The sequence below is a fragment of the Leptopilina heterotoma genome, unplaced genomic scaffold, assembly GCF_015476425.1.
Source record: "Leptopilina heterotoma isolate Lh14 unplaced genomic scaffold, ASM1547642v1 Lhet_199, whole genome shotgun sequence".
Lineage (NCBI taxonomy): Eukaryota > Metazoa > Arthropoda > Insecta > Hymenoptera > Figitidae > Leptopilina > Leptopilina heterotoma.
The window spans coordinates 1850414-1922502 of record NW_025110915.1 but is presented as its reverse complement, the minus strand read 5'-3'; the positions used below and the strand labels follow the sequence as shown (position 1 = coordinate 1922502).

The following is a 72089-nucleotide window of genomic DNA, read 5'->3' as shown; positions in this document are numbered from 1 at the left end:
ATAATTGGAATTATTTAATTTAATTAAATTTGTTAATTTATTTATAAATTCTGCGACGAGTTTTATTATTTATGAAAATAATTGAATTATTGAGAAAAACTTTAAAAAAAATTGTAAATTATTGAATTCCTGTGAAGTTTTTATTATTTATGAAAATAATTTAATGTTTGCGTACAATGTTATTAATTTATTTTTTAATAATTGATTTCTTTGAGGTAGTTATATTTAAATATTAGAAATAATGTAAATTATTGAAATGAGGAAAATTTTTGAAAGTGATTGAAATTTTGATAAGAATTTTATTGAAATTTTTGAAAATAATTCAATTTTGAAGAAAAAATTTATTATTTATAAAAATAATTGGAATTTTGACGAGACTTTTTTTCAATTTTGAACATAATTGAATTTTGTGATAAGAATTTTGTTATATTTTTGAAAGTAATTGGATTTCTCCAATCATTTGTAACTTCTTCGAAAATTAATTTTTTTTGTGTTTTGAACTAAAATTTTTCTATAAATCCATTATTCTTAATAATTAATTAAAAATATATTGACAAATTTAGCTAATTTTAGAAGATTTTGAATTATTAAAATTTTTCAAAAATTTAAGTTCTTTAATTTCTAATTAAATTCATTTAAAATTGAAATTTTATAAAATTTCAAATTGAAACCGTTTGAAGTTCACTTATTTATGAAAATTATAAACGTAAAACTTTTAAAAGTGAACTAATTTTGAAATATTTCAGTAAAATTATACATTCAATAATTAATTAGTCATTATTTTATGAAATTTGTTCAAGATTTAAGTTATTTAAAAAGAAATTATTTTCAGAAATAGAAAAAATTGAAGGTTTTGTTTTATAATTTGTGGTAATTTCATATAGTTTATGAACAGAGAAAAAAGAAGAGAACAAAAAAAAGAGAAAGAGATAGAAAAAAAAATTGTACATTACAGGAGAATGTGTTGCTAGTAATATAATATAATAATACAACTCTAAAATAATAACTCTGAATAGAGATTCAGCAACTCTAAAATTCTAAAATACACACTCATTTCTATAAATTCCGCATTTTTAAACCAACACTGTGACTAAGATTAATGGATTTCTAACTACCAGCAAAATTGTCTAGTATTACAGTGGTAAAAATCAATATTTGGTCAGACAAACAAGAATTGAGTATTAGAGTATTTTTTATCAGTTTGTATTATGTATGTAATTTTTTCTTCTTCTTTTTTTTGCTGTTAAAAAATTATTATTCGTTGTTGATCCATGTCGTTTTCTCTTTCTCTCTCTGTCTCTCTTTCTCTGTTGTATGAAGACTGAATCTGTTCGAATCAAGTTACTTGCGTGCCACTGGGCAATAAGCACGCGGAATTGCAACAACTTCTGTTTTATTAGAGAGGCCAGGACCGACGGTATGCTACTTTTGACGTCGACGTTATTGCTGCCATTGTGCTTCGTGACATCATTACTGTCATTATTATTTCTATCGTAATTGCAGGTCACGACTGACTCTGTTCGTTAATCATTGCTTCATAGATATTTGAAAAAAACTATTTTTTATTCACCACATTACCAATTCATTTTCTTCTTTTGCTTCTTTAAGAAAATAGCTATTTTTTCTGCATTTCGATTTTTTTTTATTTTTTTTATTTTCTATTGTTTCGAAGCTGAGAAAAGAGGGAAAAAACTAGATTAAGTAAATTTTAGGCAAAAAAAGTAAAAATGAAATTTAGAAAGGGTGGAAAAAATGTTTCTATAATAGATATCTCGTCTGACTATTATTTGGTTACACTACTGAAATTAATTACGAATTTACAACTCAGAGTAAAAGAAATCATAATTATTTTTAAAGAATTTTTCGAAATAGAAAATAGGATGTAAAAAAAGTATTGTAGTAAAAATACTTTTATTATTGACCTCTTGTCTGACTATTAACAGGTTATTCTACTGAAATATAATTGAATTTTGTAACTGTAAGTAAAAAAATTTATTTAATAGTAGAAAGAATTACAAAAATATCAAATAATAGTACAAAAAAAATCTTATTGAGTAAAAATTTTTTCATAATACATATCACGTCTGATCATTGTCTGTTTATACTACTGAAATTTAATTGAAAGTTCTCGGATAAAATTGATTTTTACTTAAACAATTTTAAACAGATAATTGTGAATAGCATTTAATTTTTTTTTAAATCCAACCTGTCTGACTAAATACTGATTACACTACTAAGTTTGGATTCTTTCTGTCTGGCTGAATACTGAATAATTCACTAAAATTGATTACCAAAAATTCTCTTTCAGTAATAATGTAAATTCTCAAATTCTCTTTTTTGTCTGGTCAAAAAATAAACTACACCGAAATTGAATACCAACTTTTTTAGTCATTACATTTATAAAACTCTTATAATTAAAATCCGAATATAGCCATCGATCATTTAAAAAGTTATCTTCCGCAACTGGAAATATATTGTTCAGTTTCAGTAATGATTGAATTTTCTACTTCTAACAAATGAAAACGGAAAAAATTAAAAACCACCATCACTCAAATTTAGCACTAAAAAAAATTCAATTTTGGAAAAATTACAAATAATTGAAGACATTCAATTATTTAAAAAAAAAATAAAATAAAATTCTTATAAAATTTATATAATGATCAAAATTTAAAAGAAAATTCTCGTAAAAACCCCAATTACCTTAATAAATAACAAAATTCATCTCCAATGTTCAATTATTTTCATAAATGTCAAAAAAATTCTTGTCCTAATTTCAATTGTTTTCAAAAAATTTTCTAATTTCAATGATTTTCAATATACCCTATTTTAATAAAATTTCCCAAAAAGAATTCAATTATTTAAACAAAATTTTAGTAATATTATATGCAAACATTTAATTATTTTCATGAATAATAAAAATTTCACAGAGTAAAAAGGTAAGAACAAAGTTTTTTTTTTACAAAAAATGCCTCAAAAATATTAAAAAACAATTTCTGATTTCGATAATTTTTTTGTGTTACAAAAAACATATTTTTATATAAAAACGTGAATAAAAAAAACGTAATTTTTCAAAAATTACTGATGAATTTAAAAATCTAACAATTTTTTGTGAAAAAATAAAAATTCAAAAAGATTAAAATATTATTTGTCGACCAATTTTATTTTCTGTTTATTGAATTACTCTTAAAAAATTATTATTATAAAAATAATTTTTCCTCACTTTAAACTTAAAATTTAGTTGCACTTAAAATACTTAAATTTATTTTATTTCAAACGTTCAAAACATAAATAATTACTAACAAACTAATTGTGTTTTTTTCTAAAACAAATTTTACAATTATAAAATCCTTTGGAAACAAATTATTTTTGAATCAAATACTTAATTTGCATAAATTCTATTTTTGTATAAATCTTATTTTTAAGTTATTCTAAGTAAAGTTTGCTTAATTTAAACAAATATTTATTTGATTTAAAGAAACATTTCGTTCCGTTTAATAAATATTTTGCGTTCGAATTTCGTTATTTAAAGTAAATTTCTAGTGTGCTAAAATTATTAACATATTTTAACGTTCTTGTAATTATTTTAAACGAAATTTTTATTAGTATATTGATTATTTTAAAATATTATCCACGTGGAATTTATTTTTATGAATAAATAAAAGCAATAAAAGTAGCTTATTGTCAAAAATCTTACTTCTTTTGTTTTTTGAAGGAGAAAAATTTTAAAACATTTTTTTAAAATTAAAATTAGCAATTTTAAAAATAATACAATTTAGAAATTTTCTAATTTAATTTTTTGTGGAAAACACTAAAAAAATTCAATTTTAGAGAAATTACAAATAATTGCAGAAATTCAATTATTTAAAAAGAAAATAAAATTCTTCTTATAAAATTCAACTATGTTCAAAACTTAAAAAAAAAATTCTCCCAAAAATATCAATTATCTTTATAAATAACAAAATTCTCCTCTAAAGATCAATTATTTTCAAAAATTTTTCTAATTGCAATTATTTTCAATATCTAAGATTTTAATAAAATTTCCCAAAACAAATTGAATTAATTAAAAAAAAAAATTTAATAAAATTATATGTAAACATTTAATTATTTTCATAAATAAAAAAAAATTCACAGGAATTCAATTATTTTCATAAATAATAAATTTTTTTTTAAGAATTTAATCATTATTTGCATAAAAAATAATTTAAAATTCTAAAAAATAATAATTGAATTAAAATGATGAAAATAATTTTGATGAAGTTACAGTAACAATATTTTTATAACATAAAATAATGATTTTATCTCTCGGTCATCTTTAATTATTAGAAAACATGAAGAAATCGATCACTCCGAGTCTTCGACTCGGAGCAATCGCTATCTTCATGTTTTATAAAAATATTCTTATAAGTTATTGAATTTAAAAAGATATACATTTGAAATTTTTGAATGTCTTAATTCCAGTAGAAAATCCTCTGCCAAAAATATCATTAAAAATAGAAACAGTGCAAATATTTTTCTTCTTTTTCTAAAATAAATAATAATTTTGTTAAAAAAATTGTGATTTATAAACAAAAGTAATGCAAAAGAAATAAATTTTCTATTTCATAATCACAGTTGTTTAACAATTTTCTAATTTTGTTTAGAAGTAAAGAACAAAAATCTGCATAATTTCAATTTGAAAAAACATAATATTTAACAAAATTTTATTTTTTTTATGAAAAGAAGTGAAAAAATTCTGATGATTTCTATTTGTCATTAAAATTTTGAATTAATTATAAAATAAAAATAGTAATATAATATACAATCTATCTATAGTTGACAAAAAACAAAAGTATAAACAAAAGACAACTTTAGAGTGTGAGGGACAGAAAAAGTGATTGAATGAAAGAACATTTAAATTATTATAGTTAATTTTCAACTTTAAAAATTTACGATTAAAATAAAGCACAGAGTATGTGAAGTGGTAGGCGAAAAAAAACTTTAAAAACAATTATAGATGAAAGGATTGCAATTATCGCGAACTTTGTGTGTTAATAAAAGACAGAGGATGCTGTAGTAAAGGAAAAAAAATGGCCGTCTTGACAATAAGTAAAGGAGCCCCACGTTTTGTTTCGAGTGTTTGGAAACGTCATCATTGTTCCTTGGGAAGACTTTTCCCTCGTCCAAAATCGGAAAATCGACTTGGCAGAGAAAATGAAGGAAAAGAAGAATAACTAGAAGAAGACGAGAGTATAGAAAAGAGAGCAAAGAAAGAGAGCTAGCAGAGAGAAAAAAAAAGAAAGAGTGACGGCTTTCTGTGAGAAAAATGAAATAAATGATCGTGAATGGCCCCTCATCGTCGGCACTGCTCGAGCCGTCAGCCGTTTTTATTAATTCCTCTCAGATACAATTAGTTGGTCTATTCGTCAGACGCGTTTCATTAAGTTCCCCTCCCCTCACCCCCCCTCTTCCACTCACTCCATACCCGTGCCACTGAACCCTTTTGCCAATCTTTAACCCCTTTTTCTCTCGTGCCTCTCACGTTTGCTGATACCTTCGCAAAATTTAGAGGAAAACTCTGGTTTTCTTTTTCATTTATATATCGTATTTTTCAAAAATAAATAAATAAATAAAAAGTATAAAATGTTGAAATGAGAAAATATAGAATTGTAGATTCACTGTTCATTTATATCGTACAATGTTAATATAGCAGAATATCGTTCACGATATATTTATTAAGCTTTTTTTCTATCCCGAGGCGTTTGTCAATATTCGACAAATAGAACACGGAGCATATCAATTTTAATTGAACGAAATTTGATGTAATACATTGGGGGAAAAAAGAGTCAACGTTAAAATGGGGTTTCGAAATATGTTCGTTTAGTTAAAAATCGATTGCGGAAAGAAAAATAATACTTCGCAATTATATGTATAAATAAATAGGAGATGGAATAAATGTTATTTTTACAGTGTGAATTTCTGCAGTTTACAATTAAGGAAATTTTTTAGTTTGTTAACTAAATTGCTCACTGTTGTTTACTACTTCTGAACTAATAATTCTTTTTATATTATTTATTTTATTTTATATAGTCAACCCTAACTAATAATACTCTCAATCATTTGAATTGTTTATAATGACTTATTATTGCCGTACAAAATAAAAAAGTCTACAATTATACTACTGAGATTTAATTAGAAACAGTGATTAAGATTAAAAAAATCAGATTTAGTATTAAAGATTTTTAGAAATAACATAAACGAGTAAAAACGAAATAAAATTCAGTGGTAAAAATATTTTTCATAAATATAGAACATCTCGTCTGACCACTGTCTCGTTATACTACTGAAAAAAATTAATGAGAATTGGCAATTAGGATTTAAAAAGATCAGATTTAGTAGTAAAGTTGTTTATAAATAACAAATAAAAGTTTAAAAACGAAATCAAGGGTGGTAGGAAAATATTCAATTTAATAGATAACCTGTCTGACTATTATCTAGTTACACTACTGATATTTAATATGAATTAGCATTTTAAAGTAAAGCAATCAGAATTAGTAGTAAGAAGTTTCAGAAAAACAATTATGAGTGAAAAAAAAATTAGATTTGGTAGTAGAATTGTTTTTTTTTATTAGATATGATGCCTGACAATAAACTGCTTATACTATATATACTGAAATTTAATGAGAATTAGCAATTAAGATTAAAAAAATCAGATCCAGTAGTAAAGATTTTTAGAAATAGCAAAAATGTTTATTTTAATGGATAACCAGTCTGACCATTATCTGGTTACACTACTGAAATATAATGAGAATTAGTAATTATTAGAATTACAAAAATTAGATGTAGTTTTAAAGATTTCTAGAAATAGCAAAAACGAGGAAAAGCGAAATAAAATTCAGAAGTAAAAATATTTCTTATAAAAAACATCTTGTCTAATTATGAGATTAATAAAAAAAATTTTCAACACAATAAATATCTTGTCTGACTACCACGAATTCTAATACAAAACCTTCAAAATTTTTTTTTATTACTGACCAGAATAGACTTTTTTTATTATTATTTAATTATTTCAAAAGTTTTAATACAATTATCTTAATAAATAAAAATAACAAGATTCTTGACAAAGATTCAATAACTTTTTAGGAATTTTAAAAAAATTCTTTACAAAATTCAATTATCTTTATAAATAGCAAAATTTTTCGCCAAAAATTCAATTATTTTAAAGAATTTTAATGAAATTCTTTTCCAAAATTCAATTATTTTCATAAATATCAAAATTTATCACAGGAATTCAGTTTTTTTGAAAAGTAATCGAATAGGTACTTTGAAGAAATCAAATTATTTTCAAAATTTTTTAAAAATTCTCTTTAATAATTAAATTATTATTATAAAATAGGTAGCGAAATTCTTCTCAAGAATTAAATTATTGTCAAAAATTTTAATAAACTTTTTGACAAAATTTCAATTATTTACACAAAATTTAATAAAATTCGTCGCATGAATTCAATTATTTTCAAAAATTATTGTAAAATTCAATTATTGAATAAATTATTTATTTTTGTATTTAAATAATTGAATTCTCGTAGAATTTTTTAATAAAAATTGATTTAAAAATGAATTTCAGTTAAAATTTTAGATAATAATTTAATATTAAAAGCATTTTTTCATGGATTTTTAGAAATAATTGAATTTCGAAATGGTTTCAAATTCAAATCTTAGGAACTCTAAATCTTTCGTTCTTTTAAATAATAATAATAATTGATTAAATAATAATAATAATAATAATAATTGATCTGGTTATACTACTTGAAATTTAATGAGAATTAAAAAATTTGATTAAAAAATCAGATTTAGTATTAAATAATTCAAAAAGAGCAAATAGGAGTAAAATAAAATATTTTATTTGAAAATAAAAATGTTATTCTTCAATAAATATCTTATCTGACGATTGTTTGTTTATACTACTGGGATTTTATTAAAATTTCCTTGAAAAAAATTAATTTTTACCGATTTGTAAACATTATTCAAGCCCTAAACATTAAATTGTAATTTTTTAATTTCTCTAAATAATTGTAAAAATAAATAATAAAAAAAAAAAAAAAATAAATAATAATAATAATAAAAAAAAAAAAAAAAAATAATAATAAAAAATAATAATATAATAAATATATAATAATAATATATAATATATAATATTATAATAATTGTAAAAGTAGTGTAAATTAAAAAAATTAAATTATTAAAATATTACAAAGTATTATAAATATTTAATTCTAATATATTATATATTATTGTAATTTATATATTAAATTATTATTATCTAGACTAAATTTATAATCAAATTATAAAAAAAAATAACTTGGAAGTTACTAAGTTTTATTTCTTGAAAGTTTTTAATTCTTTTTATAGTAACAATATTTTTAAATTAGAAAAATAAAATACAACAAAAAATCTCAACAAAAAAGGTTTTCGAACAACTATTAATAGAAAATCGTTAGTAAAATTAGTTTTTAAAATAAATTCAACTCGTGTTAATTTAGTGATACTGCAGTAAAGCATTCATTTGCAAGAGGCCGATTTTACGAATTAAACTGTTTTTTTTTCTGTATCCTTCGTCGCGTCCCAATGGATTGGAGGGGGAAAATCGAAACCCATTACGAAAATAATAGACGTTTTCAAGGGTTGAATTGGTGGGGGGGGGGTAAAAGAGGGCGATAGATACGCTTTCGCGAGGTTTGCAGATTACCGGGCACGCCAGGTGACCGTTTAGCTCGCGGCACTAGAAATTACTTTCGGCTCGATTCATTCGATTTAAATTATCAGGGGTTTCGCGGTCCAATGCGAAATTCCGTCGTCCAGTGTGGTTTTGCACTCCCTCTCTTCTACCCCCCCCCCTCCCTTTGACAAAATATCTTTTGTTGTTTTTTTTTCCACATTTATACCTTTATCGAAACATTGAATTTCGAATTGCATATTTTTACGTTTAAGAAAATAATACAATTTTCCCAGGTCGGACCAAATTTTGTTTGTACTACTGGAAATTGTTTTCGATTCACAATTTAAAAAAAAAAGATCTGTGGTAATTTTTTTTTTTTTTTTTTTGACGTAAAGTTAATTTTTGACAAAAATTGTAGTAAAAATAAAATTCATTAATGACGCTTAGAGTGTGAGTGGAAAATTTATTGGGACTATTGTGATTAGAAAGAAAATGTTAATTTTGAAATTGAATTTTTTGAAGTTTAAGACTTTACGATTGTGTAAATCGATAGAAGTTATGAATATCTTATTTAAAGTTTTCCCTGTCTGATCAGATACAGGTTACTCTACTAAAATTGAGTTTATATTGTTTCGATAAAGAAACTTTTATACAAAATAAATTAAACTTACTTATTTATCTCCAACTTTCATCAAATACTGGTTATTAAAACTGAAGTCAAAATTATTTCTTCTGATAAAGTTTCTTTTGTAACAATGTATGTTGTTTATCATTTCATTTACATTTCAGAACAAAATAGTAAAATACTAAAATAGAATTTGTTTTTTTCGTGAATTCATTTCAAAATTAACCTACAAAATATTGTTTATATCAGACTTTTAAAAAAACTTGATCTTACGGACTTTTATAAGAGAAAATTGAAAAAAATAAAAGAAAAGACAGAAAAGATATAAAAAAAGTATAAAAATATGTAGAAAAAAATACAGAAGATAATATTGGAATAAAATATTCAAATATAAAATAATTAATTAAAAAAGTACATGTTTTATAAAAAAAGAAACTGAAAGTAGAAATTTTTCCAATTTTCCAGAAATCCTTTTGAAAAAACAGAATTTAGAAATTTTAAAAAAAATAGAAAGATTGTAGAGATAAATATGAAATGAAGTATCAGAAAAAAAAAATTAATTAAATTAGTTTTTCTATACAAAATAGAAAGCACTAGCAACAATTCACGCGCGGCTAACTTCTTACTCACTTTTTTAAATAAAATTATCAATTTTAAAATTAATGGAACTTAAAAATTTTTAATTCAAATTTATTTTCATAAAAATAAAATATGAATTGGAATATAGATTTTAATATTATTATAATTATAATGAACATTCTGACACAGGGAATTCATGAAAAAATCAGGGATTTTTATTTTTTATTAATTAAAAATTTTAAAGAACTTAAATTTTTCAAAAATGTTAATAATTTAAAATCTTCTAAAATAAGTGAAATTTGTCAATATATATATTTAATTAATTATTAAAAATAATGGATTTATAGAAGAATTTTAGTTAAAAACACTAAAAAAATGGAATTTTGAAGAAGTTACAAATGTTTGCAGAAATTAAATTATTTTCAAAAGTAATAAAATTCTTATCACAAAATTCATTTATGTTTAAAATTTTCAAAAAAATCTCAGCAAAATCCCGATTATTATCTTTATAAATAAAAAAATTCTTCAAAATTCAATAATTTTCGAAAATTTAAATAAGATTCTTGTCAAAATTTCAATTATTTTCAAAAATTTTTTATCATTTCAATGATTTTCAATATCTACTATTTTAATAAAATTACCCAAAAGAATTCAATTATTTGAAAAGAATTCTAATAAAATTGTAAACAAACATTTAATTATTTTCATAAATAATAAAAATTTCACAGAAATTCAAAAATTTACAAATTTTGTATAAGTTTCTTCTCAATAATTCAATAATAAAACTCATCGCAGAATTTCAATTATTTTTAATACAATTAATTGAATTCCTTAAAAAATGTAATTATTCTAAAAATTTTTATTAAAATTCGTCAAAAGAATCCAATTATTTAAAAAATTGTTAATAATTAATTAACGGATTAATTTTAATTCTTTATAAGAATTAAATTTTAAAAAACATTCAATTATTCAATAAATAATTTACTTTTGTATTTAAATAATTGAATTTTCCTAGAATTTTTTAACAAAAATTAATTTGAAAATGAATTTTAGTTTAAATTTTAGATAATAATAGAATATGAAAATAATTTTTAAGAAGTTATACAGTAACATTATTCTTATAATATAAAAAAATTATTTTAACACTCGATCCTCTTTAATTATTATAAAACATAGAGAAACCGATCACTTCGAGTCGAAGACTCGGAGTAATCGTTATCTTTATGTTTTATAACAATTTTTTTTAAGTTGATTAATTTCAAAAAAGTTTGAATTTGAATGTTATGAAGAATCCTAATTCCTATGGAAAAATAATAATAATTAAATATTTACAATATTTAAGAAAGAAATTATTGTTTTCGAATAATTTTACAATTAAAGATATTCATAAATAAATTTAAGAGCACATTTATTTAAATAACATTTTTTTCTTTATTTTCTAAAAATTCAAAAATTTTCATTTTCAATTAAATTTACTAATTGGCAAATAGAATTTATAAACATTTTTTTTCTTTATTTTTAAAAAACTTTGAATTTTATTAAAACCATTGAAATTAAGAAATAGAATTGATACAAATTATTTCCTTATGAAAATTGAGAATTTTCTACAAAATTATTAAGAAACGGGAATATCTAATGTTTTCCTTTCCAAAAGAAAAAAAATTAGTTTGTAAACAATATTGTTATTGAGAAAAAAATTATGCATAAAATGGGTATATTTTCTTCTTTTTAATCAAAATTTTTTAACAATTAACAATTTTCTAGTATTTTTTTATAAATAAAAAAGAGAATAATTTGTATAATCATTAAGATCAGCTGAACGAAATTTGTTATGGAACAAAGCATAAAACAAAAAAAATGTGTACCTATATTTTTTATTTGTTAATCATAATTTTTTAAAATTTTTAAATTTGTAATATTATTTTATTATAAATCATGAAAAAATACCTGGATATTTTCGATTTGTCAAACAATATTTTTTAAAGAAAAAAAAAAAAAAAAAGTATACACAGAAACTAACTTCAAACTGCGGACAGAATGAATGAAAGATTGCGGAGAATAATATAATTAATTTTTTACTTTTTTCGTTAAGAAAGTAAAAAATATATTTTTTTGATGTTTTAGAATTTCTTGATTTAAAAAAAAAATAATAATGAACAGTTTTCAATTTCAAAGTATTGAAACATATTTTTGATCAACGAATGAGAGAAATATATGTATATGTGACGCCCCGAGGATTTTGAGGCACGATGAAGGAGAATGAGAAATGTGGAGGGAAAAGGAACATTCTTTTTTTTGAGATAGAGGAGCAGAGCGCGCTTCCAACCTCTAATGGAAATTAAATAAAAGAGAATTGAATGAACTGTGACCAAAATTCAGTGTTCGGTTTGATGGAAAACAAAAGGGTTTCGTAACGCGTGGGTTTGGTAAAGGGCAATAGAGAGAGAGACTCTCGACAAGGGAGAAAAAAGAAGGGAGGGTGAAGAGTGAAAGGGAGAAAGAGGGACTCGATTTGTCGAATCGGAAGTGAGTGGAAAAATAGTGGAGCAAATTACAGTTTGAGCGTGTGTAACTAAACGAAGAGAGAAAATTCAACAGTTGAATTTCCGGGAGGAAGACAAAAATACTTATATACCGTTAGTTTTACACAGTGACTCCCAATTGATTTCCAATCAATTGTCAATCGAGCGAATTTCAATTGATAGATTGAGGTGGAAAAGTATAGGGACGGGTGACTTCCTTGTGTCTTTGCTTTTCCTTTGCCCCCTCAGGGTTGAATGCTCGACAATTGTAGTTTCTTTTTTTTTATTTTATTCTGTCTCGACGCGCTTTTTTGCTGGTGTTCTTTTTGTCATTTTCAGTCAATTTTGTAATTTTGATGAATTAGCGGATTGATTTTAATTTTAATTATAATTCATTGAGAATTGTACATAAAATCAGAAAAAATAAAATATTCTTCAAATAAGAGCTTTTGATGAATTAGTGGATTGATTTTAATTTAAATTAATTAAGTGAAAATTGAAATTAAAATTAGAAAAATTAAAATATTCTTCAAATAAGAGCTTTTGCTGAATTACGGATTGATTTTAATTTAAATTAATTAATTAATTGAAAATTGAAATTAAAATTAGAAAAATTAAAATATTCTCCGAATAAGAGCTTTTGCTAATTAGCGGATTGATTCTTATTTAATTAAATTAATTGAAAATTATAATTAAAAATAGAAAAATTAAAAAATTTTACCGATATTTTTAACTATATCAAAAGAGTTAATTTTGAATATTCCATAAAATTGTTTTCATAGTCACGTATTGGTCAAAAAATATTTTGACCCTTTTTGGATTTTTATTCTTTTTCAAAATTGGTGGTTTTTGAAATGTATGCGTAATTTTGTAGAAAATATGTTTTTGTATCCACAAGAAAATTAAGAAATTAAAAAATTTATTTTTACTATTTTTGAAGCATTTTTTGGAAAAAACATTGATTTTAAAGTGAAAGTGCAAAAAAATACCATTTTCAGGTATTCAAGTTCTTATTTAAAAATTCACTTGTTTATATTATTCCAACTGATTTTAGATAAGAATTTTTTTATATAAAAAATAAAAATAAATAAAAGAATTACAACAAAATATTATTATTTAAAATTAGTTAGAAATATAAACAAATGAATTTTCAAAGAAAAACAAAGTTTTTTTTTACAAAAAATGATTCAAAAATATTAAAAACCAATTTTTTTATTTCGGTGATTTTTTTGAGTTACAAAAAACATATTTTTATATTAAAACGTTGATACAAAAAATGTAGTCTCTCCAAAATTATGGATGAATTTCCAAATCTAACAATTTTTTGTGAAAAAATAAAAATTCAGAAAGATTAAAATATTATTTTCCGAACAATTTTATTTGATGTTTATTGAATTCCTCTTAAAAAATTACTATAATAAAAATAATTTTAAGGAATATTTCAATTATTTTCTTGATATAGACAAAAATGTCGATGAACCTTTACTTTAAATTTAATATTTACTTGCATTTAAAATACTTAAATTTATTTTATTTCAATTGTGCAAAAAATAAATAATTACTAAAAAAATAATTGTGTTCTTTTCTAAAATAAACTAGCAACAATTCCCGCGACTTTTTTTTAAATAAAATTAGCAATATTAAATATAATAGAATTGAAAAATTTTCTAATTTAAATTTTTGTTGAAACCAGTAAAAAAAATTTAATTTTTGGGAAATTACAAATAATTGCAGAAATTCAATTATTTAAAAAAAAAATTGAAATTCTTCTTATAAAATTCAACTTTGTTTAAAATTTGAAAAAAATTCTCGCAAAAATACCAATTATCTTTATAAATAACAAAATTATTCTCTAAAGTTCAATTATTTTCATAAATGTCAAAAAAATTCTTGTCCTATTTTCAATTATTTTTAATATCTAAGATTTTAATAAAATTTCCCAAACTGAATTCAATTATTTAAAAAAAATTTTAATAAAATTGTATGCAAACATTTAATTATTTTCATAAATAATAAAAATTTCAGAGGAATTCAATTATTTTCATAAATAATAAATTTTTTTAAGGAATTCAATTATTATTACTATAAAAAGTAATTTAAAATTCTAAAAAATAATAATTGAATTAAATGATGAAAATAATTTTGATGAAGTTACAGTAACAATATTCTTAGAATATAAAATAGTGATTTTATTTCTCGGTCATCTTTAATTATTAGAAAACATGAAGAAATCGATCACTCCGAGTCTTCGACTCGGAGCAATCGATATCTTCATGTTTTATAACAATACTTTTATAAATTGTTTAATTTAAAAAAGGTTTGAATTTGAAATTTTTGAATGTCTTAATTCCTGTGGAAAATCCTGTTCCAAAAATAAGATTAAAAATAGGAATTGTGCAAATATTTTTTTTCTTTTTCTAAAACAAAATAATAATTTTGTTAAAAAAATTGTGATTCATAAACAAAAATAATGCAAAAGAAATAAATTTTCTATTTCTTAATCACAGTTGTTTAACAATTTTCTAATTTTGTTTAGAAGTAAAGAACAAAAATCTGCATAATTTCAATTTGACAAAACATAATATTTAACAAAATTTTAGTCTTTCAATGAAAGGAAGTGAAAAAAATTCTGATGATTTTTATTTGTCATTAAAATTTTTAATTAATTATAAAATAAAAATAATTATAACATCATAATATAATATACAATCTATTTGTAGTTAACAAAAAACAAAAATATAATCAAAAGACAACTTCAGAGTTTGAGGGACAGAAGAAGTGAATAAAGGAAAGAACATTTAAATTATTACAGTTAATTATTATTATTAGAAATAATATATAATTATATTAATATAATTATTAATTATTATTAATTATTATATTATTAATATAATTATTTTTTAACAGATTAATTCAATTTTGTCACGATGATAATGTGATGATTCTGAGTGTGTCAACATTAATAGGGAATATTATCATTTGCTAATGATAATATTCGAATATTACCTGTCTGTTTAATATACAAACAATGTAGACGGTAATTTCTTTTTTGTCTCTTTTCAAATTAAAACAACACTGACCATTGTTTACTTTTCATTTTTCCCTCGAAATAAAGCATTTAAATTTTCAAGTACATTTATGTGAACTACACAGTTGGCGTGTGTGTTTAGAGATGTAGAAGTTAGTGTCTGATGAAGTGAGTGTTTGATAATGTTTGTCCAAGAACTTAGCCCCAAAATAACCTGTGGCGATACAACATATATCCTCTTGTTTTATTCAATATTCTCCAAACTTTTCATCCGGAAAATATTTTCCTTTTCTTTTTCTCTAAGTTTCTTATACATGAATTTTGTTCTTTACTTTCTTTTTTCTTTACTTATTTTTTCCATTTATTTTTTCTTTTTCTATAAAATATTTTATCCGCATTCTGTTTTTTAACCATTTTATAATCTGTTCTCCTTTTTTACGTAAATTTCTTAATTTTTATTGTTTACATCTATTGTCTTTAGCTTTACATCTGTTTTTTAATCTGTTTTCTCTGTTCCTTTTTAGTCTATTTTACTCATTCCTTATACTTGTTTCTCTAAATTCTTTACTATTGTTTTTTCTATCAAATCTTTAACCTCGTTTTTCTCCTCGTTATTGTAAATGCAAATTATCGAATTTTGATCAAATAATAATCGTCAAAGGGAAACAAAAACAAATTGAATTAAAAAAAGAGGGGAGGGGAGGAATTGAAAGAGGAAAGATGACAATAGCTTTCAGGAAAGCTCAATACTGTGTAAAGGACTAATATATATATTTCCATCCATAACAGCGCATTTCCAAGTGAAAAAGTCGAGTATATGAATCTTGAATGTTGTATGACATATCAGCCCCTCGGCATACCGAGACCTTTTGTGTGAACTAGTTTGCTCTTTTAACCAACAACCTTATGATATATAGTCTTGATAATTCAAAATTGGACAAGCGCTTGATTCGTAATCAGGCGAGTCAAAAGAGCGAGGAAGAAAAAAAAAGCAGGGCAAATATCATCGCATGCGCTTTCGCTGTAAAAAAGGAAAAAAAATGGATAGAGAGAAAAAGAGAGAGAGAGAGAAAGAGAGAAAGAGAGAGACCCCTTTGTATTCTTTGGTGAAGCAGCGAGGCTTGTCTAAATGAAGTTTTGAAGAGCTCTGCCAACACGAATTGCGAACGGAGAAGTAAAATGTGCCTTTGAATCGCAATACTACAAAGGGCTCGCCGCCAGGCTAATTTGTCTGAATGAGCGAAACGATGGACCATGAGGGTAGTGGTTGAATCATGAGTCGGACCTAATTCTGGATAAACGCCCTTTCATTATTTCCGGTATAGCTATCTTTGTTCTTTACTTTCGCTCTTCGATTATCAGCCGCCAAAAAAAAAAAAAAAATTAAATTAGAAAAAGAGCTATAATGAAAAATTTTAAATTCGTTATCTATCTATCATAGAGGGAAATGTTTTTTATTTCAAAGAAATATAATATATTTGAGTCGAATTAGTGTGTTTATCTCACAGTCTTTTTATTTGGTTCGAATAGAAATTTTATTCGGCACAGATAATTTTTTTTTGGGTGAAAGTAAGATTTTTATTCGAACTAATTATGAAACATTTCTGTTATATAATTATATATTTTTCTTATAACCTACTCACCTTTGTATTTTGTTCGAATTTTCATTTTATTTGGCACAAAAAAATTTTTTCAGTGAGAGTGAGATTTTTATTTGAATCTAATAGAATTTATCTTAAGCAAATAAAATTTATTTAATCTAAACAAAAATTATTTGAACCAGCAAAAATTTATTTAATTTAAATCAAATAAACTTTATTTCAAATAAATAATAATTATTTGAACCAATAAATATTTATTTCAAGAAACAAACAAACGATAAATATTTGAACTGAATAAAATTTTGTTGAACTAATAAAAATTTATTTGAACTAAATAAACTTAATTTGAATCAATAAAAATTTATTTGAACCAAATAAATTTTATTTAAAATAAGTAAAAATTATCTGAACCAATAAATATTTATTTCAACAAACAATAAATATTTGAACTGAATAAAATTTTTTTGAACCAATAAAAATTTATTTGAATAAACTTAATTTGAACCAATAAAAATTTATTTGAAGTAAGTAGAAATTACTTGAACCCATTAATATTTATTTGAACCAACAAACATTTATTTAAAGCGAATAAAATTTTTGTCAACCAAACTATCAAAGTGAAAATGAAGGTGAAAATAAAAATCAATTAAAGTAAAAAAAATAAAGTCAAAATATAAGTGAAAGTAAAAATGCAACTCAAAGTAAATATGAAATTACCTAATCAATTGAATTTTTTGATCAACAGTCTTTAATAGTTTAAAATTTAAATAGAGGGAAAGTTTCTCCAAAATTACGGATAAATTTCAAAATATAACAATTTTTTGTAGAAAAATAAAAATTCAAAAAGATCAAAATATTATTTTCCAACCAATTTTATTTTATGTTTATTGAATTTCTCTTAAAAAATTACTATAATAAAAATAATTTTATGGAATATTTCAATTATTTTCTTGATATAAACAAAAATGTCGATGAACCTTCACTTTAAATTTAAAATGTAGTTGCACTTAAAATACTTAAATTTATTTTATTTCAAATGTGGAAAAAATAAATAATTACTAACAGAATAATTGTGTTCTTTTCTAAAATAAATTTTATAATTTTAAAATTCCTCGGTTTTATTTATTATTATTGCACTTGGAAACAAATTATTTTTGAATCAAATACTCAATTTGCATAAATTCTATTTTTGTATAAATCTTATTTTCAAGTTATTCTAAATAAAGTTTGTTTAATCAAAATAAACATTTATTTGATTTAAAGAAACATTTGGTTTTGTTTAATAAATATTTCACGTTCGAATTTCGTCATTTGAAGCAAATTTTTAGTTGAAACAAACAAATTTTTTTTTCAGTGTGCTAAAATTATTAACACATTTTAATGTTTTTAATTATTTTAAAGGAAATTATTATTATTAGTATTTTAATTATTTTAAAATATTATCCACATGCAATTTATTTTATAAATAAATAAAAGCAATAAAAGTATCTTAACGTCAAAAATTAACTTGTAAATTTATTAATGTATTGTAATTTTAATGAATTAAATTTTTCAGTTTTGAATGGTTTAAAATTTGAATAGAGGGAAATTTAAATCGAGTAAAATTTCGGTTAGATTTAACTAATGTTGCGAAAAAAATAGAAAAATAAAAAAAGGGTGGGATCTTGGATTGCGAATAGAGAAGGGTCGACAATAAACGGATTCGTCGATTAATTAAAAAATGTATATTTCCTTTTAACCTTTTGGTTTTCACAAACGTAGAATTTAACAGCGTAAGAACTTACAAAAAAAGAGTTGAAAATTGAATAGTATGTTGCACGTGGCGAATGGCGTCGTTGAGACTAGAGGTTCCCACGTGGCAAAAATGGCGGCAGGTGACGCTCACGTCAGCACAGGTGACTCTCAGCTCCACTCAGCAAGACGAGAGAAAAGTAACTGAGCAGTTTGGCACCGACATCGGAAAAAGAGGGGGACAGGATCTGGGCGGAACCTTTGACACGTCACGAGAGCGATCGACCAATCCCAGACATAATGAACAAGAGGCCAAAAAGGCGAAGAATAACGAGAAACAACGAGAGCATCCAGAATTGGACTCTCCCTAACAGAAAAAACCATAACATCCCGCCCGCCTCGTTAATTAAACGAAAAAAAGGGTTCTAAAAGAGTCGGACGAGAAAAGAAGAATGAAGAAAATTGTTAGAAAATTTGGTTGAGCAGCTCAACTCTCCGCCCGCCGTAATCCATCGTTTTGATCAGAGATTTACTGTTGTTCCTGAACTAATATCGGCAAGGGGGAGATTTTGTGAATCGGTCTTTCATAAGTCCCAAAAGCTGTACGTAATCGTACAGTGCGTACAAGTCCATCTGGTCCTGGAAAAACTTCTTGGACTCGTCCTAGAGGCCATTTATTTGCTCGCATTAAGGAAGGATCAATCACCAACACGATGTCGTTTGGTCGGATGTTGGCTTGGGTTCTGGTCCATTTATTGCGCTGCTGGAGTGTATGAAGATAATCTCGAGACCAGCGCGTCCAAAAGAGATCCCTCATTTTTTTCACCAAATGCCAATGCTTGTCGTTTTGCGAACAAGGGTTTAAGTCTAATGATTCAGGAAGTTGTGATAATGGTCCGCCTGTCAATATGTGCCCGGGTGTCAAAACATCCAGGTCCTCAAGATCTCCAACAACTGGTACCAATGGACGCGAGTTCATGCAACCCTCAATTTGCACAACCAATGTGGACATCTCTTCGTATGTCAGCGTTCGCGTTCCAATGATTCGACGCATGTGAGACTTGGCAGTTTTTATTCCAGCCTCCCACAATCCTCCAAAGTGTGGAGCACCTGGGGGAATGAATTTCCAGGTCACACCCTGGTTGGCTAGTGAGTCATGGATCATACCCCAATCAAATTCAGCCTTTCGAAGCATCAATCGGAGCTCCGCCTCAGCGCCATGAAAAGTTGTTGCGTTGTCGCTCCAAATTTCGGACGGTGCGCCGCGCCGACCGATGAGACGACGCAGAGCAGCTAGAAAGGAATCTGACGTAAGATCACCAACGACTTCAAGGTGTACTGCCTTCACGCTCAGACAGACGAACAGAGCGATATAACCTTTAGTCGCACGGTATCCGCGACCCTTCGTAGTCTTCAATAAGAATGGCCCTGCATAGTCGACTCCACATCGTTCAAAGGGCCGTGAGGGAGTCACTCGCTCAGCTGGAAGTTGTCCCATCAACTGGCTAGCCCTCTGGATCTTTGTACGAGCACATGTGATGCACCTCCGAACATGCGCTTTGACTCGAACACGCCCTTTAATGATCCAGGCTCGTCGAATGGCGTAAGAATATGTCAGTTGAGATCCGCCGTGGAGCGATTTTTTGTGTGCCCAGTCAATAATGAGTTCAGCAAGATGACTTTGTCCTGGCAAAATGACAGGGTTCTTTTGATCATATGGCAGTGGAGAATTTTCCAATCGCCCGTCGACTCTCAAAATTCCTTTCGCATCAATGAATGGATGAAGACTGGCAAGTGAATGTCTTCGTGGTAATTCCTTACCGTGTTCCAATATTCGAAGAGTGTCGCCAAGGTAAAGGTGCTGAGTCCAATAAACGCAACCAAGAAAGGCTTGTTGCAATTCAGTTGCTTGCAATCCGTTTTTCATTAAGAGAGATCGATCCTCTTTGGGTAGCAAGATCTGTTTTATTCGCATGCACCATGCGGTGCAACGAAGAAGTTTCATCAGAGTGGAAAACTGTGAGAACGGTTCATTAACAGTTTTGAGATGACCAATGAGCACTGTTGATGGTAGTTCGCTTGTCTGTGACTGAGAAAAGGATGGTTCTTCGAATGGTGGATTGAGCGGCCATCCACTATCTTCCTGCTCTAGACACGAAGGACCGTGCCACCACAACCTCATTGCAGAAAGCGTTCCCGGGTCGGTACCACGAGTCGCAATGTCGGCAGGGTTTTCCTTCGTTGGGATGTAGTGCCACAAAACCGATGGTAGAGATCGTTGGATTTTTGAAACTCGATTGGCAATGTAAACTGGCCACCGGGATGGATCAGAAGACCTAAGCCAATGAAGCACGATTTGTGAGTCGGACCAGGCGTAAATAGAAGAGTCGGACAACCTCAGTTCAGTAATAACGCGCGTAAGAAGCTCGATTACCAGCACGGCAGCACACAACTCCAAACGTGGGATAGAGATAGTTTTTACTGGTGCTACTCGTGTTTTTGAGGCAACGATTCTGGATAGAAATGTTCCATTTGATTTTCGAATCCGCAAGAACACCACTGCAGCATACGCAATGGCGCTTGCATCGCCAAAGCCATGGAGTTCAATTAAATCATCAGGTTGAGTCCCGATCCAGCGTGGACATCGTATCATTGAGAGAAGTGGCAAGTGATCGATAAAGGCAAGCCATCTTTGGGTTAGTGTTGCCGGCAGGTGATCGTCCCAGTCAAGTTGGTTTCGCCACAAGTCTTGCATTAGGACCTTCGCGACAATAATTATAGGAGCCAGCCATCCGACAGGATCAAATAAACGAGCCACTGTTGCAAGGATGCTTCTCTTAGTCGGTGTATCAGTACGCGTAATGTCGAGGGGTTTGAAACGAAATTCATCGCTGATCGGATCCCATGAAATTCCCAACGCTCCAACGGGTCCGTCCATCTCGATTTGGCGCCAGCTGGGACGTAATCGGTGACTACTGGGAATCGTATCTAGGAGGGACGGAGAGTTCGATATCCATTTCTTTAAGTGAAATCCTCCAGAGTTCATTATCGCAATCAGTTGATCACGACACTCCAGCGCTTCTTCTTCGCTGTCAGCTCCTGCTAGAAAATCGTCAACGTAAGTGTTGTCTCGTATGATTTTGGCTGCCACCGGAAAACGATCTCCTGCGTCATCTGCTAATTGGTGCAACACTCGGATTGCCAAATAGGGAGAGCAAGTAACACCATAGGTAAGGGTGAGCAATTGAAAGTGTGTGAGCTTCTGTTCGCCTGGACGTTTCCATACTATCCGCTGAAGGTCAACGTCCGCCTCATGTACCCGTACCTGGCGATACATCATTTCGATGTCGGCGCAAAAGACAATGCGGAAGGATCGCCATCGCATTAAGACGGTTGTTAGTTCGTTTTGCAATTTCGGTCCTGAGTGTAGCAAGGTATTAGTGCAGGTTCCGTGAGATGTGGGTTTTGAAGCATTAAAGACCACCCTTATCTTAGGACGTCCATCAGCACTTTGCCAAATTGCGTGATGCGGGATATAATAGACAGGTGCTTCGCTCCTCATCGCAACATCATCGCTAATGGGTCTCATATGACCAAGTCGTTCATACTCCGTCATAAACTGTGTGTACTCCGTCGACAGACGAGGTTCTTTTTTCATGCGAAGTAACATGGAAGAAAGTACACGCTTGGCAGTAGTTAGCGATTCTCCCATTGAAAAATTGAGTGTCGAACGACGAGGAAGCCTTACAGTATATCTTCCACCGACGTCACGGCAATGCTCAGTTTGAAACAATCGTTCACACTCATGATCGTTCTCCGGGATTACTGGGTCTGCGATCTCTTCCTGAACCCAAAATCGTTACAGCAACTCGACAAGGTCGTCGTGAGATTTGACGCGCATTGCAGTGACATTAGGTGAAGCGACATGGTTCGGAACTTCTGCTGACCAGTGTGGTCCAAGGATTGTCCAACCAAAGACGGTTCGTTGAGCAATTGGTTCATTTTGACGTCCACGACGAACTCCGTCTCGAATTAACGAGCCGTAGATATCGGCACCCAAAATTATATCGATCTCTCGAGGTACTCTAAAGTCTGGATCTGCTAGACTGAGACCGTTTAAGTGAGGCCACGTTTGTTTTGAAACCGGGGATGAAGGAATCTTTAAAGATAGATTTCGGATAACTAAGGCAAATACAAGAGTCGCTGGTGGTGATTCTTGGTGTCGTATGCGAAGAGTCACGCTACGGCGAGCTGTTTCGACTTGGGTATTACCTATAGCGTGGATAGGAATTCTCACCCTCTCTGGAATTACCTTTAGAGAGCTTACCAATTTTGATGAGACTAATGTTGCTTCGGAGCCTGGATCAAAAAGAGCTCTCGCTGTGACCACTGCCCCTTCGGTTGTCTCCAGTTTTACAACAGCGGTAGCCAGCAATGGTAGTCATGAGTCAGAGGGTTTATTTTGATCACTCTGCATTTTGGTTCGAGATTGTTTTTCGGATGGTCCACCAGCACTCTCAGAGTTAGGACGTTTACGGTCAGATGCGCCGTGGATCAGAGTGTGATGCAATCCTTTGCAATGACGACATCGATTTACAGAGCGACAATTTTGAGCTTGGTGTCCTGTTCGAAGGCAGTTGAAGCAGAGTCGTAATTCTGTAACCGTTTTTCGACGTTTTGAAACATCGAGACTTTTAAATTCTGAACAGCTGCCAACGAGGTGATTATTACCACAGACGGTACAGTTCTCTTGACCAGAAGACAAGGTCATTACTCGCGGTCGTCCCTGAGAAGCCGTCGTTGAGTTTGACTTACTCTTAATCAGCGTGGAATCTGAAGCTCGAGGAAGTTCAGTCGCGTGAAGTACTCGGATTCGTCCTTGGAGAAAAGTTTCAACACGGATGAAATCTGGAATTCGATCAGCTTCCCGTATTTCATTCTCCCAGTGCTTACGAGTCGTCATGTCCATGCCGTAGGCTGCGATGAACGTAAACCAATCGTCCCATTGGTCGACAGGACGGCCGAGAGTTCTGAGTGAGTCTCGCTTTCGTACTAGAGTGTCCAGCAGCTCTTGGAGGTTTGAGCCACTTTCTGCTTTTGCTGGTTTGATTGCCAGTAAGGCTGACAAATGATCCTGCACCAAGAGGCGTTTGTTATCGAAACGAGCCAATAATAGACTCCAGGCTGTAGAATAATTCGCGTCGGTAACGGAAAGTCCGTCTAAAGCGCGTCGCGCGTCGCCCTGTACTGCTCCCTTTAGGTAGAACAACTTTTGAACAGCTGTAAGGTGCTCATCAGCATGGACAAGAGCAAGAAAAAGATCCCGGAATGGTTCCCAATCCTCACGTTTTCCGGAAAAAGTTGGCAAGTTAATTCGCGGCAGCTGACGGTGGGAAAGACCGGTAGCAGGTGAAGACTGGTGCTCCCCAACTGATGCTATTGTGTTTAAATGAAGTTGGCGATCATATAGACGGCCTAATGTTTCGGTGACGGTCAATGCGACAGTGTCAAACATGCCTTCAGTAAGATACGCTTCCTCGGCGATGCCTTCCTTAGTGACCAGTTTCATATGGTTGCGCTGCGCACGTTCCCAATAGCCCTGGAGTAGCTCAATGCGGCTCTGGACAGCGCCCGCGGTGATCTGCTCGACACCCTCGTCTAGGCATCGGGCTACGCAACTGTTAATCAACGTGATGAGCGAACCCTGGGTAGCTAATAGAGTACGCATCGCGGCGTCGAAAAGGGTTGCTGAGAAAAAAATTACTAAATAAAGTTAACCGTTAGACAGGAAAGACGTTTTTTGCATGTCACAGAACTATGCAGCGTTTTCAGGGCTTCTGTATGGCTTGTTTATTCATTTTTTTATAAGGTGTTTGGGTCTCTGAAAGCGAGCGAGTAAGGTACCCTTTTTTACTTTTGCCCTCGGCACTCGCTATCATGAGCTACAGTGTTTGGGTCTCCGTAAGCGAGCGAGTAAGGTACCCTTTTTTTACTTTTGCCCTCATCGCTCGCAATCAGAAATATCTACGGCTCGTTAATTCGAGACGGAGTTCGTCGTGGACGTCAAAATGAACCAATTGCTCAACGAACCGTCTTTGGTTGGACAATCCTTGGACCACACTGGTCAGCAGAAGTTCCGAACCATGTCGCTTCACCTAATGTCACTGCAATGCGCGTCAAATCTCACGACGACCTTGTCGAGTTGCTGGAACGATTTTGGGTTCAGGAAGAGATCGCAGACCCAGTAATCCCGGAGAACGATCATGAGTGTGAACGATTGTTTCAAACTGAGCATTGCCGTGACGTCGGTGGAAGATATACTGTAAGGCTTCCTCGTCGTTCGACACTCAATTTTTCAATGGGAGAATCGCTAACTACTGCCAAGCGTGTACTTTCTTCCATGTTACTTCGCATGAAAAAAGAACCTCGTCTGTCGACGGAGTACACACAGTTTATGACGGAGTATGAACGACTTGGTCATATGAGACCCATTAGCGATGATGTTGCGATGAGGAGCGAAGCACCTGTCTATTATATCCCGCATCACGCAATTTGGCAAAGTGCTGATGGACGTCCTAAGATAAGGGTGGTCTTTAATGCTTCAAAACCCACATCTCACGGAACCTGCACTAATACCTTGCTACACTCAGGACCGAAATTGCAAAACGAACTAACAACCGTCTTAATGCGATGGCGATTCTTCCGCATTGTCTTTTGCGCCGACATCGAAATGATGTATCGCCAGGTACGGGTACATGAGGCGGACGTTGACCTTCAGCGGATAGTATGGAAACGTCCAGGCAACCAATTAGCAGATGACGCAGGAGATCGTTTTCCGGTGGCAGCCAAAATCATACGAGACAACACTTACGTTGACGATTTTCTAGCAGGAGCTGACAGCGAAGAAGAAGCGCTGGAGTGTCGTGATCAACTGATTGCGATAATGAACTCTGGAGGATTTCACTTAAAGAAATGGATATCGAACTCTCCGTCCCTCCTAGATACGATTCCCAGTAGTCACCGATTACGTCCCAGCTGGCGCCAAATCGAGATGGACGGACCCGTTGGAGCGTTGGGAATTTCATGGGATCCGATCAGCGATGAATTTCGTTTCAAACCCCTCGACATTACGCGTACTGATACACCGACTAAGAGAAGCATCCTTGCAACAGTGGCTCGTTTATTTGATCCTGTCGGATGGCTGGCTCCTATAATTATTGTCGCGAAGGTCCTAATGCAAGACTTGTGGCGAAACCAACTTGACTGGGACGATCACCTGCCGGCAACACTAACCCAAAGATGGCTTGCCTTTATCGATCACTTGCCACTTCTCTCAATGATACGATGTCCACGCTGGATCGGGACTCAACCTGATGATTTAATTGAACTCCATGGCTTTGGCGATGCAAGCGCCATTGCGTATGCTGCAGTGGTGTTCTTGCGGATTCGAAAATCAAATGGAACATTTCTATCCAGAATCGTTGCCTCAAAAACACGAGTAGCACCAGTAAAAACTATCTCTATCCCACGTTTGGAGTTGTGTGCTGCCGTGCTGGTAATCGAGCTTCTTACGCGCGTTATTACTGAACTGAGGTTGTCCGACTCTTCTATTTACGCCTGGTCCGACTCACAAATCGTGCTTCATTGGCTTAGGTCTTCTGATCCATCCCGGTGGCCAGTTTACATTGCCAATCGAGTTTCAAAAATCCAACGATCTCTACCATCGGTTTTGTGGCACTACATCCCAACGAAGGAAAACCCTGCCGACATTGCGACTCGTGGTACCGACCCGGGAACGCTTTCTGCAATGAGGTTGTGGTGGCACGGTCCTTCGTGTCTAGAGCAGGAAGATAGTGGATGGCCGCTCAATCCACCATTCGAAGAACCATCCTTTTCTCAGTCACAGACAAGCGAACTACCATCAACAGTGCTCATTGGTCATCTCAAAACTGTTAATGAACCGTTCTCACAGTTTTCCACTCTGATGAAACTTCTTCGTTGCACCGCATGGTGCATGCGAATAAAACAGATCTTGCTACCCAAAGAGGATCGATCTCTCTTAATGAAAAACGGATTGCAAGCAACTGAATTGCAACAAGCCTTTCTTGGTTGCGTTTATTGGACTCAGCACCTTTACCTTGGCGACACTCTTCGAATATTGGAACACGGTAAGGAATTACCACGAAGACATTCACTTGCCAGTCTTCATCCATTCATTGATGCGAAAGGAATTTTGAGAGTCGACGGGCGATTGGAAAATTCTCCACTGCCATATGATCAAAAGAACCCTGTCATTTTGCCAGGACAAAGTCATCTTGCTGAACTCATTATTGACTGGGCACACAAAAAATCGCTCCACGGCGGATCTCAACTGACATATTCTTACGCCATTCGACGAGCCTGGATCATTAAAGGGCGTGTTCGAGTCAAAGCGCATGTTCGGAGGTGCATCACATGTGCTCGTACAAAGATCCAGAGGGCTAGCCAGTTGATGGGACAACTTCCAGCTGAGCGAGTGACTCCCTCACGGCCCTTTGAACGATGTGGAGTCGACTATGCAGGGCCATTCTTATTGAAGACTACGAAGGGTCGCGGATACCGTGCGACTAAAGGTTATATCGCTCTGTTCGTCTGTCTGAGCGTGAAGGCAGTACACCTTGAAGTCGTTGGTGATCTTACGTCAGATTCCTTTCTAGCTGCTCTGCGTCGTCTCATCGGTCGGCGCGGCGCACCGTCCGAAATTTGGAGCGACAACGCAACAACTTTTCATGGCGCTGAGGCGGAGCTCCGATTGATGCTTCGAAAGGCTGAATTTGATTGGGGTATGATCCATGACTCACTAGCCAACCAGGGTGTGACCTGGAAATTCATTCCCCCAGGTGCTCCACACTTTGGAGGATTGTGGGAGGCTGGAATAAAAACTGCCAAGTCTCACATGCGTCGAATCATTGGAACGCGAACGCTGACATACGAAGAGATGTCCACATTGGTTGTGCAAATTGAGGGTTGCATGAACTCGCGTCCATTGGTACCAGTTGTTGGAGATCTTGAGGACCTGGATGTTTTGACACCCGGGCACATATTGACAGGCGGACCATTATCACAACTTCCTGAATCATTAGACTTAAACCCTTGTTCGCAAAACGACAAGCATTGGCATTTGGTGAAAAAAATGAGGGATCTCTTTTGGACGCGCTGGTCTCGAGATTATCTTCATACACTCCAGCAGCGCAATAAATGGACCAGAACCCAAGCCAACATCCGACCAAACGACATCGTGTTGGTGATTGATCCTTCCTTAATGCGAGCAAATAAATGGCCTCTAGGACGAGTCCAAGAAGTTTTTCCAGGACCAGATGGACTTGTACGCACTGTACGATTACGTACAGCTTTTGGGACTTATGAAAGACCGATTCACAAAATCTCCCCCTTGCCGATATTAGTTCAGGAACAACAGTAAATCTCTGATCAAAACGATGGATTACGGCGGGCGGAGAGTTGAGCTGCTCAACCAAATTTTCTAACAATTTTCTTCATTCTTCTTTTCTCGTCCGACTCTTTTAGAACCCTTTTTTTCGTTTAATTAACGAGGCGGGCGGGATGTTATGGTTTTTTCTGTTAGGGAGAGTCCAATTCTGGATGCTCTCGTTGTTTCTCGTTATTTCGGACGGTGCGCCGCGCCGACCGATGAGACGACGCAGAGCAGCTAGAAAGGAATCTGACGTAAGATCACCAACGACTTCAAGGTGTACTGCCTTCACGCTCAGACAGACGAACAGAGCGATATAACCTTTAGTCGCACGGTATCCGCGACCCTTCGTAGTCTTCAATAAGAATGGCCCTGCATAGTCGACTCCACATCGTTCAAAGGGCCGTGAGGGAGTCACTCGCTCAGCTGGAAGTTGTCCCATCAACTGGCTAGCCCTCTGGATCTTTGTACGAGCACATGTGATGCACCGCCGAACATGCGCTTTGACTCGAACACGCCCTTTAATGATCCGGCTCGAAGGACCAAAAAATATGTTGCGAAAAAAATAGAAAAATAAAAAAAGGGTGGGATTTTGGATTGCGAATAGAGAAGGGTCGACAATAAACGGATTCGTCGATTAATTAAAAAATGTATATTTCCTTTTAACCTTTTGGTTTTCACAAACGTAGAATTTAACAGCGTAAGAACTTACAAAAAAAGAGTTGAAAATTGAATAGTATGTTGCACGTGGCGAATGGCGTCGTTGAGACTAGAGGTTCCCACGTGGCAAAAATGGCGGCAGGTGACGCTCACGTCAGCACAGGTGACTCTCAGCTCCACTCAGCAAGACGAGAGAAAAGTAACTGAGCAGTTTGGCACCGACATCGGAAAAAGAGGGGGACAGGATCTGGGCGGAACCTTTGACACGTCACGAGAGCGATCGACCAATCCCAGACATAATGAACAAGAGGCCAAAAAGGCGAAGAATAACGAGAAACAACGAGAGCATCCAGAATTGGACTCAGATTTTTTTTTTGAACAAAGTGTTGATAGTTTCTGATTGCGAGCGATGAGGGCAAAAGTAAAAAAAAGGGTACCTTACTCGCTCGCTTACGGAGACCCAAACACTGTAGCTCATGATAGCGAGTGCCGAGGGCAAAAGTAAAAAAGGGTACCTTACTCGCTCGCTTTCAGAGACCCAAACACCTTATAAAAAAATGAATAAACAAGCCATACAGAAGCCCTGAAAACGCTGCATAGTTCTGTGACATGCAAAAAACGTCTTTCCTGTCTAACGGTTAACTTTATTTAGTAATTTTTTTCTCAGCAACCCTTTTCGACGCCGCGATGCGTACTCTATTAGCTACCCAGGGTTCGCTCATCACGTTGATTAACAGTTGCGTAGCCCGATGCCTAGACGAGGGTGTCGAGCAGATCACCGCGGGCGCTGTCCAGAGCCGCATTGAGCTACTCCAGGGCTATTGGGAACGTGCGCAGCGCAACCATATGAAACTGGTCACTAAGGAAGGCATCGCCGAGGAAGCGTATCTTACTGAAGGCATGTTTGACACTGTCGCATTGACCGTCACCGAAACATTAGGCCGTCTATATGATCGCCAACTTCATTTAAACACAATAGCATCAGTTGGGGAGCACCAGTCTTCACCTGCTACCGGTCTTTCCCACCGTCAGCTGCCGCGAATTAACTTGCCAACTTTTTCCGGAAAACGTGAGGATTGGGAACCATTCCGGGATCTTTTTCTTGCTCTTGTCCATGCTGATGAGCACCTTACAGCTGTTCAAAAGTTGTTCTACCTAAAGGGAGCAGTACAGGGCGACGCGCGACGCGCTTTAGACGGACTTTCCGTTACCGACGCGAATTATTCTACAGCCTGGAGTCTATTATTGGCTCGTTTCGATAACAAACGCCTCTTGGTGCAGGATCATTTGTCAGCCTTACTGGCAATCAAACCAGCAAAAGCAGAAAGTGGCTCAAACCTCCAAGAGCTGCTGGACACTCTAGTACGAAAGCGAGACTCACTCAGAACTCTCGGCCGTCCTGTCGACCAATGGGACGATTGGTTTACGTTCATCGCAGCCTACGGCATGGACATGACGACTCGTAAGCACTGGGAGAATGAAATACGGGAAGCTGATCGAATTCCAGATTTCATCCGTGTTGAAACTTTTCTCCAAGGACGAATCCGAGTACTTCACGCGACTGAACTTCCTCGAGCTTCAGATTCCACGCTGATTAAGAGTAAGTCAAACTCAACGACGGCTTCTCAGGGACGACCGCGAGTAATGACCTTGTCTTCTGGTCAAGAGAACTGTACCGTCTGTGGTAATAATCACCTCGTTGGCAGCTGTTCAGAATTTAAAAGTCTCGATGTTTCAAAACGTCGAAAAACGGTTACAGAATTACGACTCTGCTTCAACTGCCTTCGAACAGGACACCAAGCTCAAAATTGTCGCTCTGTAAATCGATGTCGTCATTGCAAAGGATTGCATCACACTCTGATCCACGGCGCATCTGACCGTAAACGTCCTAACTCTGAGAGTGCTGGTGGACCATCCGAAAAACAATCTCGAACCAAAATGCAGAGTGATCAAAATAAACCCTCTGACTCATGACTACCATTGCTGGCTACCGCTGTTGTAAAACTGGAGACAACCGAAGGGGCAGTGGTCACAGCGAGAGCTCTTTTTGATCCAGGCTCCGAAGCAACATTAGTCTCATCAAAATTGGTAAGCTCTCTAAAGGTAATTCCAGAGAGGGTGAGAATTCCTATCCACGCTATAGGTAATACCCAAGTCGAAACAGCTCGCCGTAGCGTGACTCTTCGCATACGACACCAAGAATCACCACCAGCGACTCTTGTATTTGCCTTAGTTATCCGAAATCTATCTTTAAAGATTCCTTCATCCCCGGTTTCAAAACAAACGTGGCCTCACTTAAACGGTCTCAGTCTAGCAGATCCAGACTTTAGAGTACCTCGAGAGATCGATATAATTTTGGGTGCCGATATCTACGGCTCGTTAATTCGAGACGGAGTTCGTCGTGGACGTCAAAATGAACCAATTGCTCAACGAACCGTCTTTGGTTGGACAATCCTTGGACCACACTGGTCAGCAGAAGTTCCGAACCATGTCGCTTCACCTAATGTCACTGCAATGCGCGTCAAATCTCACGACGACCTTGTCGAGTTGCTGGAACGATTTTGGGTTCAGGAAGAGATCGCAGACCCAGTAATCCCGGAGAACGATCATGAGTGTGAACGATTGTTTCAAACTGAGCATTGCCGTGACGTCGGTGGAAGATATACTGTAAGGCTTCCTCGTCGTTCGACACTCAATTTTTCAATGGGAGAATCGCTAACTACTGCCAAGCGTGTACTTTCTTCCATGTTACTTCGCATGAAAAAAGAACCTCGTCTGTCGACGGAGTACACACAGTTTATGACGGAGTATGAACGACTTGGTCATATGAGACCCATTAGCGATGATGTTGCGATGAGGAGCGAAGCACCTGTCTATTATATCCCGCATCACGCAATTTGGCAAAGTGCTGATGGACGTCCTAAGATAAGGGTGGTCTTTAATGCTTCAAAACCCACATCTCACGGAACCTGCACTAATACCTTGCTACACTCAGGACCGAAATTGCAAAACGAACTAACAACCGTCTTAATGCGATGGCGATTCTTCCGCATTGTCTTTTGCGCCGACATCGAAATGATGTATCGCCAGGTACGGGTACATGAGGCGGACGTTGACCTTCAGCGGATAGTATGGAAACGTCCAGGCGAACAGAAGCTCACACACTTTCAATTGCTCACCCTTACCTATGGTGTTACTTGCTCTCCCTATTTGGCAATCCGAGTGTTGCACCAATTAGCAGATGACGCAGGAGATCGTTTTCCGGTGGCAGCCAAAATCATACGAGACAACACTTACGTTGACGATTTTCTAGCAGGAGCTGACAGCGAAGAAGAAGCGCTGGAGTGTCGTGATCAACTGATTGCGATAATGAACTCTGGAGGATTTCACTTAAAGAAATGGATATCGAACTCTCCGTCCCTCCTAGATACGATTCCCAGTAGTCACCGATTACGTCCCAGCTGGCGCCAAATCGAGATGGACGGACCCGTTGGAGCGTTGGGAATTTCATGGGATCCGATCAGCGATGAATTTCGTTTCAAACCCCTCGACATTACGCGTACTGATACACCGACTAAGAGAAGCATCCTTGCAACAGTGGCTCGTTTATTTGATCCTGTCGGATGGCTGGCTCCTATAATTATTGTCGCGAAGGTCCTAATGCAAGACTTGTGGCGAAACCAACTTGACTGGGACGATCACCTGCCGGCAACACTAACCCAAAGATGGCTTGCCTTTATCGATCACTTGCCACTTCTCTCAATGATACGATGTCCACGCTGGATCGGGACTCAACCTGATGATTTAATTGAACTCCATGGCTTTGGCGATGCAAGCGCCATTGCGTATGCTGCAGTGGTGTTCTTGCGGATTCGAAAATCAAATGGAACATTTCTATCCAGAATCGTTGCCTCAAAAACACGAGTAGCACCAGTAAAAACTATCTCTATCCCACGTTTGGAGTTGTGTGCTGCCGTGCTGGTAATCGAGCTTCTTACGCGCGTTATTACTGAACTGAGGTTGTCCGACTCTTCTATTTACGCCTGGTCCGACTCACAAATCGTGCTTCATTGGCTTAGGTCTTCTGATCCATCCCGGTGGCCAGTTTACATTGCCAATCGAGTTTCAAAAATCCAACGATCTCTACCATCGGTTTTGTGGCACTACATCCCAACGAAGGAAAACCCTGCCGACATTGCGACTCGTGGTACCGACCCGGGAACGCTTTCTGCAATGAGGTTGTGGTGGCACGGTCCTTCGTGTCTAGAGCAGGAAGATAGTGGATGGCCGCTCAATCCACCATTCGAAGAACCATCCTTTTCTCAGTCACAGACAAGCGAACTACCATCAACAGTGCTCATTGGTCATCTCAAAACTGTTAATGAACCGTTCTCACAGTTTTCCACTCTGATGAAACTTCTTCGTTGCACCGCATGGTGCATGCGAATAAAACAGTTACTTTTCTCTCGTCTTGCTGAGTGGAGCTGAGAGTCACCTGTGCTGACGTGAGCTTCACCTGCCGCCATTTTTGCCACGTGGGAACCTCTAGTCTCAACGACGCCATTCGCCACGTGCAACACACTATTCAATTTTCAACTCTTTTTTTGTAAGTTCTTACGCTGTTAAATTCTACGTTTGTGAAAACCAAAAGGTTAAAAGGAAATATACATTTTTTAATTAATCGACGAATCCGTTTATTGTCGACCCTTCTCTATTCGCAATCCAAGATCCCACCCTTCTTCTCAGGGACGACAGCGAGTAATGACCTTGTCTTCTGGTCAAGAGAACTGTACCGTCTGTGGTAATAATCACCTCGTTGGCAGCTGTTCAGAATTTAAAAGTCTCGATGTTTCAAAACGTCGAAAAACGGTTACAGAATTACGACTCTGCTTCAACTGCCTTCGAACAGGACACCAAGCTCAAAATTGTCGCTCTGTAAATCGATGTCGTCATTGCAAAGGATTGCATCACACTCTGATCCACGGCGCATCTGACCGTAAACGTCCTAACTCTGAGAGTGCTGGTGGACCATCCGAAAAACAATCTCGAACCAAAATGCAGAGTGATCAAAATAAACCCTCTGACTCATGACTACCATTGCTGGCTACCGCTGTTGTAAAACTGGAGACAACCGAAGGGGCAGTGGTCACAGCGAGAGCTCTTTTTGATCCAGGCTCCGAAGCAACATTAGTCTCATCAAAATTGGTAAGCTCTCTAAAGGTAATTCCAGAGAGGGTGAGAATTCCTATCCACGCTATAGGTAATACCCAAGTCGAAACAGCTCGCCGTAGCGTGACTCTTCGCATACGACACCAAGAATCACCACCAGCGACTCTTGTATTTGCCTTAGTTATCCGAAATCTATCTTTAAAGATTCCTTCATCCCCGGTTTCAAAACAAACGTGGCCTCACTTAAACGGTCTCAGTCTAGCAGATCCAGACTTTAGAGTACCTCGAGAGATCGATATAAAATTGAGTGTCGAACGACGAGGAAGCCTTACAGTATATCTTCCACCGACGTCACGGCAATGCTCAGTTTGAAACAATCGTTCACACTCATGATCGTTCTCCGGGATTACTGGGTCTGCGATCTCTTCCTGAACCCAAAATCGTTCCAGCAACTCGACAAGGTCGTCGTGAGATTTGACGCGCATTGCAGTGACATTAGGTGAAGCGACATGGTTCGGAACTTCTGCTGACCAGTGTGGTCCAAGGATTGTCCAACCAAAGACGGTTCGTTGAGCAATTGGTTCATTTTGACGTCCACGACGAACTCCGTCTCGAATTAACGAGCCGTAGATATCGGCACCCAAAATTATATCGATCTCTCGAGGTACTCTAAAGTCTGGATCTGCTAGACTGAGACCGTTTAAGTGAGGCCACGTTTGTTTTGAAACCGGGGATGAAGGAATCTTTAAAGATAGATTTCGGATAACTAAGGCAAATACAAGAGTCGCTGGTGGTGATTCTTGGTGTCGTATGCGAAGAGTCACGCTACGGCGAGCTGTTTCGACTTGGGTATTACCTATAGCGTGGATAGGAATTCTCACCCTCTCTGGAATTACCTTTAGAGAGCTTACCAATTTTGATGAGACTAATGTTGCTTCGGAGCCTGGATCAAAAAGAGCTCTCGCTGTGACCACTGCCCCTTCGGTTGTCTCCAGTTTTACAACAGCGGTAGCCAGCAATGGTAGTCATGAGTCAGAGGGTTTATTTTGATCACTCTGCATTTTGGTTCGAGATTGTTTTTCGGATGGTCCACCAGCACTCTCAGAGTTAGGACGTTTACGGTCAGATGCGCCGTGGATCAGAGTGTGATGCAATCCTTTGCAATGACGACATCGATTTACAGAGCGACAATTTTGAGCTTGGTGTCCTGTTCGAAGGCAGTTGAAGCAGAGTCGTAATTCTGTAACCGTTTTTCGACGTTTTGAAACATCGAGACTTTTAAATTCTGAACAGCTGCCAACGAGGTGATTATTACCACAGACGGTACAGTTCTCTTGACCAGAAGACAAGGTCATTACTCGCGGTCGTCCCTGAGAAGCCGTCGTTGAGTTTGACTTACTCTTAATCAGCGTGGAATCTGAAGCTCGAGGAAGTTCAGTCGCGTGAAGTACTCGGATTCGTCCTTGGAGAAAAGTTTCAACACGGATGAAATCTGGAATTCGATCAGCTTCCCGTATTTCATTCTCCCAGTGCTTACGAGTCGTCATGTCCATGCCGTAGGCTGCGATGAACGTAAACCAATCGTCCCATTGGTCGACAGGACGGCCGAGAGTTCTGAGTGAGTCTCGCTTTCGTACTAGAGTGTCCAGCAGCTCTTGGAGGTTTGAGCCACTTTCTGCTTTTGCTGGTTTGATTGCCAGTAAGGCTGACAAATGATCCTGCACCAAGAGGCGTTTGTTATCGAAACGAGCCAATAATAGACTCCAGGCTGTAGAATAATTCGCGTCGGTAACGGAAAGTCCGTCTAAAGCGCGTCGCGCGTCGCCCTGTACTGCTCCCTTTAGGTAGAACAACTTTTGAACAGCTGTAAGGTGCTCATCAGCATGGACAAGAGCAAGAAAAAGATCCCGGAATGGTTCCCAATCCTCACGTTTTCCGGAAAAAGTTGGCAAGTTAATTCGCGGCAGCTGACGGTGGGAAAGACCGGTAGCAGGTGAAGACTGGTGCTCCCCAACTGATGCTATTGTGTTTAAATGAAGTTGGCGATCATATAGACGGCCTAATGTTTCGGTGACGGTCAATGCGACAGTGTCAAACATGCCTTCAGTAAGATACGCTTCCTCGGCGATGCCTTCCTTAGTGACCAGTTTCAAATGATTGCGCTGCGCACGTTCCCAATAGCCCTGGAGTAGCTCAATGCGGCTCTGGACAGCGCCCGCGGTGATCTGCTCGACACCCTCGTCTAGGCATCGGGCTACGCAACTGTTAATCAACGTGATGAGCGAACCCTGGGTAGCTAATAGAGTACGCATCGCGGCGTCGAAAAGGGTTGCTGAGAAAAAAATTACTAAATAAAGTTAACCGTTAGACAGGAAAGACGTTTTTTGCATGTCACAGAACTATGCAGCGTTTTCAGGGCTTCTGTATGGCTTGTTTATTCATTTTTTTATAAGGTGTTTGGGTCTCTGAAAGCGAGCGAGTAAGGTACCCTTTTTTACTTTTGCCCTCGGCACTCGCTATCATGAGCTACAGTGTTTGGGTCTCCGTAAGCGAGCGAGTAAGGTACCCTTTTTTTACTTTTGCCCTCATCGCTCGCAATCAGAAACTATCAACACTTTGTTGAAAAAAAAAAAAAAAAAAAAAAAAAAAAAGAAAAAAAAACATGTGCCTGCCCTAAGACGGCTGCGTCTGTGACAGCGATGTCAAAGAAATGAGAAAAGAAAACCAAATGCCTTCTCTGAGGCGGCTGCGTCAGTGGCAGCGATTTCAACCAAACTGCCTGCCCGGAGGCGGCTGCGTCAGTGGCAGCGATTTTAACCGAAATGCCTGCCCTGAGGCGGCTGCGTCAGTGGCAGCGATTCTAACCGAAATGCCTGCCCTGAGGCGGCTGCGTCAGTGGCAGCGATTTCAACCAAAATGCCTGCCCTGAGGCGGCTGCGCCAGTGGCAGCGAATTCATCCAAAATGCCTTCTCTGAGGCGGCTGCGTCTGTGGCAGCGATAAAAAAAGAGAGAAAAAAAAAGAACCCGAAAACGGTCTACCCCTTCTATTATCCGGCTCGAAGGACCAAAAAATATGTTGCGAAAAAAATAGAAAAATAAAAAAAGGGTGGGATCTTGGATTGCGAATAGAGAAGGGTCGACAATAAACGGATTCGTCGATTAATTAAAAAATGTATATTTCCTTTTAACCTTTTGGTTTTCACAAACGTAGAATTTAACAGCGTAAGAACTTACAAAAAAAGAGTTGAAAATTGAATAGTATGTTGCACGTGGCGAATGGCGTCGTTGAGACTAGAGGTTCCCACGTGGCAAAAATGGCGGCAGGTGACGCTCACGTCAGCACAGGTGACTCTCAGCTCCACTCAGCAAGACGAGAGAAAAGTAACTGAGCAGTTTGGCACCGACATCGGAAAAAGAGGGGGACAGGATCTGGGCGGAACCTTTGACACGTCACGAGAGCGATCGACCAATCCCAGACATAATGAACAAGAGGCCAAAAAGGCGAAGAATAACGAGAAACAACGAGAGCATCCAGAATTGGACTCTCCCTAACAGAAAAAACCATAACAACTAATTTGGATGAACAAGGTGAATTTTATGATTTCATGATTTCTGAATCAGAATAAATAATTATTTTAAAGAAATTAAATGTTAATTTTATTATTTTAACAATTAGCGGCTTTAAAATAGTGTAATTTCTCAAAGAAAAAAGAAAAAAATAGCTTTTAGTGGCACAAACTCAAAGAAAAAAAGAAAGAAAAAGCTTCCAGTGGCACAAATGTAATAAAAAGTATCCAAATACTATCAAACCGTAAAAAAAGTAGTTAATAGTAGGTTTTAGTAGATAAATATTTTTTCTGGTAACCAAATGAATTTTACTTATTAAAATGATTCAAATATTTACTTGAATCAATGAAACTATTCTTATCCTTCGGAGAATACATGGGGTCTTTTTGACTCCACACTTTTTTACAAAAAGCTTTTTATCTTTTTTTAATATTTTTAATAAGGACTTTCAAGTATACAGACTTATTCTACAGAGTTTAAACTATAATTTAAAAAATTCTTCAGCTTGATTAGATGAGCAGTTTAAAATTGGTTGAGCTTTGAAAAATAGTCTAAAAAAGAGGTGTGTTCTCCGATGGTTATCGTAACAAATAAAATTCATACAAAAAATAACAAACAAAATGAAGAATTTTTATTTTTTTTTAAGGGTTTAATTATCTTTCCACAAAAAGTAAAACAATGTTTTTGATATGAAGTTAAAACAAATGTGTCATTATGGTAACAGGGAATAATTTTTAGAGGGATTTCGGAGAGAGGGGGGGAGGGGATTATGCTCTCTTCTGGGAATATATGCTCAAGTTACGTCACCCTTTTAGTCTGAAAGTCGTCACCCTTTATTCCTCCGCCAACCCTTCATTTAATTTACATAAAGAATCCGATAAGAAGACTTTTGCCGGTTCGCGGTAAGAAAGTGCAATTATTTACACGAGCCTTTTACCAAGTTCTCTTGCATGTTTAAAGCTGATTGGAATAATCAGTGGTGCCAAGGCTTGAGCGCACGTTTGCAATTATATTTCCTTGCCAGACAGTGCTTTTAACGGTTTTTTGTTTTTATTTTTTATTTTATAACTTTCTGTCAATTAAAGTAGGTATCTTACGGTGACGTATTTCTTTTTCAACTCGGAAGTTGACTATTTGGTTATTTGTTTTCTTTGTGAGAATTTAGTTTGTGCTTTGTATATTATGTACAAAGTAACATTCTTAAAAGAATGTTTTCGAATTAGAATTTATTACCGCAGGTTCTTTATTTTTTTCTCTCTTTAAATCGGAACTTGTGGAAATGTTTTGTAAATTGAATTTGTCACTAATTCGTTGCTTTTCAATTAGTTGTAATCCTAATTAGCGATTTAAAATAGTGATTAAAATTTTGCTGTCGAATTACTTTGAATTTGAACTAATGTGAACTAATCTGGACTAATTTTCATAAATTTGGACTAATTTGTACTAATTTAAATCAATTTGAACCAATTCGAACTAATTTTTTAATTTTTGAACTAATTTGAACCAATATGAACTAATTTGAAACTAACTTATTTGCTTATTGAATTAATTATTTACTAATGAATTAGTAGACATTTTTAACTATTTATTAGAACAGTTCAACAAATTCAAAAATATCAATTGCTTAATGAAATAATTAATAATTTTTTGCTCGGAATTAATCAGTAAAGAATAAAATATATATTAATTAATAATGACCAATTTTTCAATTTATTTTGGTTAATTTATTTAATTAATTTATTAATTTAATAATTTAATAATAATAATTTAATTTATTTCTTCTAGTTAATTTATTTTTTATTAGTGAAATTATTATTTATATTAGAATTAAAAGTTCCATTAAACTATTGCTATAGGATTTTTATAAGGAAGAAAAGAAATAATAAATGAAATTTGCATACGATGTCGAGTATATATCTGATAAGTAAATTCAAGAAAAAATCAACTTTCCCGAGAACGGAATTGTCGATTCATTAATTCTGGAAAATTAAAAGAAAATTAATTGTCGACTTGTATAGTCTGGAATGGGTGATGAATGATCAAGAACGATCGGCGGAGAAATTGAGTAAAAGGGATGGGAAGAGAAACTGCTTTATGGAGAAATATTTCTCACGTTTAAAATATTTTCATTTTAATAGTGTCTGTTAGTAAGAATCATTTTTAACTTACCTGAAAGCCTCGTTATTCCACTCTTCTAAAAGATTTTCTTACTTTATCGTTTACATAAGAACAACGTCAAAAATATTTTAATAATAATATTTTAATATTTAAACCATTTTTCTGAATCTATTTGTTTCTTATGTTTTAGTTCTTAATTTTATTAACTATTTTATTTTATAATCCTACGATAATATTGAATAATATCCGAATATTAAAACTATTTTTCGAAATGTATTCGTTTTATTTTTAATTATTAGTTTTAAGTATTAAATTTTATATAATTTATTATTTAACAGTAGTACTAAACAATAATGTTAATAATATTTGATAGAAATTACAATTTTAATAATAATATTACCTTTCATTAATTTATTATTTTAAAAATTATTTTTTAGGTTTTACTAATGAAACTTATTTCTGTAAAAAAAAAAATCACTAATGGTACTATTTCTTAAACCAAACTTGTGAAAATCAATTTATTTACTGGAAAAAATTAATCCCAAGATTCTAAAAAATTGGAGACGGTAAAAATATCGCAAATTAAAAATTAAATTTCATTTATATTAGTTGTTGAACTCTCTAGATTCAATGTCTGATTATAAATAATTATAGATCTAGCAACAATTCGCTCGCAGCTAACTTTTTACTCCATTTTTTAAATAAAATTTTTAATAAAATTAGCAATTTTAAAAATAATACAGTGTACCAATTTTTAATTTAAATTTATTTTCTTAAAAATAAAATATGAATTGGAATATAGTTTTAATATTATTATAACTATAATAATCATATATTCTGACACAGGGAATTCAGGGAAAATTCAGGGTTTTTATTACAACTACTGAAAAAATTAAATTTTTGAAATTCATAAGAAAACTCTGAATTTTTGTGTATTTTTTGTTTGCCTCATAAACTATGAAATTACCATAAATTATAATACAAAACCTTCAATTTTTTCAATCGCTGACAATTTTTTTTAAATACTTTAAATCTTGATCAACTATCATAAAATAATGACTTATAAATTATTAAATGAATAATTTTACTCAAATATTTCAAAATTAATTCAATTTTAAAAGAGTTGCGTTTACACTTTTCATAAATAGATCAACTTCAAATGGTTTCAATTTCAAATTTTATAAAATTTCAATGTTGAATGAATTTAATTAGAAATTTTAAAGAGCTTAGATTTTTGAAAAATTTAAATTCTTCTGAAATTAGTTAAATTTTTAATATGTATTCAATTAATTAATTATTAAAAATAATGGATTTATAAAAGAATTTTAGTTAAAAACACTAAAAAAAATTGTATTTTGAAGAAGTTACAAATGATTGCAGAAATTCTGTTACTTTCAAGAGTAATTAAATTCTTATCACAAAATTCAATTAGGTATGTTCAAAAGAAAAAAAAAAATCTTGTCAAAATTTCAATTATTTTTATAAATAATAAAATTCTTCTTTAAAATTCAATTATTTTCAAAAATTTTCCTTATTTCAACAATTTTCAATATCTCTACTATTTTAATAAAACTACTCAAAAGAAATCAATTATTTAAAATAAATTTTTTATAAAATTGTACGGAAACATTTAATTATTTTCATAAATAATAAAATAAAAATATTTCTTAGGAATTCAATGATTTACAAATTTTTTATAAGTTTCTTCTCAATAATTCAATTATTTTTATAAGTAATAAAACTTATCGCGGAATTTCAATTATTTTTAATACAATTTTAATCGAATTTCTCCAAAAATTGTAATTATTCTTAAAAATTTGATTATAATTTATCAAAAGAATTCAATTATTTAAAAATTTGGTAATAAACATTTTTGTAAGAATTAAATTTTAAGAAACATTCAATTATTCAATAAATAATTTACTTTTGTATTTAAATGAATTATCGTAGAATTTTTTAATAAAAATTGATTTAAAAATGAATTTTAGTTAAAATTTTAGATAATAATATGAAAGTCTTCGACTCGGAGTGATCGATTGCTTCATTTTTTATAACAATATTTTTAGTTGTTTAATTTTAAAAAAGTTTTGAATTTAAAATTTTTGAAAATCTTAATTCCTATGGAAAAATAATAATCATTAAATATTTATTTGCAAAAGAAGTTATTGGTGTTTTTGAATAATTTTGCAATTAAAGAAATTCACTTTGAGATTCAATATGGAGATTACTATTCTCCACCTGCGAACGCCAAGGTCAACGCTAGATGGCAGTTCAGTTGAAAAAATCAGACGCCACCTAGTGATGACCTTGGCGTTCTCAAGTGGAGAATTAAACCACCATTTTATCCCTCAATGACATTTTTATAAATGAATAAATGACTATTTGTAACCATTACACACATTTTAAGAGACATTTATAATAATTGAACATTTTATGAAAATTTTATTTTCTATTTTTGAATTTAGTCCGAGATCTGTAAAAGAATCTGAGTGAAATAAAGAAAAGAATTTTTTGTGAATTAAATTTTCTCAGTTTAGAAATTGACAGTTAAATTATTGTACTTCCGGTATTTCATTATTTTTTTTCTCCTTTTTCATTGAATAAAATGCATCCTTCCGTACTTGATTTTTCTTTCTTGTGGCGTTTCTCCGTTTCTGGTTTTCGTTTATATATATATAGATCGATACTTGGGGATATATAAGGGAACACGAAAATCCGTTCACCGTGAATTACGGTGACGGGCCGTATCCCATCCATTATCCTGGCCGCCCCTGATTCCTCGGTAATTAACTATCAATTCGCCCGATCGGTAGCGCACACCGGTTATATTTCGTTGTCCCTGGAACTCAATACTATCTATCTATCTATATATATATATGTATGTGCGCACCTAAATTCTCAAACGTTCGATCTTCAATGTGATTATCGATCGTTTTGTATCCTTATACGTGGCTTCTGGCTTCATTGAGAGAATTACCATTGAAACACACTACACTACCCAACCACCTTCATTGTGATCCAATTATCCAGTTACGTCCAATCTCAATTCAAGAAAATCGGTTCATTCTCTCCAAATCGAAGGATCTCTTCCCCCCCCCCCCGGACTTACAACTAAATTTATCGATTGCTTCGTTCCAAGAGACGAATCCAACTTCTGTACATATAAGAGGGAGAGGACTTTAAGAATAAAGTGATCTGAAATTTAAATTTTAAACATCTGATAAGGAATCTCTTTTTTTTTTTTTACTGAAAATTTAACTAATTCGGTATTAAGTGATTGAAGAATTTTTCAAGATTATGCAAGCATGAAGAAAGAAAAAAAAATGGATATGATAATGAAATGTGAATTCCATCATTTTGATTTGAAGAACAGGAAAACTTGCAATGCAAAGGAAGAATTTAAAAAAAAAAGAGAATGAAAAAGAATGAATTGCAAAAAGTGAATACACTACTGTGAGGAGGGAATATTTTATACAAAAGTGTATTTAAAAATACATGACATTCGAGGAGGACCTATGCTGAAAGATTGCGCGCAAGAAATGTCCAACGAGTCTTGAGACGGGAAGTTATTTCAAGAGAAGAGACGATATTCTGTGAGCGCAAAAGAAATTTAAAGTATTCCGTAATCGTAACATTGCATTCAAGAAACGAGGAACAAGGAAGATCTTGTATTTTTAACGTTGGAACGCGAGTCGATGCTTAAATATTCTTCTCATTCCTTATTCAGAGTATATTTCATTCGCTCGCATACACTAAGAAATACGCAGACACACACATACACAGAGAGAGAAAGAGAGAGAGAGAGACCTATTCCAATCCCACGGGTGGGCTCAACTTAACTCCACATCGGCGAGACTGGGATTTTCCAACGTTGAAACCAGTAAAAGAGAAAAAAAAAGATTAAAGGGTGAGGAGGGGACATTTGCTAACAATCCCGCCCCCTTTGTCCTAACCAAAAAAAAATTCCCAATGATTTGTACCCTCTTATCTGCATTTTAATTACGAGGAATAATTTTTGTGAATAATTTTCAACTTTTTTGAGGAATTGTTTTTTTTTTCCTTTAGTTCTTTCAACCCTCGCGCACATATTCAAATCACACTCCTCAAGACTTTTTAAAGGTAAACAGATGTGATAACCTTCAGCTTGAGGGGGAAAAATCTAATAAATTAGTGTTGAATTTCTGATATTGTATTGACTTTGATTATCTTTGAATATTGTTTTTTGTGAGGAAATTAGCTTTTCTTTATCGTGTTTAAAACAGGACTACGACCTGTTTAAAAGTGGAAAATTTCTTTTCAAGTTATTTAAAAAAATTAAAAAATGTCTATAAATTTTGTTAATTTTGTAAAAATAAAACTCAGTTTATAACAACTTTGTTGACCAAAATATTGTCGTAACTTAACGTCCTTCAAGGAAGACGTGATATAATGGCCCCTTAAGGACCGTTACGGGGCCTTTTTTTTAACTTGTAGATCCAAAAATTGGTCGAATTTGATCTATATTTTGACGTAACGTAACGTTCCTATGTGGCGTAATGTAACGGTCCCTTGGGATGGGGGCTTTAGAAAATCCTGACGAATTTGTAGTAACTAATTTCTTATCAACATTTGATTGTTGATGAAGTACATAAAAGTATGTTAATTATCACCGTCCAACAAAATTTAACTTTTCTTTTCACACACAAAAAAATCAAACATTTTCGGAAACTAGGACCAAAAAAAATACCCGTGTCTGGACGTTTTGCTAGATCAAGTCGTTTGTGGCTTCTAGGGGTAAAAACAACCCCTAAATGAAAAGTGACAAGTTATATTTTAAAAATAGATTCAATTTGCCTAAAACACGTTACTCGGAGGTTTTTGGGGTCGCTGATCACGAATCCGATGTCAGTTTTTCAAAATTTAAAATGGCGGATCCAATATGGCGGCTGTCAAAATAAAAAATTGATCGGATTCGCTTGAAACTTGTTACTCGGAGGTTTTTGGGGTCGCTGATTAAAAATCTGATGTCATTTTTTCAAAATTCAAAATGGCGGATCCAATATGTCGGACAACCTTTTTTAACAATTATTTAATTTGCCTGAAACTTGTTACTCGGGAGGTTTTTGAGATCGCTGATTACGAATCTTAAGTAAGATTTTCAAAATTCAAAATGTAGGATTAAAATGTATGTTAAGTGAATAGTGAATATCTTAAATTAATAATAATGTAAAGTTTAAAATATACAAGCAAAATTTCTTTCGAGAACTAAATTCATAAAATTGGAAAGAAATACAGTTTTTAGTTTGTCTGTACCTTAAGATCTTTGAATTCTACAAATTTCTTCGTGGGTTTTACCGTAATAAAACAGGGAAAAACATAAACACTTATAACTTAAGAAGCAAAACTCTAAAATTGTCACGTCGTGCTTTTGAATATGAAACCTAACCAAAATGAACTATTGTTACATTTATTGGGGGACAGATTATCGAGGTCCTACGGTTTATGGAGGTACTAGAGTCATTAGAGATGTAATTTCTCGCACCTTAAGTGTTTCCTCCACTTTTAACCCCACATCTTGAGGGCGTATTTTTTGGGCGTTTCCAAATTTCTCCCACTTAAAAAATTCATTTTTCTCACTTTGAAATACCTTCCATTTTTGCAAATAGACAGAATAACAGCAACTTTCGGAATCGAAACATGTACTCGCGACTAACCACAAGATTGTAATATGAACTTTAACTTTTGTCTTAAATATATGTATAACTTCAAACTCAGTATCAATCATTTATTTACCTGAACGATTATTATTAATTTAACGATCGTGATATGAGATGTTTCTCATACGTATCAACATTTTTTGGTCCTTCGAGCCGGATACTGGTGAAGTGTTAATAAACAATATTGTGAAGTTGTTAAGATAAAACAGTGAAGTTCATTCTTAAAATTCATAAAGATTGAAAACGCGAGTGTAAAACATGAAATTCCGATTGTGAATCATTAAGCAAATGATAAAAATTTTGTGAACAAATTTAAAACATAGAAAATTTGTGCAGTGAATCTACAATAAACAATTGTTACAATTTGATACTAGTGAGTTAGTGATTCAAATTGAACTCATCAACGGAGGCTTGGTATCATACAAGAAGAATCAATCCAAAGGGCAATTTAATCAAGGATCCAGTCTCAATCAACTCCAAGAAGTTAACTCCAAGAAGTCAACGCCAAGGAGTCAACTCCAATAAGTCAACTCCGAGGAATCAAACCCAAGAAGTCAACTTCAAGGAATCAACTCCAAGAAGTCAACTCCAAGAAATCAACTCCAGGAAGTCAACTCCATTTCATCAATCAGTAAGAGTGTGTAAAGGTAGGCTCAAATTTAAATCACCAATCCTATAAAAGTTCCTTTTTTTGCTTTAATTTTACAAGGTAAATCAATATTCATGATGGATGAAGAAAACAATCACGCCGTACAAGTTGAAATTGAACTCAACGAATTAAAGCGAACGCGAACGAATCTTAAAAGTAAATTCACGCGATTTGTCACATACATAAACAGTCCAGCAAATCAGAACAAATTTAGTGAAATTAAAACACGATTGCAGAAAGTAGAAAATGCAGTCGACGAATTCGAAGCACTTCAAAATAAAATTGACATTTTAATTGACGAAACTGAGCCGGGAACAGAATTAACAGATTTTGAAAATATATTTTATCCTGCTATAAGCAAGGCTCGAGAAATGTTAATTAACTATGAACTCACACTTACACCTACAACAACATACACACAGCCTATTACACAAAATGGTCAAAATCAAATGCATGTTCAAGGTCAAACTTCCATTCGATTGCCAAAATTGGATTTGCCATCTTTCAATGGTGCTTATCAAGATTGGTTGAATTTTTATGACTCTTTCAAAGCTTTAATTCATGACAATGGAAAATTAGCAGATGTTCAAAAATTACAGTATTTGAGATCATGTTTGAAAGATGAAGCAGCTAAGGTTATAAGTTCCTTGGAAACTTCATCTGCAAACTACAATGTTGCTTGGAATCTATTGAATGACAGATACGATAATCATCGCATAATAATTCAAAATCATATAAAAACACTAATGGAATTACCGAGTTTTAACAAAGAATCTGCTGTTAATATTAGACAGCTGATAGACAATTTTCAAATGCATCTTCGCGCGCTCTCAGCATTAAATGAATCGGTTGCACATTGGGATTCAATTTTAATTTACGTTTTGACCTCCAAATTAGATCGGAATACACATAGGGAATGGGAAAAAAGTCTAACGGGAAAGACAATGCCAAAATTAGAAACCCTTTTACAATTCCTTCGAAATCGGTATCAAATTCTTGAAGCTTCAACTTTTGATACAGTCAACAAAACCCAACCAAACTCGTCTCAATCAAATAACAATTCAAAAAAACAAAGCTTATCAGTTACTCATTCAAAGGATTTTTGTCATTTTTGCAAAGGTGAACATAAATCGTTTGGATGTGAAAAATTTCAAGCAATGTCTATATCTGAAAGGCGTAATGCTGTACAATCAGCAGGGTTATGTTTTAATTGTTTGCGCAAAGGTCACCGTAGTTCTGAGTGTAAACTTTCTCATTGCAAAAAATGTAATAGAAAACACAACACACTTTTACATACAGAAGAAAATCCAAAATCAGATACACCTTCTCAAAATTTGCAAATTTGTGTTCAACCTCAATGTGAGACAAATAATTCGCCTACTCAAAATTTGCAAGTTCGTGTGCAGTCTCAGGTATTGTTATCAACTGCGGTTGTATATCTTCATGACAAAAACAATAAACAATTCAAAGCACGTGTCGTTTTAGATTCAGGTTCACAAAGTAATTTTATTACGGAAAAATTTGCGGAAATTTTAAACTTAGATCGCCGTGAAATTAACATACCCGTAGAAGGATTGAATCAATTAGAAACGAAAATTAAACAATCTGTTTCAACTCAAGTAAAGTCTATGCAAACAGAATTTGCTGCAAAATTAGAATTTTTGGTCATTCCCAGAATTTGTAATTCATTGCCACTTGAATACATTAACAGAAATCAAATTGAAATACAGAAGAACATAAAGTTAGCCGATCCAGAATTTCACATTCCAAAAGAAGTTGATGCATTATTAGGAGCAGAAATATTTTATGATTTAATTTCTGTCGGTCAAATCAAATTATCTAAGCAAAGCGCAGTTTTACAGAAAACAAAATTAGGATGGGTTTTAGCAGGTAAAATCGGTCAAGCTGTTCAAAATAAACGAACACACTGTCACTTGAGTTTAGAAAATATCGGTAATCAAATTAAATTGTTATGGGAATTAGACGAATTTCCACCAAAAAAATTCCTCTCACCGGAAGAATCAGAAGTCGAAAAGCATTTTAAAGAAAATACAAAACGTGATCGCGACGGAAAATATACAGTAAAATTACCGGTAAATGAGAAAATTAACAAACTCGGAAGTTCTTATACAATCGCGGAACGTCAATTTCTTGCTTTAGAAAGAAAATTCGAATCAAATAAAGAGTTAAAAAACGAATATTGCAAATTTATGCGCGAATATGAAGAATTAGGTCACATGAAAAGGGTTACTGTTGACAAAATACCTGATGATGGTTACTTCTTACCTCATCATGCAGTTTTAAGAGCAGATAGTTCGACTACCTGTTGTAGGGTCGTTTACAATGGTTCCTCGAAGACAAAGAACGGATTATCGCTTAACGATGCGTTAAAGGTCGGTCCCACTGTCCAGCAACCACTTATTGCCATTTTAATTCGATCAAGAACTCATACAATACTTTTATCAGCTGATATTGAGAAAATGTATCGCATGATAAATATTGATGAAGATGATAGAAAATTTCACCGAATAATTTGGCGCGATGATCCAAGCAAAGAGTTAGCTATATACGAATTAACAACGGTCACTTATGGTACCGCTTCGGCACCATATCTAGCAACCCGTGTCCTCCAAGAGCTAGCTGAAAATGAGAAAGAAAATTTTCCAGACGCGTCAGAAATTATTAAGAGAGATTTTTTCGTTGACGATTTATTTACAGGTGCAAAAAATCAAAATGAAGCGATTGCTTTACGCGATGAATTAATTGAATTGTTAAAACTTGGTGGTTTCAAGTTACGCAAGTGGTGTTCAAATGATTTAGAATTGATATCTTCATTACCAGATGATTTAATAAACATTAAATTGTTTTCTGATCCATCATTATCAATCAAAACTCTGGGCATTCAATGGAATCCAAGAACCGATCAGTTAACATACACAATTAGCAACATTTTAAATTATACAAGAATCACAAAACGTTCTATGCTTTCTCAAATCGCACAATTATTATATGATCTAATTGGATTATTAGGCCCTATAATAATAAAAGCGAAAATTTTCATGCAACGGTTATGGCAACTCAAGTGTGATTGGGACGAGTCAGTTCCGCCCGAAATTCATACTGATTGGCAAAACTATAGACAAGATTTGAATTGCTTGAATGATGTTACTTTTCAGCGACTTGTTGTTGTTGATGATGCTACAAATGTACAACTGCATGGGTTTTGTGATGCAAGTGAAGCAGCTTATGGTGCTTGCATATACGTTCGTTCACAAAATGCAAAAAACGAAATTTATGTAAATTTATTGTGCTCAAAAACACGTGTAGCTCCTTTAAAGTCAATTACAATACCAAGATTGGAATTGTGCTCGGCTTTTCTTCTAGCAAATCTTTTAAACTTTGTAAAATCAATTTTGTGCCTTAAAATCGATGCAGTGCATTTGTGGTCAGATTCAACAATCACCTTACAATGGATTAATACAGAACCGTATCTCTTAAAAACGTTTGTTGCAAATCGTGTTTCTCAAATTCGCGAATTTACAGATCCTTTAGATTGGAAACATGTTCCAACAGAGCAAAATCCTGCAGATTTTATTTCAAGAGGTCAAATGCCTAGTGAATTCATACAAAATGCAATGTGGATTACCGGTCCAAGCTGGCTTGGTTCTTCTGAGGAGCATTGGCCTTGTAGTCCATTCAATAAAGTACCAAACTTAGAATTAAAGAGTAATGTTTCATTAATTGCGAATAATGAAATTAAAACAAATGATACAAATTGCATTTTGAACAAATTTTCTTCTCTCAGAAAAACTAAGCGAGTTATTGCATATTGCATGAAATTCTTTAACAATTTAAAGAATAAAGTAAAATCGAGAAAAGAAAAGGTTGAATTAAAAAATTCTGAAACAAAGGTAAACATGACACATCTGTCAATTGAAGAAACGCAACTTGCAATGAAAAAAATTCTTAGTTTATTGCAAAAACAATTTTTTCTACGCGAAATAAAGTCATTGACAAACGATGAGAGTTTGCATCGTTCAAGCAGTTTAACTTCTTTGAATCCTTTCTTAGACAAAGATGGGTTATTACGCGTGGGAGGACGATTAAAAAATTCAACATTATCTTACAACGAGCGATATCCAATTATTTTACCAAAATCACACCACATTACAATTTTAATAATTAGATTTGAACATGAAATAAATTATCACAGTGGTTCTCAAGCAACATTGAATGCAGTCAGATCTAATTATTGGCCAATTAATGGTATGAGTACTGTTAAAAGTGTTATTAAAAAATGCATAATTTGCTTACGTGCAAAACCTACGAATCAAAATTATTTAATGGGCAATTTACCCAAAGAACGAATTACTCAATCGCGACCTTTTATAGTTACTGGTGTCGATTATTGTGGTCCATTTTTTATTAAAGAAAAAAAGCACAGAAATAGAGGCAAAGTCAAGGCCTATATTTCAATATTCGTATGTTTTGCTACAAAGGCTTGTCATATTGAATTGGTTAGTGATTTAACTACCGAAACTTTTATCGGTTGTTTAAAAAGATTCTTCGCTCGTAGGGGAAAAAGCTCTACTATTTTTTCCGACAACGGAACTAATTTTGTTGGCGCAAATAATGAATTAACAAAAACATTGCGCGAACTTTTAAACTCAGAAAATCACAATGAACAAGTGTTAACATTTCTCGAGAATCAGGGCATTAATTGGAAGTTTTCACCTCCAAATTCTCCGCATTTTGGTGGTTTGTGGGAGGCTGCAGTAAAATCTTTTAAGTATCTTTTTATCAGAACTATTGGCGAAAGATTGTTTTCTTTTGAAGAATTGAGTACATTTACTGCCGAGATCGAAGCAATTCTTAACTCCCGACCAATTACTCCTTTATCATCTGATCCTAATGATCTGAGATCATTATCTCCATCTCACTTCCTAATTGGTGATTCACTAATGAGTGTACCAGAACACGATCTGTCTGATATACCAGAAAATCGTCTGTCAAACTGGCAAAATATTCAACGGCTGAAGCAGTGTTTTTGGAAAAGGTGGTACAAGGAGTACCTTAATCAACTGAATGTCCGTTGCAAATGGCAACAATCCAAAGAAGAGAATCCAGAAATTGGTACCATGGTCATCCTCAAAGAAGACAACATTCCACCCTTACGCTGGCACCTGGGTAGAATTATTGAAATCCACCCTGGTGATGACTCAATTGTTAGAGTTGTTACTGTACGAACCACTACTGGAACTTATAAGCGATCTGTAAAACGCATAGTTCCTCTCCCTATCAATTAAAGGACATTTAAGTGAATTCTATCAACTCTAATTAATCCTTTTTGAACTAGATTAGTTCAAGGTGGGCGGTATGTTAAGTGAATAGTGAATATCTTAAATTAATAATAATGTAAAGTTTAAAATATACAAGCAAAATTTCTTTCGAGAACTAAATTCATAAAATTGGAAAGAAATACAGTTTTTAGTTTGTCTGTACCTTAAGATCTTTGAATTCTACAAATTTCTTCGTGGGTTTTACCGTAATAAAACAGGGAAAAACATAAACACTTATAACTTAAGAAGCAAAACTCTAAAATTGTCACGTCGTGCTTTTGAATATGAAACCTAACCAAAATGAACTATTGTTACATTTATTGGGGGACAGATTATCGAGGTCCTACGGTTTATGGAGGTACTAGAGTCATTAGAGATGTAATTTCTCGCACCTTAAGTGTTTCCTCCACTTTTAACCCCACATCTTGAGGGCGTATTTTTTGGGCGTTTCCAAATTTCTCCCACTTAAAAAATTCATTTTTCTCACTTTGAAATACCTTCCATTTTTGCAAATAGACAGAATAACAGCAACTTTCGGAATCGAAACATGTACTCGCGACTAACCACAAGATTGTAATATGAACTTTAACTTTTGTCTTAAATATATGTATAACTTCAAACTCAGTATCAATCATTTATTTACCTGAACGATTATTATTAATTTAACGATCGTGATATGAGATGTTTCTCATACGTATCAACAATGTAGATTACAGATCTAGAAAGAAACTAAAAAATTTAATTGTGTGATTTTTTTTTTGTTTTTTGCAATTTTGAATTTTTAATATCTGACTTAAGATACGTAATCAACGACCCCAAAAACCTCCTGAGTAACGAGTTTCAGGGAAATCGAATCTGTTTTTTAAAAAGTTGTCAGTCATATTGGATCCGCCATTTTGAATTTTGAAAAACTGACATGAGATTCGTAATCAGCGACCTCAAAAACCCCCAAGCAACAAGTTTCAGGCAAATTAAATCATTTTTTTTAAAAAGTTGTCCGCCATATTGGATCCGCCATTTTGAATTTTGAAAAAATGATATCAGATTTGTAATTAGCGACCCCAAAAACCCCCGAGTAACGTGTTTTAGGCAAATTGAATCTATTTTTAAAATATAACTTGTCACTTTTTATTTAGGGGTTGTTTTTACCCCTAGAAGCCACAAACGACTTGATCTAACAAAACGGCCAGACACGGGTATTTTTTTTTGGTCCTAGTTTCCAAAAATGTTTGATTTTTTTGTGTGTGAAAAGAAAAGTTAAATTTTGTTGAACGGTGTTATAATTATTGGAAACATATTTGTTAAAAAATCAAATTTATTATTTAAGTAATCAATTTCATAAACAAATAATGTAATTACAGTCGACTCTCGATATAAAGGGTCACAAAAAAAAAATTTTAATTATCGAGGGTTGACTGCATATATGAAAAAATTGCTATTCGATTAGACGTAATAAAATGAAGGAATAGATTAAAAAATATACGTTCTAGATTAGAAAAAATAAATTGAAATTAAAAATTTCAAAAAATAATTGATTATTGTATTAAATTTAATTAAATATGTTAAAAATTAAAAAGATATGAAAAAATTAAAAATCAAATGACTAGAAAATGTAGTTTAAAAATGAAAATTTTGGAACATAACACAGTAAATGGGAAATTATTTGCAACTTGAGGTGAGACAGAAATTAACGTGAGACAGAAGTGTTTGAATAGAAAAGAAGTTCATTGCGTCCCAAGAAACCATTACTGAGGAGAAACTTGGCTCACATTGGTTTGATTCATCGGTGATCTAGAAGGCTTCATTTCCTTCCTCTGGCAGAGCTTCTGTAGGAACTTAATCCTATAGAGACATGGAAGTTTCGACTTGTATTAAGCGTGCCCTTACAGACTTGTTGTGTAAGTCTGATAATCGGATTCTGTCACAGAATGTAAAACTAAGATAAATCTATATATTAATTTAGAGCAAAAAGTAGTATTATAGCAAATTTGTTAAAGTAATTTTCAAAATTTATTTATATATTTGTAATTCAAATATTTATTGACAAATATTGATTAGAGAATTTGTCGAATATATTTTCTGAATCCTTTTATTTTCTCTGAATTAATTTTAACGTCTATTTATTTATCTTCTATATCCACATTGAAATTTATCAAGAAGAATTTTGTTAATAGTAGGAAGTGAATTTTATGATTATCATTATTAATGATTTTTTTTTCTTAGTATTACATTGTTTATTCAAAACTGAAATTCATTTTAAAAAAATATTTATTACAAAATTGTACGAGAATTCAGTAATTTGAATACAAAATAAATTATTTATTATTGAATGTTTCTTGCTTAAAATTTTAATAAAATTTTTAAAAATAAATTGCATTTTTCGAGAAATTCATTTAAAATTATTTATAAAAATAATTGAATCCCTGAAAAGAACTTTATTATTTTTGAAAATAATTGAATTCTTGCGAAAAATTTGATTAAAATTTTATAAATAACTGAATTCTAGTGAAAAATTGTATTATTTGTGAAAATCATTAAAGTCTTGAAAAGAATGTTATAACAATTTTTTTAATAATTGACTTTTTTCGAAAAATATTATACAAATTCTATTTTAAATAATTGAATTCCTGTGAAATTTTTATTACTTATGTACAAGAGTAACTAAATGTTTGGGTAGAATTTTATCAAAATTATTTTTAATTAATAAAATACATTTGATAATTTTTATGAAAATAGTGGATATTGAAAATCATTTAAATGAGAAAATTTTTTGAAAATAATTGAAATTTTGCCAAGAATTTTCTTGAAATTTTTGAAAGTACTTGAATTTTTGCGACGAATTTTAGTGCTTTTGAAAATAATTAACTTTCTTTGATGAATATTGTTATTGATGAAAATGATTGAATTTTGCAAAGAATTTTATTAAAATTTATGAAAATAATTAAATTTCTAGGAAGAATTTTGTTATTTATCAAGATAATTGAATTCTCTCGACGAATTGCGATAAAACTTTTTGTAATAATTAAATATTATTTAAAAATTTTAATTAATTTCAACAGAATTGGAATTAAAATTTTTCACAAAAATTTGTTCTGCAGAATTTGTTAATTAAATGTAAAAAAGATTTAGATTTTCAAACATTTTAATTTTAAACTTTTTCAAATATCAATTATTTCTAGAAATTGGAATTATTTGTAATTTCTCCAAAAATTTATTATTTTTTTAGAGTTTTTATCTAAAATTCTTCTATAAATCCTTATTTTTAATAATTAATTAAATATATAGATATTAAAAAAATGAACTAATTTCAAAAGAATTTGAAGGTATTATTAAAAATTTTTTTAAAACTTAAGTTCTTTAAAATTTCTAATTAAATTCATTCAAAATTTAAATTTTTAAGAATTAAATTTTTCAAAATAAATTATTGTCAGAAATGTAAAAAATTGTATAGGCTTTGTATTGAAATTCATGGTAATTTCAAAGTTTTTAAGGCAAATTATAAAAAATACAAAAGTTCCGAATTTTCTTATGAATTCTAGAAATTTAATTTTTTTTAGTTTTTTTAATAAAATTCCCTGATTTTCCTGACCTATGGTAACCCTGCAATAAAGTTTAAAGTTTATTTAAATTTATTATTATTCATGAATTATTATTTTTCATATGCAATTAGTACTTTTTGCTTCCACTTATTATTTAGATTTATAGAGTTCATTGAGCTCAGTAATCATATTTTAATAATATAAAGTTAAATAAATTATTTCACGAAATTTATATTTTTTCTAATCAAAGTTCCCTAAAATTGCTCTTATTATTTTTAGGTACTATCAATTAATTAGTTACTTGAATGAAATGATTTTTATTTAAATCAATTATGGTATATTTGAATAAATAATTCCAATGTTTGACGCAAATACTGCTTAATTGACTCAAATAAAAATTATTTGATTCTAGTAAATATTTAATTGATAATAGTCCAGTAATCTATTTTATTTAAATAAATTATGTCTTCAGTGCAATGTTCAGTACTGAGAGTGGAACTTTTGAAATTTTAACCAATAAATTATTTGATTTTAGAGATATAAAAATTATAACCACTAAGCAATTTTGTTCACTTCTTTTTATTATTTCCTCTTCTTACAAACTAATTTTCTCAATTGCATTCATTATTTTTCTGTACCACACAATTTTCTCATTAACAAAATGCCTAAACTTTAGTTTGAATTTGAAAACATTGCCCAATCCACCAATCTGCAACCACTCTGTACCTTCGACGTCAAATTCACTCCCTGGTAAAAGAATCACATTCTCCTCAGTTCTCCTATAAACTTGTTCTATCTTCACGTTCACATAATGTCCACTAAATACCATTTCATAAATAATATTCACATACCCTAATGCTGGATAACCAACATATTTCATAGCAGACGATACATTTGGAGAAGTTTGTGTAAATTTTTGCAAAGTTATATTCTTCTCAGTTGATAAAAAACGAAAAATTTGAATTGGCACCGTCTCGATTCTAAATAGTTTTGAATTAAATTCCCCAGGTTGTTCGTCATATTGTCTTATCGCCAGTGTATAGAGAGCGATTTTCATTAATTTCGACTCTTTTGTATTTGCACCAATTCGCCTGTAACCTGTCGTTACGTAATTTCTTATCGCATAATAATCATGAAATGTGAGAGAATATCTTGTGTATTGTTCGTTAAAATTTTTAACAATTATTCCCATCGATACCTCTTTCTCGATTTCACGTCTTTCCGCACTTGAATAAATTGCATTAATTCGCAATTTACCCTCGTAGACGGTTAAATTATGAGTTTCGAAATTTGAATCGTACCTTACTTTACGCAATAATTGCGAATTGTTTACCAAATAGTCCCTACTCCAATCTGGCTCTTTAAGGGAATTATTTTCTAAATAATCATTCACGAATTCAGTCACTTTCTCAATATTCGGAAATGTGTATTTTTGCAGCATGTTCCTTATTATTGTCTCACAGAGTGTTGTCCTTTTTCTTATAAATTCGATAGCTTGTTTTATATCTTGTGAGTTTTGATAGAAACGTCCCAGTCTTTGGCAACGAGATTTTTTCCAAGTAGCATAGTACTCTTCATTTGAACAATTATCATCGTAATCATCAGGAGGAATTGGTATTCGTGAGAATAGAAATTTATTCGGTCTCCTGAATAGTCGGTTATTAATTTCGTACATTACGTGATCATTTTCGATATTTAGTGTCAAATTATTTAGGGCAATGTATTTGTTTCTATCATCTTGAATGAAAAATCGTAGATCTTGAAGTTCGTGTCCAGTTCTTAATACTGCTGTTTCTGTCGTAACGTCCTTTGCAAAAATAAATTTATAACCATAACCAGTGTGTGGACGTTGAAACAAAGTGTTGACTAAAATTGATTGATTGCTCTCTTTGATTGTGGCGATTTTGTGAAAATAAGTGGATTTTAAAATTGATATTCGTAAAAGAGAATTCGTGACGGTTGTGAAATTAAAATTCGTCTGCTCTTTAAGTTCGCCAATTATTCGTTGCATTGTAGTTATGTCTTTTGACTTTGTGAAACTTAGTTGAAAATCAGGATTGCTTAGATGGTAGGAAATATCTTCGAATATACTGTCATTGAAGGTGTTTATCATCGTGAATGTATTCTTCCCTTCTGGTAAATTTTCCCCAACTGTTTTATTAACCATTCTCTTGTAAATTACCGATTTTATTGTTGTACAGAGGTATTTTTGACAATTGTCGGCATATTCGATTTGATCCGCCTCGCAAATATTTTCGGTATTGGTTTCAGTTGTTTGACAGGGATAATAGACGACTGGTGATAAACCAAATTCCTCCCACCAATTTTTTTTTATTTCTTCTTTACTCCCTTCTGTTTGGTCCTGAATTTTTAAGTATTCCTTCAGGCGGGATATTTTATATTCTATCAAATTGCAAAAAAAATTGGTCATAGTTTCATCTTTTGTTTTTAATAGTTTTAGTGTCGAGGAAGTAAAAAGTATTCTCTCATTGCTTAATAAAAAGTTGTACTTGTCTCGTTTTAGAATATAATAATCGAAATGTGCTTTGTCCGGGTAGTAAAATTCGAAAATGTCGAAGGGCAGATCTTTCGATTGGAATAAATGATCGCACTCTTCTCTATTGGAGGGAATTATTAATTTTATGACAAGTTGGGAATTTTCGAAAGTTTTCATTAGAGATTTTGGAAAAGCGTCTTGAAGTAATTGGAGATCTTGGGTTTCATAGAGAGAGATGATATTGTTTACTTCACTTGTGTGATAATTTAGAGAATGATCGGCTTCACATTGATAACTTGCGATATTGTAGAAATACAACGAAAGTCCACTGTCAGTTTTGTTTACTTTCTGTAAATTTCCACAATGTTCTTGATTGAAATTTGTTTGATCACTTTTTTGAAATGTGGATAGATAAATTTTTGGTATATAGACACTTTGGTAATTAAATTCCATATTTTGGTAAAATATCATTAGATACTGGAATAAATGTTCGTAGGCTTTGTTCCAAAACTCTGTCTCTGAAATTACATTCGCAATTTCTAGGAAGAGGAATAAATATTTTGAATTAAAAATATAGTAGGTTAGAGCTGGAAGTGCGAAGGCTTTTATCATTTCAAAATTCGTTTCCTTGGTGAGCAGAAAGTTTTCAATTAAATATCCGGTTATTAAGTGCTCGTCGAAAATAAAAGTCTCTTGTTTTGGTTCTAAATATTTTGTATCAGCGTAATAGACTGTATTTGCTTTACCTGCTCGGAGAAACATTAGACCAACTTGTGCATAAATGTAATCGTGAGATAAAAGATTGATATTCTTTCCTGGTGGAAATAAAGGTGATATTATATCACTAAAAATTCCATCGACTGCCAAAGGAGTAAGTTGTGAATTATCGCCATATTCATTTTCAAATGATAATTTCTCGAGATTTGTTCTCAACAGCTGGAGTATTTGATCGATTTCTAAATTTTTTGCTTCTAGAAATGTGTTTGCCAGGAAACCGTAAATATTACCAAATTTGTTAAATACTAGGGAAGTGATAATATGCTCGATCATTGCATTAGCAAATGTTATGTCAATGTACTCGTCATCTCTTGATCCGTACATATCACTTCCTTTCAATAAATTTCTGATTAATTCAATATTTTCGAATTTATTCTTTCGATTGTCGTGCAAGTATTCATAAAGTGCATTAACAGCGGGAATTTGTTTATTGTGATCATTTTCTGGCAGGTAATTTGTAATTATTAAAAATTCACTGAGCGCGTTCAAATAACTGAAGATTGGTATAAGTTGAACAGCTTCCAGTGGATTTTGAAATACATTCATTTTTTTGGTGTCGAGTTTCTTTTTTTTTATTTCGATTTTCAGTTTATAAATAATGGGAATTATTTCAGTACTTTGGTACTGTTCTCATTTTTTAAATAAACATGAATTTTAGCATCACCTACAAAATAATATGTATAGTTAGTAAATATTATTTAAACATAAATAATTGAAAATTTAACAAATGAAAAATTAAATTGAACTAAATTTCTAAATAAGTAATAATAATAAATTAACAATATTTAATAATAATTACTAATAAATTGAGAATAAATTTCCAAGTAAATATTGAATTTTAAAATTAAAACATGTCACATCTTTATTTACTGAAAATATTTAAAAAATATTTTTCATTACCTGATATTCCTTGTGAAACGCTGTGGCTTTTGAATAATTAGATTGTGTGATTAATTTATTTTCTTAACAAAAATTTGAACTCTAGTGAAAATAATAGTTACTATTGGGATCAAAATTCGAGGATGACTGATCTTCGCAGTCTTTTATATTTATAAGTTCCATGGAAAATGTTAAAATTTAAATTATTGAAACTGCAAAGTGTATTTGTGAACAAATGTTACAATGTGTATTATCTTATTGATACAGTTGAAAAATAATAAAATTTCTATTTTCAAGTACTCTCCCTAATTTGAAAAAACTAATTTAAATTTATTAAAACTGGTTCTAAATGCTGTATCAAGAGAATTCAAATATTTATTTATTTATTTCTACAATACGTGAACATAATTTTTATTCAATAATTTTTAACAAGTATATATATAATTCATTAAAAATATGTAAATATGAGTGTTTACATAGTTTTAATGAATTATTTAGTTTTATTATATTTATTAAATTGATAAATTTGTATTATTATTGTATTATTGTATTATTTGTAATATTTATATTAAAACAGTAATTAACTTTTTTTTTCTAAACGTTATCTATAAGAAAGTGATTATTAAATTAACAAAAAACATTTTTCTTTTGTTTGTTTAAGTTTGGAGTGTACCCACCGCACACGTCGCCACACGTGCCTCTATTCTCTATTTCAAGGTAAATTTAACAATATTCTCAATAATTTTCCGTACAAGCAAACTGTGTCTATAAATATTATTTGTATTTTCAAAGTCAATGAAAAACATATTTTAGTTATAAGAACGATCAATAATTGAGAACTAAGTTCTCCAAAGTTGATACAATTTTTCCGAAGTAATTTTTCCATAAGGGGATAAAATTTTTCTTTATAACCCAATAGTAGTGAAATGTAAAAATAAAGGTAAAAATAATTTTTTACATATCACTTCAAAAAAACTAAAACAGTCGGTTGATTATGTTTCATTTCTACTTTGACTTTCATTTTTACTTTCACTCTGAAAGATTTTTGATTTTAGTTTTATTTTCACTTTGACAAATTTTTATTTTCATTTTGTTAGATTTTTATTTTCATTTCAAATTTCGCTTTAATAGATTTTTAATTACACTTTATTTTCGCATTGGCAAATTTTTATTTTCACTTTCTATCAAAGTGAAAGTGAATATAATAGTGAACGTAAAAATAAAATTCTATATAAGAGAGTAAAAATCAATCAAAGTGAAAGTAAAAAGTAAAAGTGACAATAAAAATCTGTTAAAGTGAAAATTAAATTGTTTAATTGATCTCTAGATATAGATATATTATAATTTAGTATCAATTTTGATTACGAAATCTTCATTTTCTTTATTTTGATACCTAAAAAAGGCGTTTCATTTTTACTTTTACTATAACTTTCACTTAGATTGTATTTTATTTCCACTGTCATTTTAATAGAGTTTTATTTTTGCTTACAATTTCAATTTTATATATATATTTATTTATTTATTTATTTATTTACAATTTCAATTTTATAGATTTTATTAAAACTTTCATTTGAATAGATTTTTATTTTTACTGTCACTTTCAACTTGATAAATTTTTATTTTCACTTTCATTTTGATAAAAAGTGAAAATAAAAATCTGTCAAAGCAAGAATGTAACTAAAAATCTATCAAACTGAAAGTGAAATTAAAAATATAACAAATTAAAAATGAAAGTGAAAATAAAAGTCAAAGTAGAAACAAAATTACATAATTTGACTCAGAGACAACTTGACTCATTATTTGTTTCTTGTTTCAAGTAAATTGAATTTGATTTAAATAAAATTTTATTGGTTTAAAAAAAAGTTGTTTATGTCGAATAAAATTTTTATTTAAAACCAATAAATAACCTAGCTAACTCTGAGACAAATATAAGTTTATTTTACTCAAATAAAATATTTTTGATTTAAATAAAATTTTTCTCTGCATGAATTTCTAACTAAAATTCTTTTTTCAATCAAATAATTTAATAATTTTCGAAGAAGTTCTTTAAGAATTTTCAAATCCATTTGTTCACATTATTCAATTTTACGAAATTTCAATTATTCATAAATTCTTCAATTAAATATATATTAGAAAATAAAACCTTAAATTAATTTTAAAAAAATTATCAATTAAACTTTTTCAAAAAAATTAATTTCAAAATTCAATTATTTCTAAAAATTCACGCTATATTTCTTTAAATATTCAATTATTATCTAAAATTTTAACTTAAATTCACTTTTAAATCAACTTCTATTAGAAAATTCTACTAGAATTCAATTATTTAAAAACAAAAATAAATAATTTATTGAACAGTCGGATGTTTCTTAAAATTCAAATTCTCATAAAGAATTTTATCAACATATTTTTAAATAATTGAATTCTTTTGACGATTTTTAATAAAATTTTCAAGAATAATTACATTTTTCGAGAAATTTGATTAAAATTATATTGAAAATAATTGAAATTCTGCATTGAGTTTTATTATTTATAAATAATAATATTCCTAAGAAAATTTTTACTATTTTTTAACATAATTAAATTTCTGCGAATGATTTTATTACTCTTGAAAACAATTGAATTTCTGCAATAATTTGTAAACTTTTCCAAAATTAAATTATTTTTAGTGTTAACTAAAATTTTTCTATAAATCCATTATTTTTAATGATTTTTGAAATAGATTTTTGAAAATTTTCAAATTCATTTTGTTTTTAACTAAAATTCATTTTTAAATCAATTTTTATTATAAAATTCTAATAGAATTCATTTATTTAAATACAAAAAATAATTTATTGTATATTTGAATGTTTCTTAAAATTGAATTCTCATAAAGAATTTAATTAACAAATTTTTAAATAGGTATAATTGAATTCTTTCGACGACTTTTAATAAAATTTTTAAGAATAATTACATTTTTTAAGAAATTTGATTAAAATTGTATTAAAAATAATATTGAAATTCTGCATTGAGTTTTATTATTTATGAAAATAATTGAATTCTTAAGAAGAATTTTATTATTTAGAAAAATAATTGAATTTCTGTGAAATTTTTATTATTTTATGAAAATTGTAGATATTGAAAATCATTAAATTGACGAAAATTTTTGAAAATAATTGAAATTTTGACAAGACTTTTATTAACATTTTTGAAAATAATTGAATTTCCGAGAAGAATTTTATTATTTAGAAAGATAATTAAAATTTTGACAAGAAATTAAAAAAATTTTTGAACATTATTGAATTTCTGCTTAGAATTGTATTATAATTTTTAAAATAATTGAATTTTGCAATCATTTGTAATTTCTCTAAAATTTTCCAAATTATATCGTACAATTTACGGACTTATTATTCTTGAATCAAATTGAATCAAATTTATGGGAAAATTTAGTAGAATTCATGTAGAAATTCTATAAAATCGTTCTAGTGAAATTCTATAGAATATTCACTAGAATTCATATAGAATGATTTTATTGAAATTCTATAGAACTTTTTCAGCTGGGATATGAAAAATGATGATCAAGAATAGCATAACTTTAACGTGATTAAGAAACGGTGAATTTCAACGGAAGAGAATTTCGTATGCCGGTGATATGGTTGAAAACCAGTTGGTTGGACGAGAGCCTAAATTGAAGTGGAGAATGGAATAGTGAAATTGGTCGTAACTATCTATATGTATATGGAAGAAGTGTAAATGGTTTGAGGCGAGAGGGATAACTGTTTGTCGAAATCAAGCAATCAAACCCTTAAGGACACCCATATACACACGGACACGAACATCATAAAATGTTTACAAGTGTCTGTTGAGGAGATTAGGAATTTGTAGTTTCGCGGTCCTTTAAAAATTAAACTATTTGCACTCTGAGTATTGCACACACAGTATGTATAGATATTACTAAGGCCCTGGCGTTTCCTCGTCTCTTCGACCGAGTTACCCAACAGTTTGTGTCGCTGATGGAATAATGGTCCATTTGGGATGCACGTGCTGTCGCAAAATCCTCATACCCCTTGCCACACTTTCTCTCACCCCCTCACCCCTCTCTCTCTCCCTTGTAAAGCCTTCGCTCGTATTTACATGTAATTTCGGGCAATTAATATTTATGCCGGCTCGTTCCGTACGTGCTCTGAACCTCCAGGTAACTGTTCACGAGAACGAGCGCTTGGGTTTCAGACATTCCTCAAAATTCGAATTTTATCATGGATTTTCATTTTCGTTGTATTTTGCGATTATTATTTCATATTTTAAAGAGAGATTTTTAAATTCGAAAATTAGGGCAAAAGTTATTGATTTATTAGGGTTTTAGGCATTATTTTAAAGAGATAAATATTTGAAAATTATGGCAAAAGGCATTATTTTATTAGGATATTTTGTATTAATTTTCAATTAAATTCTATTTTCACTTACAACAAAGAAATAAAATTCAAATAAATTAAAGTAAAATAAAAAATTTCTCAGTACAAGTGAAAGTCAAAATGAAAATCTGTTATAGTAAAAGAGTAATATTAAAATTAAGGTGAAGGTTGAAATGAAAACCAAAAATTGCCAATAATAATAATAATAATAATCCAATAATTAATACTTATTTTTTTCTTTTAGAGGTTTTCCTTTTTCATTTCACTTTGATAAATATTCATTTTCATCTTGATAAATATTTATTATAGTTCATAATTTTTTAAATAAAAATAAAATTTTTTGAAGCTACCATAAATATGGAAAAGAAGGTAGAAATAAAAATTTTTTAAACTGAAAATAAAAGTGAAAATCAAAAACTGAAGTGTCAGTAGTAGAAAGTGCCTTAAGTCAGACATTGATCCTCAAAACTCTATTAATCAGTAGTAAAAAAACGTTTTTATTTAGTGTTTAATTTAGTGAAAGAAGTATCAAACTAAGTAGGGTAAGGGGCCCCAAGATCTGTAATTCCTAAACGGTATTTATTATATAACATAATTAATAATATATATGCCCTGAAACTGTATCTCCTTAGCTAACTTTTTAGCAAAATTTTTTTTCTATTTTACTAACCCGAGTCGAAATTTAAGCCCTACTTTCACCCTGAATTTTCAGGGTCTATTGAGTGTTAGGAGTAGTAAAGTAGGGTCTAATTTTAATACAATTAGACCCTACTTTGACTCCCAAAACAGGCGGAAATTTGCCAATCTTCCATTTGGAGAAGCAAAGGAGGGTCTACTTCTAAGAAACCTATACCGTACTTTTAAACCTCGTAGACCCTACTTTCATACTCCTAGACCCTACATTCTAAAAGAAAATTTTGAATTATTTTTTAATGCATTACTTTAAACACTGCAAATGCAAAAAGTACTCCAAATTCATAAATACTGATGTGTTTTATAGCGTCTATATACACTTCGTGTATATAGACGCTATAAAACACATAAAATTCCACTTTTACTCATCCCTAGTGCTTCAATTGAATCTGAGCAAATCTTCAAATTTTTCTTTTTCTAATTGTAGGGTCTAGGAGTATGAAAGTAGGGTCTACGAGGTTTTAAAGTACGGTATAGGTTTCTTAGAAGTAGACCCTCCTTTGCTTCTCTAAATGGAAGATTGGCAAATTTCAGCCTGTTTTGGGAGTCAAAGGAGGGTCTAGTTTTTAAAAATTGTATTGAAATCAGACCCTACTTTACGACTGCTAAACCTGAATAAGCCCTACATTTTCAGAGGCTAAGTAGGGTCTAAATTTCGACTCGGGAAGGAAAATAAAACTTTGGCGACTTTGGAAAAACTGCCCGAGTCGAAATTTAAGCCCTACTTTCACCCTGAATTTTCAGGGTCTATTGAGTGTTAGGAGTAGTAAAGTAGGGTCTAATTCTAATACGATTAGACCCTACTTTGACTCCCAAAATAGGCGGAAATTTGCCAATCTTCCATTTGGAGAAGCAAAGGAGGGTCTACTTCTAAGAAACCTATACCGTACTTTTAAACCTCGTAGACCCTACTTTCATACTCCTAGACCCTACATTCTAAAAGAAAATTTTGAATTATTTTTTAATGCATTACTTTAAACACTGCAAATGCAAAAAGTACTCCAAATTCATAAATACTGATGTGTTTTATAGCGTCTATATACACTTCGTGTATATAGACGCTATAAAACACATAAAATTCCACTTTTACTCATCCCTAGTGCTTCAATTGAATCTGAGCAAATCTTCAAATTTTTCTTTTTCTAATTGTAGGGTCTAGGAGTATGAAAGTAGGGTCTACGAGGTTTTAAAGTACGGTATAGGTTTCTTAGAAGTAGACCCTCCTTTGCTTCTCTAAATGGAAGATTGGCAAATTTCAGCCTGTTTTGGGAGTCAAAGGAGGGTCTAGTTTTTAAAAATTGTATTGAAATCAGACCCTACTTTACGACTGCTAAACCTGAATAAGCCCTACATTTTCAGAGGCTAAGTAGGGTCTAAATTTCGACTCGGGAAGGAAAATAAAACTTTGGCGACTTTGGAAAAACTGCCCGAGTCGAAATTTAAGCCCTACTTTCACCCTGAATTTTCAGGGTCTATTGAGTGTTAGGAGTAGTAAAGTAGGGTCTAATTCTAATACGATTAGACCCTACTTTGACTCCCAAAATAGGCGGAAATTTGCCAATCTTCCATTTGGAGAAGCAAAGGAGGGTCTACTTCTAAGAAACCTATACCGTACTTTTAAACCTCGTAGACCCTACTTTCATACTCCTAGACCCTACATTCTAAAAGAAAATTTAGAATTATTTTTTAATGCATTACTTGAAACACTGCAAATGCAAAAAGTACTCCAAATTCATAAATACTGATGTGTTTTATAGCGTCTATATACACTTCGTGTATATAGACGCTATAAAACACATAAAATTCCACTTTTACTCATCCCAAGTGCTTCAATTGAATCTGAGCAAATCTTCAAATTTTTCTTTTTCTAATTGTAGGGTCTAGGAGTATGAAAGTAGGGTCTACGAGGTATAAAAGTACGGTATAGGTTTCTTAGAAGTAGACCCTCCTTTGCTTCTCCAAATGGAAGATTGGCAAATTTCAGCCTATTTTGGGAGTCAAAGGAGGGTCTAGTTTTTAAAAATTGTATTGAAATCAGACCCTACTTTACGACTGCTAAACCTGAATAAGCCCTACATTTTCAGAGGCTAAGTAGGGTCTAAATTTCGACTCGGGATGGTAATTAATGGTAATTAATTTCAATTATTGTTTTAAAACTAATAAATTTAGAAATTTAACTGCTTTAAAATTTAAAAAAAAATGAATATGCACAATTTGAAAAATAAAAATGTTTGGAGTATGTTAAAAATGATAAAAAAAACGAAATTCTCATAAAATAATACAGTAGATTACACTGTAATAATTCGTTTTGACTATAGAATAAGATATTTTAATATTTCTTTGTCACGAAAAATCTAAAAAAAATTATTTCCTCGCTATTATTTTCTTGATAAAGTCTGTAAATTATCAAAAATCTATAAAATCTAGTTCAACCATAAATAGCTGTTCAATTTCACTGGATTGACTTGTAAAAAGAAAACATGAACATGAAACTTAGCCTTTTTGTAATTTTGTTTATACTCTGTATTATGTGTATTATAATGATAATTTCTAATCAATGGGTCTCTGGGGAAAAATTGACAACTGTAGCTAAAGCAGATGTATCAGGTGAATTTATATATTATTATAATTAATTAATTAATTTGTTTATATTATTTAATTTATTTAATTAAGTTGACGTATTTTTCATGTATTTCCGAATGTTAGTAATTATACTCATTACATAATTATTATTTATTACTTTCGACTGATATGAATAATCATAAAGCGACGTAAAACACATCATTTCTGTAATTTTGTTTACTTTCTGGACTATACCTAATTAATATAATGATAATTTTTAACCAAGCGTTTTCTGACAATGATGCGACAACTGTAGCTGAAGAAGATGGAACAGGTGAATTTATTTATTATTTATTAATTTATTTATTTGTATTATTCAATTCAATTGAAAAAGTAAGAATTAACAGGAGAATTTATTTATTGTTTATTAATTAATTAATTCATATTATTGAATTCAATTAATCAAGTTTGACGTATTTTTCATGTATTTCTAAAAATTAATGATTATACTCATTATTTAATTGTTAATTAATAATTTCGACTGATTTAAATAAAGCAAAATGAAACTCATAGTTTCTGTAATTTTGTTTATTTTCTGGACTATAATTAATATAAAGCTAATTTTTTAACACAGAGATTTCTGAATTTGATGTGGAATCTGCAGTTAAAGATGGTGCAAAAGGTGAACAATTTATTGATGACTACTAAATAAACTTTAAAATTTAAATATGAAATCAAGTTCAATTAGTTTGTTACGTCAAAACGAGAAACCTTTTTAAATATTCCTAGCGTTCCTCGTTTTAAGGGGTAACATCACCCAGAGCCTATACAAAATACGGTCTATTTCAATTAATTATTTTAAGAAAACGGTTCAGTACAATGTTGCTAGGTTTTCTGCAACGTTAAACATATGAATTAAACTTAATTTAAAAATAAAAAAAAAATTTTTGTTTTCAAAATGGCGCCTTCACAACAGTTCAACGTAGATCACGTTTTTTAAAACAACCTCTGCGGCCGGAAGCTTTTCTACGTTCCATAAGCTCCTAGGCAAAAAATTCAAACGAATTATAAAAGAGGATGACATTTACTAGAAAAGTACATAAGATATTTTAAAAATATCAATTTTTCGCAAAATGGTATGACTTCGATGACAAAAATGTTATTTTTTGTTAAAAAATCAAGGTAAAAATGGTTATAAAACGGAAACGCATTAACCGATCTAAAAAATCCTATGTACTTCGATAAAGAATGTTGTTTTAAAGCTACAGTCTAAATTTTAATTGAATCCGTCAAAAAATGTTGGAGAAATCCTTCCGGCCAGTTTTTTTACAATTTTTTCACTGTTGGATGTGTAAAGGCGCCATTTTGAAAATTTTTTTTTTTTGTTTTATTTTTAAATTAAGTTTAACCCATGTGTTTAACGTTGGAGAAAACCCAGCAACATTGTACTGGACCGTTTTCTTAAAATAATTAATTGAAATAGACCATATTTTGTATAGGCTCTGAGTGATGTTACCCCTTAAATTAGTTTCATAAATGAATCTAATTTGGGATGAGGATAAGTCAATGAGCCTACTAAATGTGAGAGAATTATTTTTTTTAAAAACCAACAAGAAAGAAAAGAGTTGACAAAATTACAATGAGTACAAAAATTATGAATCTTACTTAAAGAATAATGATTACTGGTGGTGTGATGATAATCTCCTGTCTAATCTCAATGGTGTTGATCGCTAGACGAAAAGGGGCCTTCCGCTTGTTGTCCTTAATGGTTGGGTATTAATCCTCTTGTTTACACTAATGAGATAGTGTATTGTATTTTGAAAATATCTGCTTTCTTCCAGACGGTTGTCGCCTCTTGAGCAAATTTCGTTGCTTCGAAATTTGGAATGTGTTGTTTCAATATTAGATCTTCTTTGATTGTTGAGATTATTTCCAATTTCATAATTTTGGAAATTGTTTAAAATTTATATTTTGCAAATGGGTGTATAATAAAAGGTTGATTTACAGTTCACTTCAAATTTAACACTTGGGGATATATTGTTCACTTTCGAACAATGCACTTTAAAAAGAATACTTGGAGATATACTGTTCACTTTCAAAGATGTACTTTGAATTCACTTGTAAATTATGTGATGTGTTAACGTTGACTGAACTATGTAAACTGGTTGATTCCCAAAAAATTACTCTCTGATCTGAGTAGAACTCATATCCCCTTTTATATAAAACTGTCTTCATCAATTCTTTGGAATCATACACGTGTTGATGCCGCTTGGATTTTAAGGGGGGTTGGAGCGACTAGGCTGCAATGCCGTGATGACTGTCTAAGAGGCTGCTAGGTTGCAATCCAGAGCGATAGTTTAAGGGGGGTTGAGGGGCGACCGTTGTACCTCTCAGTTCAGTTTCCAGGGATTAGACACATGCCTGCTTGTTTTATGCACTCTAATGATTATGGGATTATAGTAATCTGCTTGATGGATTATCGTTTTTCGTACTGTCCTCCAATCACATTAGCATTTTAATAATTTTATTTATTTTATGCACTGCAATTAATATTTATCAGATAACGTTACTGTCCGAAAAGTTGATTTAATTCAAGATAAAACTCCTTAGTCAAAATGTTAACTCCTTTTAGTAATCCAGAAACCTCTTTTAATCCTCTTTTGAGTCTCCTGTTGAGAAGGGAAGTAAAGAGGCTTAAAAGAGGTCCGAAAACTGTTGTTTTTCTAAACAATGTATCATCATATAGAGTAATGATGGAAAATTAATACTATTTTTTAGCGTATAAATTAACACCATTCTCACTCAACAATAGAAACGACAGTCACATGAAAACTTTTTCAACACTGGATGAAGCTCTAGGTAATTTTGTAACTTGTTGTCGATATATATAATTAACATGAAAGTAAAATATATGTAAAAATTAAGAATTTTATATAACACTTGCTATCTTGTTACTGTCATTTTTAAAATCCTTTAAGCTAAAAAAAGACAATGTACTTAAAAGAATATTAAAAGTATTTTTATAACGAAAGATTACAATTATTTCAGAGAATTGCATGGTTATTCTGCTTTTTAATATTGACCAAGCAATCGACGAGTTTGAACTCTACATGTGTACAGGTTACTCAGATTACAATTCGGACTGCCTAACAAGTGCTCACTGTATGTGAAGATCTCATTAATAAATTATAATAAAATAATGAAACGTTGACTAACAATAAAATCTAAATTTTTTGATTCTTAAAAATTTTAGATGCATGTGTTCAGCAAAATGAGCAAGGTCAATTCTCCTGCAGGACAGAACTACCAATAGATTATTACGATATGCCATTCAATAGTTGTTATAACTTCTAACAATTAAAATAACATTATTAAATACTTATTAACACAAAGTATGTTAACAAAGTTTAATAAAATTACAAACCAAATATAAAAATAGAAAAAAAATTTATTGTCTCATGTTAAAAATAGGCATAACTTTTAAATGTGAAATTTAACTGCTTTAAAATTCAAAAGAAAATAAATATGCACAATTTGAAAAAGAAAATGTTTGGAATCAATTCTTCTTTTATTTGTATTTTTTAACTGCGTAAAATATATAATTAATTAATAGTTAATTAATACAAAATTAAAACTCAATTTCCGTTATAAATAGCTATTCATCCGTTGCAGATTCATTTATAGACATTTTAACTTATATTCATTTTTGTATTGCAAAGAACAAACTTGTTGATAATATTTTTTTTTGGTCATTATTTTGCCAAAAAGTAAAATTAAAAATTCAATATGAAATTTAATTTTTCCATAATTCTGTTTATTTCATTCGCTATAATCAACAATTGCCAATTGGTGTCTACCTCAGGTCTGCCGATTGACACAAATCCTAAATTAGAGCGTCAAGGTAATTTTGCTGCGAATTTATACTAAAAAGTAAATTAAATAATAATTTAATCGCAATTATATTCACAAATCTATTAGATTTTTTTAGAAAAAGAAGAAAAAATTTTCCATAATTCCTATTTCTAATTCCAATTTTTTTTAGAAATATAAGAAAACAAATTTTATGAATCACATTTTTATAATAAAATTTTAAGTTTATTTTAAAATAAAAAGAATTAAGCCTTGAGTATGTCTTTGTATATTAAAACTATTTAATATGTTTCATTAAAATTAATAAACTTTTTTTGATTATACTTCATTTTTTGAAAAATTTAAAAAGCCTTAAGTGTCTTAGAAAAATTATTTCTTTACTAAAACTTTAGTGACAATTTTTCTGTGCAATAGAGAAAATTTTCATTAAATTAAATTTGTAAACGAATTTTTTACAAATTTTTATTTAGAGATGACAAAAATTTTATAATATAATTTTTATTTTCTTTATTATATAAAAGCTTTGTATAAGTAGAAAAAGTAAATAAAAAAATAATTATTAATTATAAACAATATTCTAATTAAAATCAAAATAATATTTAGAAATTTGCATTAATAATATTAATATAGTATTAAAAATTTTTCTATACATATTAAATATTTATAATATACAAAGTTTATCAGCTACAAGCATTAAATTTTGCTGATCTATTTTATGGATTTCGAAAACTTGGAGAAATGAAAAGACAATAATTCTTATTTGTTTTATGTTTCACGAATAGATAAAAGTACGTGATTGATTTTTATTGAATCAAATAACAAATGTAGATATTTTTTATAAATTAAAAATAACTTTTTTTTCAAAACTGCAAAAAGATGCATTCTTAAAATTTTTTACGTTTAATTGAGAAACAAGTAGTCAAAATTGTCTATAGTCAGACAAAAAATTCTCCACAATCTATTATTTTGAAAAACTAATTTAAATTTAAATAAATAAATAAACAAACTAGATTAAATTTAAAATCAGTAGCAAAATTAAATTTTAGTAAGGAAACAAATCTAATTAAAAATGTGAAATCAGTAGTGAAAATTGTTTATAGTCAGACAAATTTTTTTTTCAATCTACTATTATAAAATAAGTGGTGTTATGTTAGGTATAAAATTTTTTTTTTTCAAATTTCGTGTTGAATTCGAATATAGAAAATTAGCTTTCATCATTGGAGGGAAATTAAAATCTTAATGCAGGGCTTGATCTAGGTCCGTAAATTCCGTAAAAGTCTGTAACTTTGCTTGAAGTTTGTAAAAGTCCGTTTTTTTGAAAAAAGGTCCGTAAAGTCCGTAATTTGATTAAAAAATGTCCGTAAAGTCCGTAAATTGTATGATATAATTTAGATAATTTTTGAGAAATTTCAAATGATTGTAGAAATCCAATTATTTT

General features: G+C 31.5%; 6 protein-coding genes across 6 annotated transcripts; 4 read left to right on the top strand and 2 right to left on the bottom strand.

The window, feature by feature from the left end:
• Positions 1–19307: 19307 nt before the first annotated feature.
• Positions 19308–22490, bottom strand: LOC122501090. Its single transcript, XM_043610355.1, has one exon. It carries the CDS (start codon positions 22488–22490, stop codon positions 19308–19310), a length of 3183 nt encoding a protein of 1060 aa, XP_043466290.1.
• Positions 22491–24715: 2225 nt separating this feature from the next.
• Positions 24716–28238, top strand: LOC122501089. Its single transcript, XM_043610354.1, has 2 exons — positions 24716–24747; positions 24797–28238. The coding sequence occupies exons 1-2, from the start codon at positions 24716–24718 to the stop codon at positions 28236–28238; spliced, it is 3474 nt and encodes a 1157-aa protein (XP_043466289.1).
• A 2639-nt stretch (positions 28239–30877) lies between these two features.
• On the top strand, positions 30878–33395 carry LOC122501088. The gene is made up of 2 exons (XM_043610353.1): positions 30878–30935; positions 31051–33395. The coding sequence occupies exons 1-2, from the start codon at positions 30878–30880 to the stop codon at positions 33393–33395; spliced, it is 2403 nt and encodes an 800-aa protein (XP_043466288.1).
• Positions 33396–34315: 920 nt separating this feature from the next.
• Positions 34316–35105, bottom strand: LOC122501087. The gene is made up of 2 exons (XM_043610352.1): positions 35048–35105; positions 34316–34932 (listed from the first exon to the last, which is right to left on the bottom strand). The coding sequence occupies exons 1-2, from the start codon at positions 35103–35105 to the stop codon at positions 34316–34318; spliced, it is 675 nt and encodes a 224-aa protein (XP_043466287.1).
• Positions 35106–45191: 10086 nt separating this feature from the next.
• LOC122501086 lies at positions 45192–51413 on the top strand. Its single transcript, XM_043610351.1, has 4 exons — positions 45192–45269; positions 45868–46105; positions 46168–49811; positions 49965–51413. Exons 1-4 carry the CDS (start codon positions 45192–45194, stop codon positions 51411–51413), a joined length of 5409 nt encoding a protein of 1802 aa, XP_043466286.1.
• Positions 51414–66639: 15226 nt separating this feature from the next.
• On the top strand, positions 66640–70328 carry LOC122501074. Its single transcript, XM_043610323.1, has 6 exons — positions 66640–66826; positions 67068–67115; positions 67416–67463; positions 69560–69640; positions 69830–69943; positions 70035–70328. The coding sequence occupies exons 1-6, from the start codon at positions 66700–66702 to the stop codon at positions 70133–70135; spliced, it is 519 nt and encodes a 172-aa protein (XP_043466258.1). The 5' UTR covers positions 66640–66699; the 3' UTR covers positions 70136–70328.
• Positions 70329–72089: the final 1761 nt, after the last annotated feature.

Excerpts from the sequence above, each read along its gene's own strand:
- LOC122501090 (XM_043610355.1), bottom strand. The coding sequence starts at position 22,490 with ATGGGAGAATCGCTAACTACTGCCAAGCGTGTACTTTCTTCCATGTTA.
- LOC122501089 (XM_043610354.1), top strand. The coding sequence starts at position 24,716 with ATGAGCTACAGTGTTTGGGTCTCCGTAAGCGA. Across the intron at positions 24,748-24,796 it reads GTTTGGGTCTCCGTAAGCGA|AAATATCTACGGCTCGTTAA; the intron begins GCGAGTAAGGTA and ends GCTCGCAATCAG.
- LOC122501088 (XM_043610353.1), top strand. The coding sequence starts at position 30,878 with ATGACTACCATTGCTGGCTACCGCTGTTGTAAAACTGGAGACAACCGA. Across the intron at positions 30,936-31,050 it reads AGACAACCGAAGGGGCAGTG|GTAATACCCAAGTCGAAACA; the intron begins GTCACAGCGAGA and ends TCCACGCTATAG.
- LOC122501087 (XM_043610352.1), bottom strand. The coding sequence starts at position 35,105 with ATGACTACCATTGCTGGCTACCGCTGTTGTAAAACTGGAGACAACCGA. Across the intron at positions 34,933-35,047 it reads AGACAACCGAAGGGGCAGTG|GTAATACCCAAGTCGAAACA; the intron begins GTCACAGCGAGA and ends TCCACGCTATAG.
- LOC122501086 (XM_043610351.1), top strand. The coding sequence starts at position 45,192 with ATGAACTATTGTTACATTTATTGGGGGACAGATTATCGAGGTCCTACG. Across the intron at positions 45,270-45,867 it reads GTACTAGAGTCATTAGAGAT|GCTTGGTATCATACAAGAAG; the intron begins GTAATTTCTCGC and ends TCATCAACGGAG. Across the intron at positions 46,106-46,167 it reads ATCAGTAAGAGTGTGTAAAG|GTAAATCAATATTCATGATG; the intron begins GTAGGCTCAAAT and ends TAATTTTACAAG.
- LOC122501074 (XM_043610323.1), top strand. The coding sequence starts at position 66,700 with ATGAACATGAAACTTAGCCTTTTTGTAATTTTGTTTATACTCTGTATT. Across the intron at positions 67,116-67,415 it reads AGCTGAAGAAGATGGAACAG|AGATTTCTGAATTTGATGTG; the intron begins GTGAATTTATTT and ends TTTTTAACACAG. Across the intron at positions 69,641-69,829 it reads AACACTGGATGAAGCTCTAG|AGAATTGCATGGTTATTCTG; the intron begins GTAATTTTGTAA and ends CAATTATTTCAG.